Source organism: Vigna angularis, chromosome 8 (assembly GCF_016808095.1).
Source record: "Vigna angularis cultivar LongXiaoDou No.4 chromosome 8, ASM1680809v1, whole genome shotgun sequence".
In the NCBI taxonomy this organism is placed as follows: domain Eukaryota; kingdom Viridiplantae; phylum Streptophyta; class Magnoliopsida; order Fabales; family Fabaceae; genus Vigna; species Vigna angularis.
In genome coordinates this window covers 22,603,636-22,675,724 of record NC_068977.1, presented here as the reverse complement: position 1 = coordinate 22,675,724, position 72,089 = coordinate 22,603,636, and the positions used below count along the sequence as shown (strand labels likewise).

The 72,089-nt window shown below is 36.3% G+C and overlaps 1 protein-coding gene and 1 pseudogene across 1 annotated transcript; one reads left to right on the top strand and one right to left on the bottom strand.

Annotated features, from left to right (window-relative positions):
* The first annotated feature begins 40,444 nt into the window (after positions 1–40,444).
* On the top strand, positions 40,445–41,533 carry LOC128193760 (uncharacterized). Its single transcript, XM_052867855.1, has one exon. It carries the CDS (start codon positions 40,445–40,447, stop codon positions 41,531–41,533), a length of 1,089 nt encoding a protein of 362 aa, XP_052723815.1.
* A 12,132-nt stretch (positions 41,534–53,665) lies between these two features.
* LOC108344238 (receptor-like protein 9DC3) lies at positions 53,666–56,906 on the bottom strand (annotated as a pseudogene).
* Positions 56,907–72,089: the final 15,183 nt, after the last annotated feature.

Sequence of the window (72,089 nt, the reverse complement as noted above, 5' to 3'; positions counted from 1 at the left end):
GCTTCAATAATAAAAGGCAGTCCCAAGGCAAATGTCGCTCCTTTTTTTTCTTTTTCCTTATTAAATTCTCATAGAACGTCGAACTCTAGGGACTTCGACGTGAAAGGTTTATTCATTTTTTGCTGTTACCAGAGGTTTTGAATTGACTCTATAAATATAATGCTTAAATCTATACAATTGCACAGTTTGATCGTTTTTGAATAATTCATTTTTTAACTTTTCCTGAAGTTGTTTTGTCGGATGGTTTAAAAGAAAAAATTAAAAACATAATTTCTGGCAAAAAAAACATCATTATAAGCCTGACGTTGGTCGCTCCTTTTTTTTATTTTTATCTTTTTTTATTTTTCCTTTTTAACCTCCAATAACACGTCTATTTTGAAAATATTTGACATCCTCTATAGGGTTTGTTTTTGAAATGATTTGAAGGAGTTTATGAATTTTATGAATGTTGTAGCGTTTTAAAAGGCCTTGGAGTTGTTACAAGTTAACACAAAGAAACCTTGGAGTTGTTAAAAGAAATTTTATAAATAGATGTCTACATAAATAATTACTGTTGGGAAAGGCCTGATATGGGCTTAAATAATAAAAGAAAGACTACGTAAATGATATATGTCAATTTCTTCAGACTTCCAAATTGTCTTTTTGGTTTAATTATTTTTTCTTTTAATACAACAATAATTGTCGGATTCCTTGGGCATCTGACGTATTATTCGTTATCAGAAGGCAAAGGTCGCTCTATTTTTTCTTTTTCCTTTTTAAATTCCCATAAAACGTCTAACTCTAGGGGGCTTCGACGTGACATGCATTGGAGTCATTGTGAGTATTAATTTTGTGTTGTTACTAGAGGGACGTCCACGTTAATTGGGAATCACATAGGGACGTCTTTTCCTTCAGTATTCGACGTAAATTTATTTGAAGGATTTCTAAAACATAATAACACTAAACATACGAAAAAAATGAAAATCAAACCACGAAAAGATCCGCAGGATTTTTAAAATGTAGAAGGATTTTTGTGAATGGAGGTTGTAGCGTTTTGAAAGGGTGCAAAATCCAAATCTTTCAATCTTTTTATTTGTTAAAATATAGAAGGATTTTTTTGAATAGAGAGTCTGTTTTAAATTCATAAGTGTTAACATTTTCCTCTGGTTTGCTACCATGCCTTCATCGTTAACAAAGAAATTTCTTGGTTTAGTAAAGGAATTGATAGCAAACCAACGAAAAAAGTGAACATGAATTTGTTTACGGAAGTTCTTCGTTTAGTAAAGGAATTGATAGCAAAGCAACGGAAAAAGTTAACATGAATTTGTTTACGGAAGTTCTGTAGTTTAGTGAAGAAGGAGTAGCGTTTTGAAAGGATGCGAAATCCAAATCTATCAACCTTTTCCTTTGGTTTTCTATACTTGTTCAATCTTTTTTGTGTCCTTGAAGGAGATAACAGAAAACACAAAGAAAAAAAATTAACATATGGAGTTATCTAAGGCTCAGAAACTGTATTTATAGAAAAATAGAATGATTGAGGTTATTTGTGGCCAAAAAATGTCGAATTGGTGAAAGAGTTCGACATTCTTTGGTTGGGTTAAAAGAAAAAAGAAAAAAAGAAAAAAAAGATGGACTGGGGTTATTGTTAACGTTGTCTGTTCTGTTGTGGGACGTTGAACTTTGACGTTATACGTGAGTACACATGAAATCCAAATCCCCCCATAAACTAAAAACATAATTTATGGAAAATACAACGTCCAACGCGAAGAAGAATTCGACGTTCTGTGGTTGGTTTAAAAGAAAAAGAAAAAATGATAAAAAAGTAACTAAATAACAAATCGTCTAAGCCAGTTTAAAACTGACATTTTATGGGTTGATTTAATTGAAAAATAAACAAATAACTGCTAGCTGTAATATACGTTAAAGTTGACCCTGACAAATATTTGGCCAAATACAATCGAATGTGTTCCAACTCAAATTTATAAAGTCGACAAGGATAAAATATCAAATGAACGTCTCTTAGACACAAAATTTGGCCACATTCAACATCAATTTACATGTATCATATATTTCTATTCATAGTATCATAGATTTCTTTTTATATACTTATGAATACAAATAAAAATATACTAAATGATTTGCAAGGAAAATATAGTAAATATATATAATATACTAAATATATTAAATAAAAAAATTATTGCCATGCAATAAACATATCAACTAATTGATTTAATAAATATAAGACATGAAATTAAATGTAAATAAAAAAAGAAAACATATTATTATTTTATTGTGTAAGGGGTTGAAGAAAAGGAAGTTTAAACATTATGGATACGGTATGAAAAAAGAAATGATAAAAAAACATAAAACCTTGAAAAAATGCATACCCAATAGCTGGGTTAGTATTTTTATCCACCTCGACCCTAGTTGTCATTCAACATACCAAATCAGTGCAAATCCCCTCGTGAAATGTCAGTAATATTACCTCTAGGGCTTAGACGTTTTTTTCTTCAGGCAAAAGCCAAAGGTCACACCCTTTTTATTCTTTTTTTCTTTCTACTTTTTAATCATTCAATAGCACGTCAAAGTCTGTGAGGCTTCGACGTGATGGGAGTTGGAGTACTACTTTTCATTGAATGATATTTGAATGTCGAATTCGGCTAGGCTTCGATGTTAATATAGATGATGGACTATGGTAGTTACAAAGCATTAGTACACGATGGAGCATTAATGGTTTGTTGTTACCAACATCGTTTTTCACGTCGATTTTTGGGGGGCTGGAAGTCAATTAGTTCTTATCTAAATCAAAATGGATTTATTACTTTTTCACTGAATGATGTTTGAACGTCGAATTCGACTGGGCTTTGACGTTCACAGATGATGGACTATACAAAGCATTACTACACGATGGAGCATTAATGGTGTGTTGTTACCAACGATGTTTTTCACGTCATTTTTGGGGGGCTGCACGTCAATTAGTTCTTATTTGAATCAAGAGAGATTTATTACTTTTTCACTGAATGATGTTTTTTGAACGTCGAATTCGGTTGGACTTAGACGTTCATACAGATGATGGACTATGGCAGTTACAAAGCATTATTACACGATGTAATGGTATTTCATGATATAATGTATGTCTATTGCTTAGCCAGTTCGACGTCATGGATTCATCTATAAATATAGCTTCATTGTCACATAATCCCTTGCCTCTTGTTTCCCTGTTGAATGTAACACCCCTAATGGAGAGCCACTTGAAAATAATAAAATCCAAAATTTACGCCAATTTTTTTTAACTTTAAATGTCATCGCTTATAACGTTTATATAAAATCGCGGAAGCAAATAAAACATCAAACGTTCGAACGTATTACCATATAAAATTTAAAACTTACAATAATAAAAACAATACTTTAAACATAATAAAATTCCCAACAGCTAATCCCATATCTCTCACCACGCTACTCCTACCCTACCTTATCTGCAACGCCATCTACTCCTGTACAAGTACACTCATTGTAGGTGGAACCACAAAAGGAAGGGTGAGTAACTAAGAACATAACATAGTATATGATTTAACATCATACCATCGCATTACAGACTAACATAGTCATAACGTCACAATACAGACTAATATATTCATAACATCACAACACATCTCAGTATTCAACTCATAACTCAGATCATCACCATTTAGACTATCATAGTCATAAAATTGCAATACATCACAGTATTAAACTCACAACTCAAATCATCTACACAAGCTTCTGTTGTTTACTTGAATTTTATCGTACCAAATCTGTTTCGCAAAATAGGGCGATTCGAGCCGTCTTCCATCGCAACTTCGGACCTATCTCCCCGACTCCTCAAGGAATTACGAGTAAAAACTTCAGTTAGGCGCACCCACCGAGCACTATACTCAGACGAGCCGAAGTCATTGGACGAGACATCAAACCCTCTCTAGTCCTCGCACACGAGGAAAGGGTGACACTTGAATCTCAGTCTCCGCAGAGACTCAACACACTATCATATTGTAATACGAACACCATTGATTCGACAAAAATTCTAAGGAAATGATAGAATGCTTGCTCTCACAACTTCACCATCACAACCATATACATATCATAATCATTTACAAAGTCAACCAAATTCAATGACCAACAATTAATTAAAATCACAAATAATTAAATAAATTAATTTAATTATTTTTCCTACTGACGCACCCTCGTGAAATTACTAATTTCACACCTCCATCAACTAGAACAACATTTCTAGTGCACCCCCATTTTTTACTAAATTCCCAACATAAAAGAAAACACCTAATTTCAATACACTCCTTTTTTACTCTAAACACACTCTCTTCTACATCTACCTTTTCAAGTGGGCCCCAAGACCATTAAATTACATTATCTCTCACTTCCAAGGTATGTCCCACATGGAACCACCCTTTTTTACCAAACTCTCTCTTTCTCTCTCCTTTTTTTTCTATTTACGTAACCTTTCACTTCTTTCTCTTTCGCTTTTGTTTTCAATACACAAATTTCATTCACTCATCTTTTCTCATTAAACCATGGACCCCACTTCCCACTTTATTCTTCTTTGTCACTTTTACATCAACCAAGCCATGCCCATCTCCATCCCCCACGTTTAATCTTCTTCTTTCATGCACTTCTTCCAACCATGGCCAAGCTTTTTCCTCCTTCTCTTAAATTTATCAAACCCATGAACCCCAACTCACCAAAACCTCACCTTCACTCTTCATCTTCTCACAACTCATTCCTTTCTCTTCCAACAATGGAAGAGAACTCTCAATTCCCTCCTACCCACACTCTTGGACAAAGAGTGTAGACAAGTACCCCTCAAAATATATAATTCATTCAAGATAACAATAACCAAGATACACACATTAAAATCATGATTCTAAGTGTACTCATGACACTTTTTCATACACAAGCAACACCCCAAAGGGCCCAAACATGTGTACCCATTATAACAACATCACTTTTCATAAAATATCACATGTATATACCATTATATACCCCATATAATAGCAAAACGAAAATAAACATGTGAATACCCATTCTCCATGCAACAACGCATGAAACTTAAACACAAAAGAAAAGAGCATGCATCAACATGTTATTTTTTAACCTCATCACAAAAGAAAGAAAGCATGCAACAATATGTTATCTTCTACCCATCATACATCATGTTATATCCCAAGTTAAACCCCTTACCTCTAGTTCCAAGCTAGCTTCCAAGGTTTTTAGATTTCCTTCCTTCACTAGACTACAAACTTTCACTCTTCCAAGATCTCTTCCATACACGATCAAGACACCAAGGTTAGGGTGACTTTTCTTTCTCTCACCAACTTGTTTGTTCTCACAATGCAATGTATCTTTCCACTCAATCTTACGGATCTCTCTCTCTCTCTCTCTCTTTTTCCACTCTCCAAAAGCTTGTAATACCACCTAATCAAACTTAAACTTTCTCACTTAAGTAAAACCAACCCTAAACCTTACTAACCCTTAACCACCCTATTCTAGGTCACTCCCAAGGGCACCCTTAAGCCATTTCAGATTTTTCCCATTCCTAACTCCACATTAACACCAATAAAACCTCTCTTTAATGTGTTTAAATGGTAGTTTTTAAAAGGTGTTAAAGTGCCCCCTTAACCCTCATTTATGTAGCCTACAATTTCCAATAGAATGGTAACCTCCCACAAGAAAATCAAGGGTCTCTTACAAGCTTCCCAAGTCTATAAAACAAGTGCCAAAGTCCATGCGAAGGTGGAAAAACGTTGAGACCCATGCAATGTAAGTGTAAATTAAGAAATAAAATGAGAAGTAAAAGCTCTCTCCTCTTGGACATTCATGGTCCTACATTAAACAACCAAACCTTTCCTTATTTTTTCTCTCTCTCCCACCATGCAAATAAGACAAAAGAAAATTAAAAGCAACCAAAGAATTTGCATACATGCTGCAGCACACACCCAGGACGTGAAAAGGCTCCTCAGACATAGCTCACGGCCAACACATCACATTTTCCTCTTTCTTACTTCATGGTGGTCCCACATGTCAAGGTGGAATTTAAAAAGAAGCTAACAGTCTTTCTGGACTTGGAAGGATTTGAATTGGAAATCAAGTGTACACCCCTCGCTTGCACACAAACAACAACCAGTAAACCAAACTCCAACAATTGATATAAAAGGGCAACCATTTATATTTAAGTACTCTTTTAACTCTTTTCAATAATTAATATAGAAATAATTAGTAATTTAATTTTATTCACCTCTTCAAATATTTCTTAACATCTTTTCATAAAAAAAATTATAATTTAATATCTCAAAATAAAATAATTAGATTAAAACCTCGTTTTATCTGTACGGGTCTTACATTGAACATATTAGGATTCATGTTTTTTATTTCCTTTGTATTTTCTTTTCCTTAGATTTCGAAACATTTATGTTCTTCAAATTGCAATTTCCTAACTTGAATTTGAAAGTGGCGCATTCATCATCATTTCATATGAAGGTGCCCTTTCAAATTCAAGTCAACAAAATGATTTTTTATAGTACAAAAATGGTTAAGATATCTTACTGAAAGGGAAGTACTTAGGAAAAAGAAATATGGTTCACAATATGTTTAATGCTGAAACAATTTTAAGATCTAAAATAATTATATAAGATTTAATGTACGTCTATCTCTTAGCCAATTGACGTCATCGATTCATTTATAAATATAGCTTACATTTCACGTAACCCCTTGTCTCCTGTTTCCCTATTGAACATATTAGGATCACTACAAAAAACAAGGGCATTACCGAAGGCCAAAAGCCCTCGGAAACAGCCCAAAACCGTCGGTAGAAGCCATTTACAGACGGCTTATCGACGGCCAAAAAGCCCTCGGTAATTTGCTTGTCGCTAACATTTACCGAGGGCTTTCGCCCTTTGGTAATTTACCGAGGGCTTTCGCCCTTCGGTAATTTTCGAAGGGCGAAAGCCTTCGCTAATTTCCGAAGGGCAGAAGCCTTCGGTAATTACCGAAGGGCGAGAGCCCTCGGTAATCAGCCAACATGGGTATTTACCGAAGGGCAAAAGCCTTCGGTAATCAGCAAGCGTTGGTATTTACCGAAGGGCGAAAGCCTTCGGTAAGACGGACGGAAATGTCAAAGACATTTGTGTTTATTATGAAACCAACAACAAACCTGCATAACAATTTTCATACACAAACAGACCTGCATAACAATTTTCAAGCACATACAGACCTGCATAATGTGAATCTCAAAGATGCAATCGTTGATCAATAATATCCATAGAACATCGATTAGTGCATAGAACATCGATTAATGCATAGAACATCGATTAATATTAATAACATATAAGAATGTAACATAATGATAGACTAACATCCAAATCAGTAAACTGATCTAACATCCAAATGATGTAAACTCCAAATGTGATAATATCCAATTGTTTCTATAACTTCATTATAACAAAATGAATTCAATACTGTACATAGTTATCATCAGAATGATCTTCATCATCCTACTCCGGTATAGATGGTTGGACTGCTGTGGGTTGGACTGATGAGGGTTGGACTGATGAGGGTTGGACTGATAAGGGCTGCTGAGGGACAGCGGGTGACGAGGAGGGTTGTGGCTGGGTCGGAGGGATAACTAATTCATCCTGTGAAGTAGCAGGCAACACTCTCATGACCAGGGCCTTGAAGTTTGTAAACTCTGCTCTCAAATCAGTGATTTCCTGGTCACGTTGCTCCAGTGCCTGCGTGAGGCGGAGAACGACCTCGTCAGGAGTAGTGGTGGAAGAAGAAGGTTGGTGCTTCAGAGTACCTCCTCTCGATGTTGTATAGTTTGCAGCAAGTTGTCCTGCACCGTACACTCGTCCCTTTTTCTTTCCACCAACGATGTCGATCCAGCACTGTGTCCTACGGATGTCATCTTCTGCATTATTGGCATCATCCGGTGTAGGAGCTGACTCATGTTCAGATATAACCTGTGAAAGTCTCGTAGAAAATTCTTCCTGTTGAAACATTAAAAGCAATGTTAGGGAATGATAGAATAGCTTAAATGAAAAATTAGTAATAGTAATAGTAATAGTAATAGTGTTATTTGCTTACATGAGTCTTCCGAGATCTTTCATCAACGAATTGATTATTGTCCTTCCTTACATGAGTCTGTGCAAAGACTTCATCAACATGGACCGCCCGTCCCAGAGCTTGTGCTTGTAACATAATTAAGAATTAGAAGTGTACGTATGAAATAAATATGTAACTCATATATGAAAGAAAAAGTTATGTAATGAAATTATACCATACAAATGGCATGCTCATGAATGGTGATCGACCCACCAGTATGCAGGGTGCCACCCCTTTCAGACGCTCTGTTCCTCTGGGCTTTGGCACATTTATTGCGAAACTCTACTGTATTCCAATGGGCCAATAAAGAGTTCCAAATTATTTCACCCAGCCAGTAAGGGCGCTGTCCTGCATTGCGGGCATCCCTAAACATCTCTGACAGTCGATGAGATGCTTTCATGTGGAAATTTCTGTGTATCTGACTTTCATGTTCAGGTTTCCACTGCACCTTCATCTGTAACATTAAAGAGAACAAACATTGATTACAGAACATAGTAAAATAAGAAGGACAATAACTTAAATAGATTGTTCACCTGAAAGCGTTGCCAGAAGGGCTTTTTGTCGTCATCAGGAATTGCTCCCCAAGTAGGCCATGGACTTAGAAATTGTTGCTTAATTGAACGTGTGATGGCCTGGGAAGCAACCCTAGATGGAATAAACCTGCAGGATAAAAGTCAAACATCTCTTACAGTAGGGTTTAAACATCAAATTATCAAGAGATTAAAAACTTACCCTTTACCATACGGCTCAATCCATGGTCGATCATGGAGGGGCGGATCAAGACCTTCACCATCACCACTTGAATCTTGATCAGCAGATGGTGTGACAGTGTCAGAAGGCGGTATAACAGATAAGGAAGGTATAGAAGTAGGGTCAGGGACAGGAGTGGGCGTTATAACCACAGGGGGAGGAGTGGGGGTTATAATTACAGGAGGAGGAAGAGGGTCTGTTGCAGGGGTAGTAGAAGGGTGTACTACAGGGGTAGGAGTAGGTCTACTGAAGGTGTAGGAGTAGGGTGTACTGCAGGTGTAGGAGGCTGTACTGTAGGGGTAGGAGGAGGCCCCACAGATGATGTATTGCCGGCAGCAATGGTAGGTAGTCTAGCAGGCACCCTAAGTACATACTTTGGTGCCTGTCGTTGCCTCTTTCTAGGCCTTGCTACCCCCTTTCCTTTATCGGGACGTTCTGAACCTTGTCCTGTCATTACTGCATTGAAATGGTTACAAATAAAGCGAAAAAATAGAAATGATTAACGAAGGATCAATGGTTTTTAAAGTAAATGTATAAATAATTGCATACAACTTTTAAGATGGTATTTTAGATAACTCTATTGAAATGACAGTTCAATTTGCTACAATTGATGTCCAACATTCAATCGTTGTCATCATGATCTTCATCTTCATCTTCTTCTTCATCATCGTCTTTATCATCATCATCTTCGTCTTCTTCTTCGTCGTCGTCATCATCATCATCATCATCTTCTTCTTCTTGTTCTTCTTCTTCCTCTTCTTCTTGTTCTTCATCACCTTGTATTGTTGCTTGTAATTCATCTCCATCACCATCAGGGTCGACCAATGCGGTTATACGTTCAACTTCAATAACTTCTTGTGGTTATGACATTTGGTCAAGTTGGTAGGCAACATCTTCCTCAACCTCATTTGAGTCAATGCGACCTCGAGGCTTGGTTTGTATTGCTACGGCCCAACCACGCTTGTCAATATTGCGGAATGGTGGATATGGCACATAATAAACTTGTGTGACATTAGTTGGTAGAATGAAAGGATCAAACAGTCCATATCTTAATCTCTGGTTGAGTTCGACAATATTAAAGCGTGGATCGACTCTAGTACCAGCTCTAGAAGGATCAAACCATTCACAATAAAAAAGTACTACTCTGTTTGGAGAAGTAGTGCTGTTGTACTCTAACTCATATATTTTATGAATGATGCCGTAGAAATCATCATAACAACCCTCTGTTAGGCCCTTCACATACACACCACAATTTGATGTTTTCTTTCCTTTAGACCATTCATGTGTATGGAATTTGTAACCATTGGTGAAGTAAGTGTGCCATTCTTTGACACATCTCATTGGCCAATTCGAGAGATGTCTTAACTCTTGAACCGTGGGAGTTAATGCCTGATTAAAAACCTACAAAGGTACTAACAAAATTATAAAAGCAAGAGTCAAATTAACCTTGCTCTAAATGTAGGAAAAAGTACGGACCTGATTTCTAAACCAATGGGGAAACTCTGAGTGTATTCTAGCAGAAGTATTTCCTTCTGCGACTTGCTCAGCCACAATAAATGAGCTGGTACAAATGAAATTCATTATTGTATAACAATTAAAGAAGTTACTAAGATAAGAGATGGATGATGACATACTCAAGGTACGACTTTACTTCACTGCAATTGATCAAGACATGGACATGAGCAGAGTTGAATTCAGCATCAGTTAACCAATGAGTGAATTCTTTCCCTGCGTGACGGCCTGTTTGTCGGAAAACTGATAATGCACCTTCACGTGGTTCAACTTGCCATTGCATTTCATTTCTGACATGAGTGGGGGACAACATGAAGTTTTTGAAATAATGTGAACAAAAATACGTTGTCTCTCTGTGCAAGTAAGCTGCACAAATTGAGCCTTCTACTCTAGCTTTATTTTTAACTGAACGTTTGGATTCTCCCATAAACCTTTCAAATGGATACATCCACCTGTATTGCACAGGTCCCCCAAGCCAAGCTTCATATGCAAGATGAATTGGAATATGCTCCATTGAATCAAAGAATGCAGGAGGGAATATTCTTTCTAATTTGAAGAGAATAATTGGGATATTTTCATCCATCTTTTTTAGGGAATTCTCCTTTAGTGTCGTGCAACACAAATCTATAAAGAAGTTACTGATTTCTACCAGTGGATTTAATACGTGCATTGGCAAACAACTGAACGCAAGAGGGATGAAAGTCTCCATGAATACATGACAATCATGACTCTTCAACCCTTGAATAGTACTGTTCTGAACATTGGCACATCTGGACAAGTTAGAAGCATATCCATCTGGCATTCTAAGCTCCTTGATCCATCCACACACTATTCTTGCCTCGTCTTTTGACATGGTCTAATTTGCTTTTGGTTTAAATAATCGGCCGTTACCTTGCGCCTTCAACTCTAAGTCTTTTCGTCCACAATACAAAGGTAAATCTTTTCTTGCTTTCTCATTATCTTTTGTCTTACCTATAACATTCATAACTGTGTTGAAGACATTGTCAAAGAAATTTTTTTCTGTGTGCATGACATCGAGGTTGTGTCTTAGCAAGTTGTCTTTCCAATAGGGAAGTTCCCAGAATATGGTTCTTTTAGTCCAATTATGCCATTCTCCAAACCCTTCTATCCTATTCTGACCAAATTCAGTGACTTTTGGATAGTCTTTCACTCTTCTCCAAACGTGTGATCCAGTCAACTTCGGCGGGGGCATATCCGTTTCAACTTGCCCTTTGCGAAATGCCTTTTTGTTTCTTCTAAAGGGGTGATCAATGGGCAAGAACCATCGATGGCAGTCAAACCAACTACTTTTCCGGCCATAAGTCAATTGGAATGACTTTGTATGTTCCATGCAATGTGGACAAGCTAATCGACCATGCGTGCTCCAACCAGATAACATACCGTACGCTGGAAAGTCATTAATAGTCCACATCAAGGCTGCCCTCATAAGGAAATTTTGCTTCCTTGAAACGTCATACGTCCAAACACCAGTCCATAACTTCTTCAAATCATCAATCAAAGGCTCCAAATAAACATCAATCAATGATTTGGGATTAGATGGACCTGGTATTATACACGATAAAAACATGTAAGGCTTTGTCATACACATCTCAGGTGGTAGATTGTATGGGGTAACTATCACGGGCTAGCATGAATATGGTGATGCAGACGCCTGAATGTACGGGGTAAACCCATCAGAGCATAGACCAAGTATGACGTTACGTGGTTCACTAGCAAATGATGGATGTTTACGATTGAAGTGCTTCCAAGCTTCACCATCAGAAGGATGACGCAAAAATCCCGGAGTTTTGTTACCATCATGCCATGTCATGTGTTCTGATGTTTGCATTGAAGTAAACAATCTTTGTAATCTTGGAATTATAGGCAAATAGAACATGGACTTTAAGGGAATTGGTTTTTTTTTCCTCCGTCCAGCATGCATTGTATGATATCGAGGTGAGCCACAAAACTTGCATTCAACCAACAATGCATCCTTTTTGCCATTGTCATTGTCATAGAATAACATACATCCATTAACACAACAATCGATCTTCTTGACATCCAATCCCAACTTTGAAACACATTTTTTGGCTTGGTAATAATTCTTCGGCATGAAATTGTTTGGTGGTGTCAAATCTAACATCAATTTTGTATAGAAGTCCACTGCTTGAATGGGAACGTTCCAATTAGATTTCCCAGCCATGAGTCTAATGCACACTGACAATTTTGACTCAGATGAACCTTCAAATACAGGTAGATTTGCCTCTGTCAGTAAATTGTAAAACCTCTGCGTCGTTTCATTTGGAGGCTCTTCATCATGACTATCGTCTGCTTCTTCAGCATGGTGACGAAGAGCATTGTCGACCATCTCTTGCATATAGGCAAATTGATCTATCTCAGATGTATGTACAATAGTATTCGAACCTGATGCAAGCCGTTTTTCAGCTACAGTGGAGGTCAAAGGAATTTCTTCACCATGAAATGTCCAAACCGTGTAATTAGGCATGAACCCTTTTTGGTAAAGGTGAACTTTGACGACTTCATCTTTCAAAATCGTTGTACATTCGCACTTGATACATGGACATCGAATCCCTCCATCAAGGGCATAATATTGATATCGTCGGGCCGTCTCCACGAACTCTTCAACTCCGATGACAAAAGATTCCTTCAAACCTCTCCTTCCACTATAACAACGGTCGTACATCCATCCACGATGGTTGGGAAAATGGGCCATGTTCTGTGACAAGCCAAACAAATAAAAACTTAGCCAAAACAACAACAGTCCATGTGACATAAGTAATAAACCTATTACTACTCAAGTCGAACATGGAAGGCAATTTGAACACTATGGTCATAGGCATTCAATAAGGGCATGCAAAGAGAAGTCCTCAGTATTGAAATGCCTTAGACATACTAAGGGGGGGCTGTGTATTAAAGTTGGAGGAGACAACTTATTACTAATGAAGTTCTCTTCTCTAGAGTACTTCCGAATATTTTGTAGGTTCTAAGTGTTTAGTGTATTTTTACCCTTCTCATTGCTTTGAGAATGTGTGTAGTACCATAGGTATTTAAATGACTACTTCAATTAATCAAGTTATAGCCTAATAAATGAAATACAAGGTAAATGAACATACCATATAGACATCAACATAATTTAGGCAATTAAATTTCTATAAAAGCAGGGATATGTACTATAATTTGTGGTTTATGGAATTCTTTGCTTTTGAATAGATTACTAGGTCCATTTCACTACTCGTAGACATGTTACGATGTTCACATTAGTTAAAATAAGGTTACATTAGGTCTAATTTTAGGTTTAAGTAACCAAATTTTGAGATTTATGTTGTTTTTGTAGTGTGAGTTTCTAATTAGCTAGGTTTTACCATTCTAAACTTGTTAGGACAATTTCTTTGAAGTTTCTTAGGCTAGTTTAGTGCAGTTTGCAAATTTTGACCATTATAGTACATTTTTAGTACTCATTTTAAGGTTTTAGTAGTGGTTTACTCAAACAAGTTTAATTATCATAACCTATAGCTTCTTCCTACTTTTATTTGGAAACTTTGCCTTATAAATTATAGTCTTCATCAGAAGGTTGAATCTGGTTTTTTGAATCCGCTACAGCACTTGCAGTGAAATGCCAAACAGTAGTAGCAGTAGTAGTCTTCATCATGGTGGTTCTTCACATAGTTTAAGCTTCTATTATTCTTCTGCTAATTGGAACAATATTCCTCTAAGAACAAAAAATGCTAAAGGTGGAGCCAAATGAGTTGTCATGAACTAGTAATCCACAAACACACTAAACACATTCACATTTGAATTTAGTAAAACAGTAATTAATTCAAAGATACTCTAGGAAAAAAGGGAAAACAATTTGTCTAAAGTTTCCATGTAAAAGGATGTAGGGATAGTTTTAGAATGAAATACACGTTCGCAAGGTTATAGTAGTGATTTCAGTGTGAACTGTCAAAACATTTGTTCTAATGAAGGAAAAGTAAATATGTAATTATAAATCATATTAATTCACTTAAACCATTCTTTATATTGTATAAATATAAAAGGAGAGGCACTAGAACAGATCAAACAAGCAAGAAAAAGCAAAAACGAAGAGCAAAATCAAGTGCAGTGAAACTATTTGATAATTTTGCAAACTGTTTGATGAAAGTCTCCAATGAATTTCAGATTTTGAGATTTTTGGTTTTAGGGGTCAAAACTGGATTGCGTATTCTTTCACTTGCCTTTTATGATTGTTATATACTCTTTTGATCAAATAATTCCATTTGGAAACATCAAACCCAACTTTTGCCAATCCAGAAATGAAATTCAAAGATTGGAAATATCAAACAGCACAAAAATAAGCAAACTGCACCAGAAAATGACACTTAAAGTGGTGCTTGCAGTGGCAAAAATGAATGGCAGGGTGTCTAAGGCTTAATTGAGACCTCAAGCAAGTTTATATCATCAATTTGGATGTGTGCAAACACTTAAACAGCAAAGGAAAAGACTACACCAGAAAATCACTAATCCACTTCCAATTTCAAGCAAATTTGATGGTTTGGATGGTGATTTTGCATATAGGATTGTAAATGACCATTTGAACAGTGCACACAAGTTTGAAATGGTGAAATAAACTTGTGCAAACATATACAAATCACAGAAACATCCAAACTCAACAAATCAAAGCAGTTGTAGCCAATTATGCAGCACTTTTAATCAAAATTGTACCAGAAAAAGTGGTTGGAAAATGGATAACTCAATGTCCAAAATGAATGGTACTATGTTTAAAGCTCAACTGAGACTGTCAGGAAGTTTAGATGATGAAATGGAATGTGTACAATCACTTAGGCAACAAAGAAAGTAACCACAACAGAAATTCACTGGTTCATTTACCAAAATTTAACATAATGTGAGTATTTCAAAAGTGAAGTTGCACCAAAGCTGGAAATTGACCAATTGAACAGTGCAGACAAGTTTGAAATGACCAATTATACTTCCACAAACGTTCAAACAGTACATAAGCACACTAATTCTCAAAATCACCTTGTAAGTTGGCAACTATGTAGTAAAAATGCCCAAACAACACCAGGAATTAAAAATATAACAGAGTCAATGTTGGATGGATCAACAAACATGTAAGAAAGGTCCTAACCAACTGGATTCTAGCTGGAAAATGTTAGCTAGGAGATGTTAAATGGCCTAAGACACAACAAAGAAGTTAAGCACGGTGCAGAAGCTTGGATAAAACAGTAACAGTGTTTTGAAACCAGATTTCAAGCAACTCAACTATTGATAATTGAGACTTCATAATTGATGCTTTTATGAAATTATGAAGTTGTGTCCTTTGTATCCACACAATCCTGAAGTCCTTCTTAATGAACTAAGATCCCCGTCTGAGGTACTTGACTTTGGGGAATTCTCAGATTGCATGGATTCTGTAACAGTGTTTTTGAAACCATAAAAGATTAAGAAGCAACATTATGAAACCATAAAAGATTTTTGAAGCAACATTTGTAATAGTTTTTTCTGTTTTAAAGGAAACTTCTATTCAATGACATTTGGGTGGTTCATTTTCAGGTTGTAGGTGCTCTGTGTGATGAACCATGAGTTAGAGACCATGCTCACATTTGTGCAGTTGAAAATGAACCTAGCTTAATTCTCAGAATTGAGTTGGAAAAATTGTACGCCATGGAAATGATATGGAAAAAAACTTGATTTAGTTTCCAGTATAACAATGGACACAACTTCATAATTTATCCAATAGTTGAAGTAACAGTAACAGTAACAGTGTTTTTATGTTTTAAGTACTTCAATTTTGAGACTTCATAATTGAAGTCCAAAATCATATGTTCAACTTTGACTTTAGAGTTGACTTTCACAATTAAAGTCTAAATTCATGTCCAGGTTGTTGGAGACTTTAAGAGACATATGTTTTAACATGTTGAAGGCCAAATTAATCACTGGAGTGCCCTTAACCACTACCAGTTGGAGCAAAGTTAGTAAAGTTGAACCTAAGAGGTGGTCTACTTTAGCCTTAGTAAGGAATTTTCAGTTTTTTAGTTAATATATAAATTATAAAACAACTATAACTTTGGTTCCTCCTTCTACTTTGGTAACTTGGGGGATTCAAGGTAATATATAACCAACATATATGCATGTTGGTTTGTCCTTGTACTCTACTTCATCCTTATAGTTACTCATTATATATAAGAAGAATATGCAACACAGAGAACACAACAGAGAAGACAAAAGGCGAAAGAGAAAGAGAGATAAAAGGCAGACAAAATTTTATTTACCAAAAGGAGGGGCCAGCATGTTTATTTATCAAATTGTTGCATGGCTATAGGCTTTTAGACAGATCAATCAGAAGCAAAATAAAGCAAGGCAAACAGAATAAGACATCATTTACCTACCTGGAAATGATGAAGTCTTCGACACTTGAGTGTAGCCCTTAAAGAATGACACTTTTGCAACTAACTTTAACCCACTCCGTTCGAAGCTTCCAAACGTTATGTGCTCCTAATTGAAACCCCAAAACCTTGATGGACAATTTTAATTAGCAAAACGCAACAACAACAAAAGATTAATCATCAAACACCCTATTACCAAGAACAAGGGCTGAACTTATAAGCTTCTAAAAATAAAGCAGATATATATACACACCTAATTGTCACCTATTTAGTACACTTATTCTGTTTTAAGCAGTGTAATTTTAGGTTCTCAATAGTCAAATCTTGTATTTCTTTGTATTTTCGAATTCTGCCCTCATTTTTATCTTTGTTTTATGTTTTAAAACTTGTGTAGATAGTTTATTAACTGTTTTGGTTAGTACTTTAATACGCTATGCATTATGACCACATTTAGCCTATTCTAGTAACTAGTTTTAGGTTCAAGGATGTCATATTTTGATTTCTAGGTTGTTTTCGTAGTGTGAGTGTCTAATTAGCTAGGTTTTACCATTCTCAACTTGTTAGGACAATTTCTTTGAAGTTTCTTAGGCTAGTTTAGTGCAGTTTGCAAATTTTGATCATTATAGTACATTTTTAGTTCTCATTTTCTTCTTTGTATCAAGAACAACTATTTTCTTTAATCTGTCCCTAGAAAATCAAGTTCCTTGTAACTTTGATGAATCATCCTAAAAAAATTTGAAGTCCCAAGCCCAATGCGATTACCATGGGAAAGGATAGTTTTCATTTAGGTAGTGTCTGGGGAGTGAATGTGAGAGCAAGAATAACTATCTTCTCTAATCTTTGCATGTTGTATACTTCCATGTTGTCAAATGACATTAACAATATCAAATTTAGATAATGTTTATTTTTTATCAAAGTACATTAAATGATCTTCTTAAAATACTGACTAGACATGACCGATCTCCTTTTGTCCAGATACCATTATGACAAGATCTAATGCATAACAATCAAATTGTTCTTTAAATTGCAATTTGCCGACTTGATTTTCGAAGTGCCGCATTCAGCCTCAATTCATATGAAGGTGGGCTTTGAAATTCAAGTCAACAAAATGTTTTTTATAGTACAAAAATGGTTAAAATATCTTACTGAAAGGGAAGTGCTGAGGAAAAAGAAATATAGTTCACAATATGTTTAATGCTGAAACAATTTTAAGATCTAAAATACTTATATAAAGAAGTTGGTCAACTTCATCATTTAAAATTGTATGATTCATTTTTTAAATTGTCTTGGAGTTGTTTTCTACCAGCAGATTTCAGAGCTACCTGATTTCCTAGGGTACAAACAACTTAAACCACGAATAATACGTCGTATGTTTTTGCATATATGACGTAATATTTTTCACGTTTCTCGTTTTAAACATCGAATTTTGTAAGAGTTCGACGTAAAACAACTTCAAGGATTTAAAAAAGAAATCCATATTTATAGAACGTATGTTCATAAATGAAAACAAAAACAAAAGAAAAGCATAATTACACTAAACATAATAAAGAATGAAAACCAAACCACGAAAAGATAAACAGTAGTTAAAAAATGAAAAACATAATAACACTAAACATAATAAAAAAATGATATCCTAATTTGAGTCAGATGTCTCCATAGACTCCTCTTCTTTTGTGTCTCTTCATCATCAGATTGACCTGCTGAGGGAGTTCTGAGAGCATCTTCATCTAGTTTCTTGTTAATCATGATCACAAAGTTTTCAACTTTTGAAATTCTTGTTGAAAGCCTTCGAAATTGATCAGCAACAAATCTTTCAAACTCAGTGTGTGGAGTGAAGGTAGAAGGAGTTTCATCAACATCCTCAATAGGTGTATGATGAGTCAATATTTTCTTGACTTCACTTAGCTTATTTTGCTAGATTTAATCAGGGAATTGTTCTTGAATGTCCAATATTTTCCTATTTTTGCTAATTGTGCTTAATTTGATTAGAAATTCTTATTTTAATTAATTTGAATTATCTGAGCCTAATTATTTGCAGTATTAATTGTAGGAAAATTATTGGATAATATTTTGGGACATTTGGAGGACAGTTACTTAATTCAAGACTCTCCACAAAGAAGTGTGCAAAAGAAGGAGTGACGTTCATCAAATTAAAGGGTGTGCACGTTGGAAGAAAAGCAATGGGAGGCACCATGGCCAGCAACCACTCACGGGCTACATTTAAATTGAAGTGTAGCTGGTCTAGCACACGATGGCAATGTGTGTGCGTGTTGCATGTTTAATTGTGTTGTGTTTTGTTTGTTTCGTAATTTTTAGTATTTCCTTTGTTCCATGTCTACCTATTTTTATTATGTGAATACTGCTTATTCTGCCTGTGCCTTTAATTATGATTCTCCTTCTGCATCTAACTCTGAGTACAATCCTCATGTTTATTCTGCTGGTTTTTATTGAGAACACTATGGCTCATTCCCCAACTTTTGAGAGTGCTCCTTGGGAGCCGGTTCCACTTGATGAGGAGGATGTTCGTTGTGTTTTCAACACTGGACTGATAAATTTGCTGCCTGAGTTTCATGGTTTTGCAGGTGAATGCCCACATAAACATTTGGAGAAGTTCAATCTCATTTGCTCTGCAATGAAACCTCCAGATGTCCTGGATGATCACATTTTCGTAAGAGCATTTTCACACTCATTACAAGGAGCAGCGAAGGATTCGTGTTATTGTCTACCTCCAGGATCCGTCACTAGTTGGGAAGATCTTGAGCATCAGTTTCTAAACGAATTCTTCCCTCTACAGTATGGTTACAACAACGATCCTGGATGGAATGATCCTAACCTGGGATGGTATAGTACTCCACAACATCAATATCAAGAACCACCACTCCAGAATACTTGTATGCCTCCACTAGTCCAGGAGCTACAGCAGCTACAGTCTTATGAGCCTGCCGAAATAGCTCATCAGCCTTCTACTTCTGAGCTTACATTGAAGGAGTTATTAGAGCAGATGACCATGCAAAATCTTCAGTTCAAGCAAGCGAACATGGAGTTTCAGCAAGAAACACAAGCTGACATTCAAAGTTTGACTGATCAGATAGGGCAGATGGCTATTCAACTCACTGAGGAACAGTCTCAAGATTCAGAGTTACCATTTCAGACTGTTCAGATTCCAGATGATGTTAGTGTCATTAACTTAGGAGATGGGAACCAGAGTCTTACGCTCATTGTGCCACCTACTTTCCCACCTTCAGATGTCCCTACTCTTGCGATTGAGGAGATAGATCCTGATGACGATTTTGAGGACCAGGCAAGTATAAGCAGCAATTGTGAGCCAGGTAGACCATTTTCATCTTCCACCACTTTCCCAATCTTTAAAGAAGTGTAGGTGAACATACCTCAATTTGATTATTCTGTTAATGATTGTGCTGTTGATGATTATGCTGTTGAGGGGTATGTTGATAATTATATTGTTGATGAGCATGCTTTTAATTTTCCCTCTATGCATGATGAGAACCAATTTTTGCTACCACATCTGAATATTTATTCTCCATGCACTGAACATGAATCTGAGCCTGTTATTGATATTGTTTCTACATTTGAAATTGATTCATGTTCTGAGGATGTATCTGAGGTTCAGCCTGTTACAATGAGATTGGGTGTTATACCCCTGCATGTTATTTCTTTGGAACCACATTGCACTAACCATGTTGTAGGAGGTACGCATGAATTTGAGCAACAAACACCCACAGTGGAAAACAAAGGTGCTAACACTAACAAAAGCTTCAAGATCAATAGGCATCAGCTGAACCCACTCATCAACAATCACTTCTTAGATCCAGTTGTGGATGATATCTCCCTACTAGATCAAATCTGGAGGATGAAGCAATTCTTCCTCAAAACTTCCTTGCTGGATCCAATGGTGGAAGACATCTCGCTATAAGTCCAAAATTGGTAACTGCCACCATGATCAGGGGAGTTTTCCTTTTCTCTTCTCCTCCTTTCCCTACTTTTTTTGCACTTGTCCATGATCTGTTGATTGTTCTGATTCCTGATCTTATGCTTATGACACATTGAGGACACTGTGTAGTTTAAGTGTGGTTTATTGGGGAAGATTCTGATTTTTCTTTGTTAGTTTTTGTTTTGTGTGTTAAATTTTTTCTTTTCTAGGTAGTTTTTGTGTGTCTTGTGTACAATTTTACATGTTTCTCTTGATTTCTGGACTTTGTTTGGTTGTAGATGTGTCTTTCACTTCATTGATACTTGGCTTGAAATCTTTGCTTTTCTTTGCTTGGAAGATGATTATGATGTTTAAGAGGTTGATTTGATTGTGACAAATACCCTGTGTGAGAATTTGAGCCACTTGATGTTCTTTCTTGTGTGTGATATGTCTCTTGATTACTTGCGCATATGCCTTGGCTTGACTCTTGTTGATAATTCTTGATTGATATGCATGTTTGGAAGTGATAAAGGCATTTTTGTTCTTGAGCCTCTCTAGCCAAATAAGCTTACCTTGTTTTGATCCTTTGATACCCTTTTGAGCCTACGCTTTCCTCTTTCGTTGTTTTGAAGCTCATATACTAGCCCTAAGTGGAAAACCATGAGTACCTTAACCTTAGGGAATTTTGGAGCTTTGGAAGTGTCTTGGGAATAAGTGTGGTCTCCTTAGGGATTTTGATGAATTGGCTAGTTGGTTCCTCTTCTTGTTTTGTGTTTGTAAATATGTTGTGTATCTTGTCTTTTACAGTTGTGTCGTAAATAGAGAGAAAAGAAAAGAGACAAGATGAGAAAAGAAAAAAAAATTTATAGAAAAATGAGAAAAAATAAAAAAAATTGTGAATAATGGAGTCAAGAAGAGGATTGAATTAGAGGTTTGGGTGTGATTTGACTGTGTTTACACTTGTTCCCCATTGCTCTTCTATTCTTTTTGGTTTGTACCTTCTCATCCATATTATATCCTCCCCTATCCTTGGCCTCATTATATCCATGAAAAGACCTTTTGATTTGAACATGCATATGTTTTGAGTGTTGATAATAGAGGCTTGCCAAGTCTGTTTGTGTTTTTCTTTCTTGAGTGCATTGAGTTTACATTATTTACCTTAGACACTTGAGAGAAACACGATAGTGCATCTGTGAGGTTCTGTTGCTTTTTGATTCACCTCTCAAGCTGATTGATTATTTTGCCATGCCTAGAATTGCTTGTATGATTTCTGTGAGTATCTGCTTTCTTTGATTCTGTGTTGGATGTTGTCTACTCATTTTCTTTGTCCAGATTCCATGAGAAGTGTGTAATTCTGTTTTTGTCCTTTTTAGTCTTTGTTTTCTGTGTGTTGAGTTTGTGTCACTTCCCTGATGTCCTTTGAACTATTCCTTGATTTGCGTCTTCATTTTGCCCAGGAGTGCAAAAGACTAAGTGTGGTTTATTTTGATGAGTCGATATTTTCTTGACTTCACTTAGCTTATTTTGCTAGATTTAATCAGGGAATTGTTCTTGAATGTCCAATATTTTCCTATTTTTGCTAATTGTGCTTAATTTGATTAGAAATTCTTATTTTAATTAATTTGAATTATCTGAGCCTAATTATTTACAGTATTAATTGTAGGAAAATTATTGGATAATATTTTGGGACATTTGGAGGACAGTTACTTAATTCAAGACTCTCCACAAAGAAGTGTGCAAACGAAGGAGTGACGTTCAGCAAATTAAAGGGTGTGCACGTTGGAAGAAAAGCAATGGGAGGCACCATGGCCCACAAGCACTCACAGGCTGCATTTAAATTGAAGTGTAGCTGGTCTAATACACGATGGCAGCAAGGTGTCCAACAAAGAGGGAGGTGCACAAGTGGAAGTGAAGCCCACGGCTGCACGTCACGCTCCAGCTTCAACAATGGTCCAACAAGGTGTGTCCAGCAAGAAGTGAAGCTACGTCTAGCCTTCACACAGCAAGCAGATCCAGCAACAACACGGCCTGGTCCAGCTTGGGAGGTGTCACGGCCTGCTAGTAGCACGTTGGAGAGGATGTGCGGATGGTAATGCTCCATGCGGGCTTCACGCTTCCAGCAGCTTGGGAGGCACACACGTCCAGCAAGGTTTGAAGAAAGGGAGCACACGGCCCAACAGTAACAGCAGCCACCTGGAGAGTTTTTCTTTCTTGAGAGAATAACATGTCATGGGCTGAAGAGAATGGAAGACAACACGCTGTCCAGCAATTGGATGAAGAGGCACTTTCGGTCCAGCACAACAGCATCTGGGAGGTGTGTGCTTGGAGAGATGAAGAGCTGCACACGGAGATTTTGAGGTCCAGGAGAGGACAGCACACGTCCAACAACAGTGGAGTTGGATGCACGTGGACAACATCAAAGCTTGGACGATCACGGTTGAGAGCATTGGAGGATTCACTATTAGGCTCAAAAGAAAGGAGGGTTGCCACGTCTTTGAAGGGGGGTGTAGCAAGAATTAATTGGGGAGCATTCATCAAAGAGGGCTGGTTCATTAGGGCTGCTGCACGTGGAATTTGGTGGTTCATCTTTATTTTAATGAAAGCACGCTCATGTGAGGAGGTAGCTGCACTTACGCTTGCTGCTGGGGTGCAGCAGCCACCACCGAAGGAAGAGCTTTTAGTTTTTTAGGTTTTTTTAAAAAATGTAGTCACAGGGGATGAGAGCGTTGGTGTGCACAGAGGGAGGAATTTGATTACATCCAAAATGTAAGTCCAGAGGCTTGGAGAAAGTGGTGTCTCGGCCTATTTTTTTTATTTTATCACATGCAACCTTGCTTTTAGAAGAGAATAGGCAGTGACTCATTAGGTAGGTACAGACAAGCGGTCTTTTCATTCAACCTTTAGAGAATATGCACACGGCTAACGCTCAATTCAATTTGCTGCGAGAAAGAGAGAGCTCCACTAGATTCTTCCATTTTGTATTAACGCTTGGACCGAGAATTATTTTCTTTTATTTTATATATTGAAATGCTTTTAGGTTGAAATAGTTTACTAATTTATATTATTGTACTGTTCAAGCGTATTTTCATTACTGTTTCCGCGGGTTATGTGCCTCCTCTAGATGAGTGCAATGTGCATTTCCTTTGTTAGCTAAATGTTGCAATTTAATAGCATTAGATGAGTTTTTTATTTACCTGTTGCATTCAATCGGTGCTTTCAAGTTAACGCAAAATGTGGTTTTTAATTTGTTTAATATAAGATCGTTCAGTTTATTGTTTTCGTTCACTATACACTCTATTATGTTTGGTTAATTGTTTTGTTCACTATGTTGTCTATTTTATTCGACTTCTTTATCTTCCTGCATTTTCAATTTTCCTCACTTGTTTTAGAGACCGTTCGGTCTCAATGTAGAACCGTTCGGCCTTCATGGTTTGTTTATTTATTTCAATGCTTTTAATTATGTTCGGTCGTGTTTAATTTCCAGTTTTAATTTAGTTCATTTCGAATCACAAAAAACACTTCCAAACCCCCTCCCCCCACTACGTGTTTAATCTAAGCCTCGAACCACATTTGGTCCTTGAGAGACGACCTAGGAGTCACTTCCTAGCACTATCCTGCATTCTTTTATGCACATCAAATTTGATGGGCCGCGATAGCCGCATCAGTGTACGAACATCCTTGAACACCCAACCATCTTCTATTTTCTTTAGACCATTAAAAGTGAATGTCGCTTTTCCTATTTCATTTGATTTGGTGCACCCAATTTTTTTTTCACTAGTAAGATCAACTTGATGATGCTTCAATACACTATTGATAAAAACACCATAGGGTAGCTTATGTCCACGATGACTTGCAATTTCAATCATGTGAGCACTCATAACAACAACCCAGTTGGTTGGTATCCGGGTTTTTATGGCATGAACCAAAAATAAATCTTCAGTAGTTAGACGATCACATCAACCTCTTCCAGGTAGTATTACTCAAGAAAGTACAAAAGCACACATTTTTTATTCCATTTTCAAAACACCAAGTAGATACGGATTGTATACCTTTACTCTCTTTGGATATCTCAGAAATTCCTTGTAAATCTTCTTCTTGTGGGTCCATTGTTGAGTTCAAAATTTTTTTCATGAGACATGAAGACTTCTGCTTTGAGTCCAGTAAAAGATAGCCATATTTCATCATCAATTTTAATATCGACACCTTTCACCCGAGAGCATATAACACCATTAACAACCTTCAGATTGTGGTAGAAGACTTCTACCAGGTCAGGATAGCAATTAGCGGTCATTTGAAGAAATTTTGCAAGACCCACATCTGCAAGCCATTCTTGAAAGAGAAACCCTTCCCTTCTGAATAATTTCAGATCCAAGAACTTGTGAGGGACCACCTCGAAGACTTTTCTATAACATCCAAATTTGTATCGTTCTTCGTCATCACTGATGCACCCATTTGGACTAGCGTTTCTTACAAACTGTGCAACCTTCTTTTCACGCCATGAAGTTGGAGAAGCCATTTGAGAAAAGGATTTAGAGATTTATAGGAAGGGTTTAAGAATCTAGTTTCTGACCATTAGAAACGAAGAGATCAACGTCAAATTGTGCCAATACTTGACGTCCACTTAATATGATAAATAATGATAAATGCTATAACGAAGAGATTCAGGTCATGTTGTAACACAAGTCGACGTCCACTTAATACTTTACAATATGTGACGTATACTTTTACAATATGTGAACGCCCACTTAATTTCCTGTTAAAGGTTGTGGTCGAATTCGCATTCTATTTGACGTCCTATATCATAGATGTAAAAGGGGATTTCTAAAAGAAATCCCCTTTTACAAAACATAGCTTCAAGCATGAACACGAAACATGAAAGAATACATTAAAACGAAACACAAGAAGTAAATAAAAAAAACAGAAAAACAATGGAGAATGTTTTTTAAATTCATAAGTTTTAACATTTTTCTCTAGTTTTCCACCATGCCTTCATCGTTAACAAAGAAATGTCTTCGTTTAGTGGAGGAATTGATGGAGAACCAAAGGAAAAAGTTAACATGCATTTGGTACTACTTGAAATGAAACCCAAATCTTTTAACTTATATCTTTGGATTTCTATTGCTCCTTCATGCATCACCCAAACTTTTGTGACCTTGAAAGAGCTAAGAGAAAACCAAAGACAAAATGTTAAGAGAGTGACAGGTTACTCCAAAATTTTATAAGTGGATGTCTAGGTCAAGGATCTGAAACTGTATTTAAAGAAAATGGTCTTCGACTTTGACGTCATAGTTAGACACTAATTGACGTCTATGTCTATATGTCAAGATAAATGCTCTTTTTGGAAACAAAGATATTCATGTCGAATTTGGATAGTCTTTGATGTAAACATTGCATTGGAAAGTGTATTTGGTTAGTCTTGATAAATGTTGTTGTTACAAATGAAAAGAGTAAAGTCGAAGTCTGAAATTATGCGACGTCTACTTTATATGGGCAAAGGCAAGTTTGTTGTCATCATAAATGCCATTGTAAGAAACGAAGATATTCACGTCAAACTTGGAAAGTCAATGACGTTAACTGTGCATGGGAAAGTGAATTTGGTTAGACTTAATGTTGTTGTTACAAAGATTAACGAAGTTTGACACCACTGACGTATCATAATTTTTGACAAATAAAACATCGAATGCATAAAAGACTTCGACGTTCTGTGGTTTGTTTAAAAGAAAAAGAAAAAAATAATAAAAAAGGGACTAAATTCGACTAGATATTCACGTCAAATTTGGAAAGTCATCGACGTTAACTGTGGATGGGAAAGTGAATTTGGGTAGACTTGAAAAATGTTGTTGTTACAAAGATTAAAGTCGAAGTCTGACACCACTGACGTATCATAATTTTTGGCAAATAAAATGTCGAATGCATAAAAGACTTCGAGGTTTTATGGTTTGTTTACAAGAAAAAGAAAAAAATAATAAAAAAGGGACTAAATTCGACTAGATATTAACGTCGAATTTGGAAAGTCATCGACATTAACTGTGCATGGGAAAGTGAATTTGGTTAGACTTGAAAAATGTTGTTGTTACAAACGAAAAGATTAAAGTCGAAGTCTAACACCACTAGATGTATATGGTCATCATAAATGCTATTGTTACAAACGAAGAGATTCACGTCAAATTAGGAAGCGGTACCATAAACACGTTAAAATTATTTGGATGATTCATTGTTTTTTACAATCAGATTTCAAAGCAAACAGATTCATTATGAAAAACAACTTAAGCAAACTTAAAATAAGAAACATCCAAATATACCATTGCACAATTTGATTATTTTTGAATGATTCAAGAAACTTAGTAATCGAATCATATATACAATGGGACGTCAAGTACTATACGTATTCGACGTAAAACTCCTTTTTCTTTGGATTTATATTACTCCTTCTAGCTTCATGCACATAATAAAACGTCAAATTAGGAAGAGGTTCGTCGTTAATATATAGCGGGACGTCGAGTTCTACAAGGGTTCGACGTAAAACTCCTAAAAGGATTTATAAAAGAAATCCATTTTTACAGAACATATGTTAATAAATGAGAACAAAAACAAAAGAAAAAAGCATAATAACACTAAACTTAGGAAAAAAATGAAAATCTAACAACGAAAAGATCCATGGGATAGTTAAAATGTAGAAGGATTTTGGTGAATGGAGGTTGTAGCGTTATGAAAGGGTGTGAAATCCAAATCTCTCAACCTTTTTCTTTTGATTTCTATCACTCCTTCAAGCTTTTCACCATGTACAAAGAATCAAACCACAAAGAAATGACTAGTTTTTGTGACCTTGAAAGAGATAATAGAAAAACAAAGAAAAAAGTTAACAAATTGTTAGGAGAAATTTTATGAATGGAAATTTTAGTGTTTTGAAAGGGTGCGAAATCCAAATGTATCAACCTCTTGTTTTTGTTTCTATCACTCCTTCAAGCTTTTCAACATGACAAAGAATCAAACCACAAAGAAATAACTCGTTTTTGTCACCTTGAAAGAACTAATAGAAACACAAAAAAAAGTTAACACAAAGAAACCAAGAAGGATTTCTTACGAGAAATTTTATAAATGGTGTAGAGGTTATTGAAGGCTCCGAAACTATATTTATAGAATAAAAAAGAATAAGTTCTGGGAGCCAGAATTAATGTGCCTAACTACTCCAATGCCAATCACGTCGGAGTCCAAAAGAGTTTGACGTTTTGTGGTTTGTTTAAAAGAAAAAAGGAAAAATAATAAAAAAGGGATAGACCCTTTGGCTTCTGACTGGTCAATAAAACATTGAAGCCCCAAAAGAATTTGACGTGTAATGGAGTGACCCTTTGGGCATAATAAAACGTCGAAGCCCCCAGTAATTGGACGTTTTAAGGGTTGGTTTAAAAGAAAAAATAAACAGAATAACTGTTGGAAACTAAAACGTCGAAGACCACAAAGAGTCGGCCGTTTTGTGGTTGGTTTAAAAGAAATAAGAAAAATATAATAAAAAAGAATTGACCCATTGTATTCGACGTAATATGCGATGACCCTTCGAATTTAGCCGCTTAATAAAACGTCTAAGCCACCAATAGAAGGACATTTTATCAGTTGGTTTAAAAAAATTACAAACATAATTTCTGGCAAATAAAATGTTGAATGCTTGAAAGAATTCGATGTTCAGTGGTTGGTTTAAAAGAAAAGGAAAAAAATAATAAAAAGGGACTAAATAAGAAAACGTCGAAGCCAATATCAATTCGACGTTTTGTGGGTTGATTTAAAAGAAAAATAAAAAAATAACGACTGGTTGTAATATACAACGTCAATCTTTTGTTACGGTTGACGTCATATTAAGTAAATCAATATTTAGTATTTATTTATTTTGTATTAGACGTCAGCTGTTTCCTTAGATGACGTTATGTGATTACTAAGGTTATTTTTTTACGTCGAGCTCGTTGTACGTATGATGTTATTTCCTTTAAAACAACGATTATAAAATCCAACCGACATGGAGCGAATGAATTTATTTACAACAATGTCACCGGTCATTGTTAACGTTGACTTTTCTGTTATGGGATGTGGAACGCGTGATGTTATATGTGTGACATTCATATATTATTTTAAAGCTTCTCAAAATTTACCAAGATACCATAGAGCCTTATTTTCCTTTTGAAAATTTAACCTGCATAACAAAATAATAGAGTTTTGGTCCCCAACAACTTATTTGGGTCCTTTGAGGTTAGAGGCAGATTACTTTATAACAGGAATCCAAGCATATTTTACACATGGTACACCATAGTGCTTAATGCTGCACTTGTTGGAGGTGTTACCTAGTTTCATACAATAAAAGCAGGAAACAATATGAAGTTTTGTTTTCAAAACAATACCCTTTTCAACCCAATTTCTACGTGTTCTTCCAACTTGATTGTTCTTTTTAAGCACACTCTTATTTTTGAAAGACTTCTTCTTAACTCCATTATTTATACAACATGCATATTGTGTATCCTTCTTAAGTATATTTTCTAAAATATCAATATTAAACATATGAATTTTGCATGACAAACATTCAATAGGATGTTTAACATTTGTAGACTCTTTCATTTCTAAATTGCAAATTTTGCAAATCCTTAAATTCATTTTTCAAATTTTTATGTGCAACATCTAATTTCTCAGACTCATTAAGCAATTCAAGAAAAGTTTTTTGCAGATCCATTTAAGTTTCAGAACTAGAGAAACTTACTTAACTTGTAGTGTCATCAGTATTAGTGTCATCAGTATTAATGAATGGGCATAACAATAGACAAGAGAAAGAAAAATTAATGCAATAGACAAAGAAAGTGCAGAAATTAAAATTAAATTGCTCCAATTCAAAGTGGTTAAAAATGTAAAAGGAAAACCTATGGGAGAGAACTCCCTTGCTGTCCAAAACACAAAATACGAAAATGAGAGAAATTGGGGGAGAGAGTTAGCCCCCTTTTGCAATCATAACTAGGTCTAACCCCTTTTGCACAAATAACTAGGCCAGCCCCTAAAAGTTGACATTTTCCCATTCTGCCCTAAAAGTGCCCTAAAAACGAAATTACAATTTAAATTAAATTAAAATCCTGATATGGCGAGTGAAGAATGATGTGGCAGTCCTTTAATGTCCAAAATAATAATCCAAAAATTTCCCTACAATTAATAATTACAATAATTAGCCTCAGATTATTCAAACTAATTAAAATAAGAATTACTGGTCAAATGAAGTACAATTAACAAAATTGAGGAAATAATGGACATTGAAGCATAATTTCCTAATTAAATGTAGTATTGACTCATCAAAGACAAGTGGCAAAAATCCTCTCAAATGAGAGAGTGACAAGGGGCCACTACCTATGGAAAAACTCTCCATTCCTAGAGTGACACATGGTTGTTACCAATGAGGAGCATTAATGTCTTGAAGATATTATGGTTTTGATGATGCTACAAGATGAAGAACTTGAAGACTCTTGTTGTATTTACTTTAAAAGCATTTTGTAGAATAAAATGTAATAGGAATAACCTTGTTGATGTAAATACTCAGAAGTTTTCCTATCTGGAGAAAGTTTGCGCAAATAATCGATTATCACGAGCTTAATTAGAAAAGAGTTGCTCGTGTAAATAATTGATTATTGCACAAAATAATCGATTATTTTAGTCTGAGTCATTATTGCCTAAGTCGCGTAAATAATCGATTATTCCTTAGGATAACCCATTATCACTTTTTGAAAACCCCATAACGAACACAAATAATCCATTATCACTTTTAATAATCGATTATCACTAATAATTGGGAGTTGGGTTTTTAGTTTGTGACCTCTGGGCTATATATACTATTTAACAAACCTCTTAGAGGTTTATCTAAGTCATTTGAGAATACAGAAATTGTCTGAGGAAGTTCTCAAGTGTTAGTGTTGTTCATATCAAGTCTTGTGAATAGGAGAAGCTTGCGCTTAGTGGGTCTAAGGTTGAAGCGGTTCACTTCAAGTTGATTGAGCTGGTACTTCTATTCGTTTGTCGAAGGAAGGTGTTTTCTGCTCTTTTCCATTTCATCATCTTATTGTAATCTGTACAACTACATTTTAGTGAAAAAGGTTAATCACTGTTTATAGTGATTAACGACTGCACGTAGAATCTTTTGATTCGAACCAGGATAAAATACTTTGTATGATTTTCTCTTACTCTACACTTTTTACTCACCAACTATTTGTTAAAAGTCTTAAAAGAAAATCACGATTTTTAAAAGAACCAATTCATCCCTCCCCTCTTGGTTTTTTACCAAAACACGTTTTTCGCAAAACCTTTTCGCTACACGATACTGGTTGTTGTTCAACCAACAATTGGTTTCAGATCTTGCGTTGATAGTTCTTCAAAACTTTCGAAAATGGCCGGTCATAACCAATTATATGCTGAGGATGACTCAATCTACAAACCACCTTTTTTTATTGGTGACAACTATGCATTCTGGAAAGTTGGAATGAAAATTTTTATGGGGTCTGTTGATATAGGCATCTGGGAAGCAGTGCAAAATGGTCCTTGCATACCTACGCGAACTATTGATGGTGTAGAACAAGAAAAACCATATTTTTCATGGATTGGTGAGGAAAGTAGAAAAGCTCAATTAGATATTAAAGCTCGTAATATTATTTCCTCTATTATGGTGCTTGATGAGTTCTATAGAATTTTTATGTGTAAGACAATGCAGGAAATGAGGGAAGTTCTGAGAGTCACACATTAAGGTACTGACAATGTGAAATGCGCAAGGAACAACACAGTTATCTAGGAGTATAAAATGTTCAGGATGCAGCCTGGAGAAACAATAGCTGATGTTCAGAAGCATTTCACTCACATCGTGAACCATCTAACAGGGTTGGGTAAGACCTTTGATGTTGATGAGCTTAATGTAAATATTTTGAAATCGTTGCACAAGTCTTGTCAACCAAATGTGATAGCCATATCAGAATCTCAAAACCTCCCCCAAATGTCGATGGCAATCCTTTTTGGAAAGCTCCGTCATCACGACCTTGAGCTGAATAGATCAAGGAAAGAAGAAAAACTTGTCCTTCAAATCCGAAATCTCCAAAGGGAAGAATTAAAAAAGGAATGATGTTGATGATTCTGAGGATGAGGAAAATATGAGCCTCATGATAAAGAAGTTTGCCAAGTTCATGAGAGCAAAGGGTAAGGACAAGTTCAGAAATGTAAAGAAGGACAATCAAGGATCTCCATCAAGCATCAAGTCCTACGGATGTGGAGAAAGAGGACATGTCAAGTCCGATTGTCCCAAGAATAAGAAAAGTGAAGAAAGGAAAGAAAAGAAATTCCCTAAGAAGATGAAGGAAGCAAATGATTCTAGCTCGTCAAACTCAAGTGACTAAGATGAGGAAGCAAATCTTTGCTTAATGGCTGATTTTGATGATGGTGTAAGTCAAGTAAGTAATTCTAGCTTTGAATCTAGTGAATTAGATTTACAAAAAGCTTTCTTTGAGTTAATGAATGAATTTGAAAAATTGGATGTTGCACATAAGATGTTAAAAAAGGAATTTCATGAATTAAAGCTGAAATATGAAAAAGCATTAGATAAAGAGGTCATCCTAAGAAATAAGACTAGTAATCTTGAAATGAAAGAATATGATCCTAATGTGATTGAAAAATCTGTTGAATGTTTATCTAGTAAAAGTCACATTTTGGACATAGATATTCTTGAAAATTTGCTCACTAAAGCTACGAAATCTGTGTCGCATGCTCAAAATGGTTTTAAAAAAGCAACTTTAAAAACAAGAACATGCATCAACATAAGAAATCTCAAGTTAAAAGAACTCGTAGAGTTTGGGTTGAAAAAGGTGTTGATAGGGGGAGCATTGTGTTAGCTGAACCCAATCCCTATATGTTGGTTTTTGATGATGACAACACATTGATAATAAAAACACATGAATGTTTTCATGTCACAACAGAATGTTTCTGTATTGTGTTATATGTTAAGTGTGTACATGCTTACTGTGTAATATGCACATATTATGTTTATCACATTTGTTGGACATACTATGTTCATACTATTGTGTTTGTGAAGTGATTATATCTATGTATGCATAATTTATGCTTCTGTGATATTAAAACCACATGCACAAAAGCATATCTCCATGACTTAATCGATTACAATGTTGTGATAATCAATTAAGGTCATTAGACAACTTGAGTTTTGAACTAAGGCAAAACAACTAGTTTTGAATCAATTACATTAGTTAGTGAATCGATTAAAACTCGTGTGTTTGCACATATCTTTTTGAAATGTGTTGTGATGTGTTTTTAGAAAGAAAAGTTTTCAAAAATCATCTAAGTGTTAAAGCTTAATCGATTACATGCTTTGTGTATTCAATTAAGTATATTATGTTTGAAAACTGACTTATGTGTGTCATAACTGTTATAACGGTCATATTTTTAAATGTGTTTGACCAGCATTTAATGAGAGTCGATTGCATTATTGTGTATTCAATTAGGAGCTGAATTGGTTGTATTTCTATTACATCTATTTAATGTAACCGATTACATAAGTTTGGTAATCGATTAGTTTGCGTCAAGATTGATATAAACTATATATTGACGCATTAATTGTTTTCTGTAAGAACTTTTGATCATTCTAATATTGTCATATCTGATTGTAATTGAGTTTAGAAAGTTTACAAATTACTAAAAGACTCCAAGAATCAAGAACGTGAGAGTTTGATAGATCTTTAAGAATTCTTGTGAAGTAGATTACTGGACTGTATAGACTGATCATTTCAGCACATCTGAAGGTGCATCTTGATTGATTAGGAGAGAAGACTTACAATCTTGGATTTGTTGTTTCCCTATACGTGTGGCATCAGAAGAAGAGTGGTTTACTCTTGACTTTGAGAGGGGATATCTCAAAGGTTTGCTGTAACAGGGACGAGTTGTTCTATGTTGGCAGGTTTTGTTGTTCTATATTTGATTGAGAGTTTGTGAGGTGTTTACATTTGAGAGTTGCTCTATAAAGCCTTAGTTGTAATACTCTGATCATTATAGTGAATTACTCTCCAATCTAAGGTTGATTGGGAGGGTGACTGGATGTAGGCATTGAGGTCGAACTAGTATAAAAACTGAGTTTTCTTTTCTTCTCCCTATCTCTTTCTTTTTGCATTTGCATTCACATTTTCGCATACTGTTTTACTGCTTACGTTTGATTGTTGCACAATAAAGGTTTTAGGAACATCATTGTTTGCGAAAAAGTTTTAAAAAGTGAAAGTTTTTATAAAACACCAATTCAACCCCTCCCCCCCCCCCCCCCCCCCCCCCTTCCCCTCTTGGTGTTGAGAAACAAAGTCCATCCATTCTAACAAAACACGGTTTTGTGAAAAATAAACTGCACTGTGTTTGTTGCTTTTATTGCATGAAGCATGGCCATACATCTAACAAATGCAACATTAACCATTTTGGTGTGTCAAATGGAAAGTATGCATGGGTTAAAATTGTAAGCAATGCTTCTTTGTTTATACTAACCCCAAGGACCCATAATGAGATGGGGGACCTAAAATTCTTGCTCAACTTGTTTTGTAGGAACCTTCCAAGTTAAAGAAGTCATGGTGGTACCTTGACAGTGGTTGTTCAAGACAAATGACTAGAGACAAGAAGAGGTTCATATCCTTTGAGAAGAAGAAGCAATGATTTGTTACATATGGGGATGACAACAAAGGAAGAATAATTGGAGGAGGAAATACATTGACCATCAAAGATGTGTTGTACGATGAAGGGCTCAGCACAACCTCCAAGCATAAGTCAGCTTTGTGACAAAGGTCTTAAGGTAACCCTTGAAACTGATAAATGCATTGTTTATTTTAAGAATTCTTCTGAAATAGCATTACAAGGTGTTAGACATAATAACATATATTTGATTGACATTGAGATTGCATCTAGTAATAACATATCATGTTTAGTTGCAAAAGAGGAAAACCCTTGGCTATGGCATAAAAGGGCTGCATGCATTCACATGCAACATTTGAATAAACTGATTTCTAAAGATCTTGTGATTTGTTTGCCTAAATTAAAATTTGAGAAAGACAAACTACGTGCAGCTTGTCAAAAAGGAAAACAAACCAAAGCTTCTTTTTCATCTAAATGCATGATTTCTACATCAAAGCCTTTAGAACTTTTGCATATAGATTTTTTGGTCCTTGTAGAATTAAGATTTTTGGTGGAAACTATTATGCACTTGAGATTGTAGATGACTACACTAGATTTACTTGGACATTCTTTTTGACTTTGAAAAGTGAAGTTTTTAAAGCATTCAAAACTTTTGCTAATAGAGTTCAAAATGAAAAGGATTTGAAAATCAAGACTTTGAGAACTCATCATGGTGGAAAATTTAAAAATGAGTCTTTTGAAAATGTTTTGTGATGAACATGGCATAACTCATAATTTTCCTGCTCCCAGAGCTCCCCAACAAAATGGGGTTGTTGCAAGGAAAAATAGATCCTTAGAAGACTTGGCTAGAACTTTATTGAATGAGTCTAATGTGCCAAAATATTTTTGGGCTGATGGGGTTAATACTCCTTGTTATGTGTTGAACAAAATGTTCATTAAGCCTATTCTAAAGTTAACTCCTTATGAACTTTTTAAAGGAAGAAAACCAAATGTGTCACATTTGAAAAATTTTGGTTGCAAATGCTTTGTCCTGAATAATGGTAAAGATAACTTATGAAAATTTGATGCTAATTCTCTTGAGTCAAACAAGCCTATTGCAGGTGATGAGGACTATTTAAGGGAAGCTCTTCCAGAGATGTACTTAAATGAGAATGCTCACTCTGAAGATCCAATTGTGCATCAAGAAATTGAACAAAGAAGCTATCAACAACCACGTGGCCTCTCTTTGGACAACATCATTGGAGACATCTCAAAAGGGGTAACTACAAGACATAATTTAAATAATTTTTGTCTAACAATTACTTTTGTGTCTCGAATAGAACCAAAGAACATAAATGAAGCTCTTCAAGATGAAAAATGGTGCATTGTTATGCAAGAAGAATTGAACCAATTTGAAAGGAATGATGTTTGGGAACTCATTCCTAGAGAAGAGCATTATCAAGTAATTGGTACAAAGTGGGTGTTCAGAAACAAATTGGATGAAGATGGAAACATCACCAAGAACAAAGCAAGACTTGTTGCTAAAGGATACTTTCAAGATGAAGGTATAGACTATGATGAGACATATGCCCCGATAGCCAGGTTAGAAACATTTAGACTTTTACTTGCTTATGCATCCTTAATGAAGTTTAAATTATGTCAAATGGATGTAAAGTATGCGTTTCTAAATGATTTTATAAAGGAGGAAGTGTATGTTAGTCAATCTCTTGGGTTTGAGGATTTTAAATTTCCTGATCATGTTTATAAACTGAAAAAGGAATTGTATGACCTTAAAATAGGAACGTAAGTCTTGGTATGAAAGACTTAGTACGTTTTTGATTGAAAATGACTTCTCTAGAGGAAAGGTTGATTCAACCTTGTTTATTAAGAAAGTAGGAAGTCATATTTTGCTTGTTCAGGTATATGTAGATGATATCATATTTGGGTCAACTGATGATTCTTTAAGTGAGGGATTTGCTAACATAATGCAAGGTAGGTTTGAAACATCTATGATAGGGGAATTAAACTTTTTATTAGGACTACAAATAAAACAAAATGGAAGGGGGAACCTTTCTCTCCCAATCCAAATATTATAGAGAAGTTCTTAGAAAGTTTGAAATGGAAACCTCTAAAGAAGCTAACATCCCCATGACAATCTCTTGTTATTCATATAAAGATGGTAAAAGTAAAAGTAACAATGGTATGATAGGATCATTGATATACCTCACAGCTAGTAGACCAGATATTATGCAGAGTATATGTGTTTGAAATACCTTAAAGGGACTGCCTTTTTTGGTTTATGGTATCCTTTTGATGTAACACCTAGTTTAATAGGATATTCTGATGTTGATTATGGGGGCTGTAAAATTGATAGGAAAAATACTACTAGAACATGTTATTTTTTGGGTTGTTCTTTGGTATCTTGGCACTCAAAGAAACAAGCGTGTGTAGTCTTGTCGTTGGCAACTATTGTGCCCAAATTTTATGGAAGAAACAACAACTGGAAGATTTTGATATCTTCCTTGATCACATTCCTCTAAAATGTGATAACGCTAGTCCCATAAACCTGACTAAGAACCCTATAATGCATTCCAAAACTAAACACATACAAATTAGACATCATTTCTTGAGAGACCACATTCAAAAGGATGATTGCACAATATAATACATTAACACAATGCATCACTTAGCTGATATCTTCACTAAGGCATTACCCAAGGATAGGTTTTATGATCTTAGACGAGATTTTGGAGTTTTAGGTATGTCTTAGGATTAAAATTCATGAAAAATTTAATTTTTTTCGTAAAATCAGCGTGAATAATCGATTATATAAAGGATATAATCGATTATCTTTGGTCTTTAAGAAACATCATTTGATTCCCAAATAATCGATTATCTTTGGTCTTTAAGAAACATCATTTGATTTCTAAATAATCTATTATTGCAGTGCATAATCGATTATCATTGCATGTTCTTCAAAATCTGAGTTTCATGAACAAATAATCGATAATCTTCATTGATAATCGATTATCAGCGCCCATTAGGAAGATATTTTTGATGAAATAATCGATTATCGTTAGTGATAATTGATTATCACTCGACGCAAGTTCAAAAATAGTCGTTACAACGTTAAAAAATGACCATAAACGGCCATAAACAACTAGTTTCTTCACTTCCGTTATAAATACCCCCTCATAATCGAGTAATGACCACCCATTGCACCAAATTTCTGCCAAAATCAAGCTTACACAACATCTCACTCTCACTTACTTATATTTCCTTTCAACACTCTATTTGACTCTCAATGGTTGACGCACGACGCAGGATGCCCATAAGAAGACGTAGTGGTGGTGCTTCCTCTTGTCGTCCTCGCGCTCCCCGTCTTGCCTCTCTTGAAGGATGGATCTCCAATCCAGAGAAACAAGCAGAGTTTGCTCATTTCTGGCAGGAGCATTGATAACGGTTTAAAATACCGTTCTGTGATGTAATTTTGACTTAAAAACTTGCTTGGACTCATGCTTTTTCATTAAGTTGTGTGAATAAGAGAGTTGAGGTTGAATTTGATGATATTATAACTAATTCCCTTTGTTTTGATAGAAAATGAGTTAATACAGGAAGCAAAGATGAAGTGCTAAGGAGATAGAGCTCAGAAAGGCTTGGAAAAGCACCAGAAGGGGGAACCGCACGAAGCTTGGGCGCCCTACAGAAAGCTTGAGCGTAGAAAAATCGACGTCCGCCGCCTGGGCTCCCTCCTAGGCTGCCCGAGCGTCAACCACCGAAGCCCGGGCGTCCAATTGAAGGCTCAAGCCCTACGGAAATCGACGTCCACCGCCCTAGTTCCCTAAATGGGGCGCTTGAGCGTCGCGCATTGCAGATTCGACCCAGTTTTTGCTCTGTTTTGACTCTTTTGGATCGGGCCTTGTTTCTACTCTTTCCCGACTCTATTTAAAGGACCCAAGCATTCTATGTTTTGTATCTCTGGCTGGAGCAACACAACAGCATACTCTTCTACCCTCTAAAGGCAGATCTGGAGGCGGGAGCTTCCTCTTCTACTTTTAGGGTTTTACTATCTCATGCTTTTCCCTTGTTCATCTAGTTTCTCCATGTCTATGGGGAACTAAAATCTATTTGTTGTTGGGGAATGATGTAACCTTGTGAACTCTCATGTATTTGAATTGATTCTTAATTTATATGCTTTATTCATTAATTGTTAGGGAATTCATCTGTTTCAATGCTTGCTTTATTTAAATCATTTAGTATCATGATTTATGAATTGCATGAGTGTCGGGAGGTTCCTTACAATTCAGGTTATTGTTGAATTCTCCCAAGGGTAATATTTCTCAGGGGTGAGGGTATGAGTACTTAGTCGTGTTAAGCTTTTGATCTTCATACTTAATTTTCTAGGAACGCTAGGAATTGCACGAACTAGGAATTAAGGCAGGCTTATTGCGCTGAGTGATCGGGTTCTGAGTAATTTAGTGAGTGACGTTAACATTAATGCATAAAGATGAATTCTTATATACATGAGAAGGAACTTGGTGAAATCTAACCCAACAACATATTCATCTCATATTAAACAACATTCGTCCATCTGTGTTACTCTACTATTGATCAATGTGCATTCATATTTAATTTTATGTCTTTGCATTTGCAACCAACAATCTCATTTTATTTAAGTCTTAATTATTTGATTTATCACACAACTGTTTAGTGCCGAGAGTCTTTAGGGATAAGATACTTGGTCTTACCATTTTATATTACTTGTGTGATTTGGTACACTTGCCGATCCATCAACAAGTTTTTGGTTTCGCTTCTGGAGATCAAAATTATTGTTAACAAGTTTTTGGCAACGTTGCCGGGGACTCATGGTTTAAACTATTTTATTTGTGTGATTCTTAATTAATTTTTTCTTTACTTTATTTTATTTGATTTTATTTTAGTTTATTTCTATTTTTTTTATTTTTATTTTAGTTTATTTTCTAGGATTTTATGTCTAAGCTTGCAAAATTCAATTCGGACAAGAAATTAATTATATGGGCACTCAATTCCACTAAAGTAATTTCAACCACTGGTGGGAACCTCACTCAAATATGGGATTAGGTCAATTTGGACAAGCTGTCGGACAACAACAATGGCAGCAACAACCATCTCTATCAGAAAGATGGGCTAAGATGGATGACACCCTTCCACAATTAATGCAGGTGTCTGATGCTCATCATAAAAGTAATCAAGCAGCATTCAAGAGGATAGAGAAGCAGCTCGGTCACATGATTCAGAAGTTGGATGATCTGGGGAATAACATGAAAGCTAACCCTAGAGAAGAATGCAACATTGTTGTTATTAGAAGTGGCAAACTTTTAGATGAGAGGTTGAGTGAAAAAGAAAAAGAAGAGAGAGAGAAAAAAGAGAAACAGAGAAAAGAAAAAGAAAGGTTGAGTGAAAAAGAAATAGATAAAAATGATAGGGAAAAAGAAAAAGAGAGAGAAGAAAAAAAAAAGAGAGAGGAAGAAGATGAGAGAAAGAAAAAAGAATCTTATGAAAACCCCTTCCTTATCCAAAGAATTATTCCAGGAAGGAAAAAGAAAAACAGTTTGAGCTTCATTGAAATCTTCACGAAATTGGAGATTAATATACCCTTCTCTGAGGCTCTGCAACAAATGCCTTCATATCCTAAATTTTTGAAGGAGTTCCTTACAAAGAAAAGAAAGTACATTGAAGAAGAAACCATTGAAGTTCAAGGAAACTGTAGTGCTATCATACAAAAGCTCTTACCCCCCCCCCCCCCCCCCCCCCCCCCCCCCCCACAAGTATAAAGATCCAGGAAGCTTCACTATTCCTTGCACTATAAGGAATATCTCTGTTGGGAAAACACTTATTGATCTGGGAGCCAGTATTAATCTCATGTCGTTCTCCATGTTTGAAAAGATTGAAGGGTTGGAACTCAAGCCTACTCGGATGACTCTTCAACTTGCAGACAGATCCTTGAAATATCCTTAATGGAGAAGTTGAAGATGTGCTTGTGAAGGTAGATAAATTTCTTTATCCTGTGGACTTTGTCATCATGGAGATGGAGGAGGACGTGAATGTACCTCTTATTCTTGGGAGACCTTTCATGAAAACAGCAAGAGTTTTGATTGATGTGGAAAATGGCAAACTGAAGGTGAGAATGAAAGATGAAGAAGTAAATTTTGATGTCTTTAAAGCCATGTCTCACCCAAAAGATGATAAGGAATGTTTTCATCTGGATTCTCTTGATGAAATTTGTATGATACAAGAGAACAAAGCAAGTAATACTCTTTCTTTAGAGGAGATGCTAGTTGACACCTATGAAGAGTTTAATGAAAAAGAAGAGGAACTAATTGATGAATGCACGACTGATTTGGAAGAATTTAAAAAAGTTCCTTTGCAAAATACAGAAGAAAAAGCCAAGGTAAGCAAAATGGAGCTGAAGAGGTTACCACTACACTTGAAATATGCGTTTCTAGAAGAAGGTGGAAACAAACCAGTTATCATCAACAATTCTCTCTCTCCAAAAGAAGAAGAAAAGTTGGTAGAAATACTCAAAGCCAACAAAGGAGCTATTGGATGGTCAATCTCAAATCTCAAAGGTATAAGTCCAACATATTGCATGCACAAGATATTCATGGAGGATGAGTACAAACCAGTTGCTCAACCACAGAAGAGGCTCAATCTAGTGATGAAGGAGGAAGTGAGGAAAAAAGTGCTAAAGTTACTTGAAGCTGGCATTATTTATCCTATTTCTGACAGTGCATGGGTAAGCCCAGTACAAGTGGTACCAAAAAAAGGTGGGATGACGGTTATTTCTAATGAAAAAAATGAGCTCATACCCACAAGGACTGTTACACGATGGAGGATGCGCATTGACTACAGGAAGTTGAACAATGCTACTAGAAAGGATCACTTTCCCCTTCTGTTTATGGATCATATGCTGGAGAGACTGTCAGGTCAGGCTTTTTATTGCTTTCTGGATAGATATTCAGGTTACAATCAAATTGTGGTGGACCCTAAAGACCAGGAGAAGACGACTTTCACATGCCCATTTGGAGGTTTTGCCTACAGAAAAATGTCGTTTGGGTTATGTAATGCTCCAGGTTTCAGAGATGCATGCAAGCCATCTTCGCAGATTTAATAGAAAAGTGCATTGAGGTTTTCATGGATGATTTTTCAGCATTTGGCAGTTCCTTTCATGAGTGTTTGTCTAACTTGGATGTTGTACTTAAAAGATGCACCCAATCCAACCTTGTTCTAAATTGGGAGAAATGTCACTTTATAGTCACTTAAGGTATTGTTTTGGGGCATAAAATTTCTTCCAGGGGAATTGAGGTTGACAGAGCCAAAGTGGAAGTTATTGAAAAACTTCCGCCATCAACAAATGTGAAGGGAATCAGAAGCTTTCTGGGTCATGCTAGTTTTTACAGAAGATTTATCATCACATGCATACATATTTACTTTTCAGTCTTTTGCATTTGAAACTTACAACAATTTGTTCATAAGTCTTAATTAATCAATAAATCACATAAATGTCTAGGTCGTGAGTCCTTTGGGAGAACGATACTTGGTCTTACCAGGTTTATTACTTGATACGATTCGGTTACACTTGCCGAAGGTTAACAAGTTTTTGACTCCGTTTTTAGGAATTGAAAATTTGTTCATCAGTTACCCAATTGTTTGACAATAAATCTAACTATGTTTTGGAAAACGCTGATGAAGATGATAATCTAGATCACCACCAATTGTTGATGCAAAGCAACGAGCCCAGATCAGGAGAACAACTTATACTCAAAAATAGGATGTGGGTTTTTAAAAGCAAAACAAAAGATGGAAGATTTGAAATTGAAGCTCCTTATTCCAAGATAACCAAAAAGTATCTAGAAAATGGTGGAAAAGTTGTTGGTGGAACAGAGGGAATGATGGAAACTTGCTATGGGTGAGACTCATTGAACCAGGAAGCCAAAGAGCAAACGTTCCAGTGAGCAGAATGAAGGCAGCGGAATTCTGAAATAGATGCAGAGAATGGTATGGTTTCAGTGAAGAATGGAGTGGGTTAGAACCTCTCAGCTCAGAGGGCCTTCCTACTTTGGAAGGAAGCTAGAGGTAAGGAGAAAGAAAGTGAAGAAGTGGGTTGACTCAAGAGTAAAGATAAGCTGGAATTTCATTTTTGCAGCAATTACACTAAGCTTAAAAGTGTCTACAAAAGGGGGAAGAGGTCTCCTATTTATAGGAAGATAAGAGCCTCAAATCTGAAATCAAATTCAATCCAAAAGCAAATGAAATTAAAGAAAAAGGCGCCAATTTGCTTCAGCTTCAAACATGCCTCATTCCAACTCAGCAGCACACGTGAAACAGCACCAATTCTGAAACGCTGGGCTAGCTAGGTTAGTGGCTGAGCTTTTTGATAGCTTTGGCAACAAGCTTCTCCCTCCAAGTCTCTCTTTTCACGTGCTCAAATGCTATGCTGGCAGCTGCTCCCTCTAATTTTATTAATCCTACAAAGCAAAGAAAATGTGCTTTTAATTATGGGAAGAAGGATTAATGTAAATTACCTTCCATAGAAGCAAAATGGTAGGTGATCCTTCTTCCTCTTGAATCCTCTTTGCCATGGCTCTAGTAAGAGGTCCAATGTGTGTCTTAGATGGTCTTCCATCAGACCCTCCCTCTTGAAAAGGATCTGTCCTCAGATCTGCTTCAACCTGTTGATCATTCCCTGTGAAAGGAATTAAGTCGCAGATGTTAAAAGTATGACTGACACCATAACTTTCAGGGAGATCTAAGATGTATGCATTATCGTTTATCTTTTTTACCACCTTTAATTGACCATCTCCTCTTGGACAAATTTGGACTTCCTTTGAGAGGGAAATCTTTCCTTTCTCAAATGAAGCCAAACTAGGTCTCCTTTTTCAAAAACTATTTTCTTTCTCCCTTTGTTGTTGTATTCTGCATATTTTTGAGTTTGTTTTTCAATTTGGATTTTGACTTTCTCATGTAACTTCTTGATGAACTCCGCTTTAGAAGCACCTTCTTTATGAAGAAAAGAAGATGATTCTGGAAGAGGTAGTAAATCAAGAGGTGTGATAGGGTTAAAACCATAAACAACCTCAAAAGGGGAAAGATTAGTAGTCTTGTGGACTACTCTATTATAAGCAAATTCAATATGAGGTAGATGTTCATCCCAAGATTTGTTATTACCTCTTAATATTACCTTTAATAATGTAGATAAAGATCTATTTACTACTTTAGTTTGCCCATCAGTTTGTGGGTGACATGTAGTAGAAAATAGAAGTTTAGTTCCAAGCTTTTCCCATAAAGTTTTCCAAAAATGGCTTAGGAACTTCACATCTCTATCAGACACTATAGTTTTGGGTAAGCCATGCAATCTCACTATTTCTTTAAAGAAGAGTCTAGAGATATAGCTAGCATCATCTACTTTGTGGCAGGGTATAAAATGAGCCATTTTACTAAAACGATCTACTACCACAAATATAGAATCATACCACTTTTGAGTTCTTGGTAATCCTAAGACAAAGTCCATGCTTATGTCCTCCCAAGGGGTATTAGCTATAGGAAGAGGTGTATAGAGTCCATGAGGCATAATTTTGGACTTAGCTTATAAAAAAGCTATACATTTAGAACAATGCCTTTGAACATCTATTCTCATGTGTGGCCAATAAAATTTACTTTTCAAAATGTTTAGAGTTTTATCAACTTCATGATGGCCCATGAGTCCTCCTCCATGACTCTCTTTGATAAGAAGTTTTCTAATGGATCCTTGGGGTATACAAAGTTTTCCTTTATTAAAAGATACCCCTCAGAAAGATAAAATCCATCAAAAGGCTTCTTAAGACATGATGAATAAGTGGATGCAAATGTTTCATCATTTTCATATAACTCTTTTATGTCATCAAATCCTAATATTTGGGATCCTAGGGGTACTAATAATGCATGTCTTCTAGATAAAGCATCCACAACAACATTAGTACTCCCCTTTTTGTGTTTGATGACATGGGGAAATTGCTCCAGGTATTCCACCCACTTTGCATGTCTTTTGTTTAGCTTTGCTTGCCCTTTAATGTACTTGAGAGATTCATGGTCAGTGTGTATGATGAATTCTCTAGTTACCAAGTAATGCTCCCAAGTTTTTAAAGCTCTAATGAGGGCATACAACTCTTTGTCATAGGTAGGATAGTTCAAGGTAGGCCCCCAAAGTTTTTCACTAAAGTAAGCTACGGGATGTCCTCCTTGTATTAAAACAACTCCTATACCTACCCCAGATGCATCACATTCTAGTTCAAAGGCTTTGGAAAAATCAGGCAAAACTAGAATAAGTGCATGAGTTAACTTGTGTTTCAAAGTCTCAAAAGACAACTCTTGCTTATCACCCCAAAGAAAAGGCATATCTTTCTTGACTAGCTCATTTAAAGGAGCAGCTATGGTGGAGAAGTCTTTCACAAATCTTCTATAAAAACTTGCTAACCCGTGAAAACTTCTCACCTCTCCTACATTTTTAGGGGTTGGCCATTCTTGTATAGCCTTGATCTTCTCTGGATCAACATGTATACCTTCTTTTCCAACTTTGAAACCAAGGAAAATCACACTTTCTTGACCAAAAGTACATTTGTCAAAGTTGGCAAAGAGATTATGTTCTCTAAGAAGAAGCAAGACTTCTTTGATATGGTTAAGGTGCTCTTGAAGACTTTGACTATAAATTAAGATGTCATCAAAATAGACCACTACAAATCTTCCTATGCATTCCCTAAGGACATGATTCATCAATCTCATGAATGTACTTGGAGCATTGGTCAAGCCAAAGGGCATGACTAACCATTCATACAAACCAAACTTGGTCTTAAAAGCAGTTTTCCATTCATCTCCTTCATGAATTCTTATTTGATGGTATCCGCTTTTGAGATCAATTTTGGTGAAAAGATTTGCTCCATGTAATTCATCCAGTATATCATCTAGCCTAGGAATGGGGTGCCTATACTTGACAGTTATGTTGTTGATGGCCCTACAATCTGTACACATTCTCCAAGTTCCATCCTTTTTAGGGACCAACAACACAAGCACAACACAAGGGCTTAGACTCTTTTGGATCCACCCTTTGTTCAATAATTCATTAACTTGTTTCTCTATTTCTTTTGTTTCCATGGGGTTGGTTCTATAGGCTGGCCTATTGGGTAGGCTTGCCCTAGGCACCAAATCTATTTGATGTTCTATTCCCCTCAAAGGTGGTAATCCACTTGGTACCTCTTTGGAAAATACATCATCAAATTCCTTTAAAAGTTTTTGCAACCCCTTTGGTACAGAACCAAGTTCATGAGTGATTGAAACAAATGCCTCTTTGCAATAGAGAAAAAAATGAGGTTGTCCAAGAAAAAGATTTTTAGAAATGTTCAAAGTTTAAGGTTGGACAACTTCTTTATTTGAGGCATGGGTTACCAAATTCATGATCTTCTCCTTTCTTTCTTTCCTACTTTTCTTTTCTCCATCCAACTTCTTTTTAAGAATTATTTGGTCCTCTCTTACTTGTGAAGGTGTAAGAGGACACAAAATAATTTTCTTTCCCTTGTGTTGAATGGTGATTTTGTTGGTGACTCCATCATGTAGAGCTTGCTTATCATATTGCCAAGGTCTTCCAAGTAATATGTGCCCAGCTTCCATTGGTACTATATCACAAACAATTTGATCTTCATATTTGCCAATGGAAATGGGTACTCTTACTTGTTCTTTAAATACTATTCCATCATCCTCTTTGATCCATTGAAGTTTGTAAGGTTTAGGATGAGGAGTAGTGGTTAAGCCAAGCTTCTCTACCATTCTAGAACTACAACAGTTGCAACAAGAGCCACTATCCACAATCATTGAACATGTCTTTTCCAAAACTTTGCATCTTGTGTGGAATAGGTTCTCTCTTTGTGACTGTTCTAATTCTACATGTTTGCTTTCCAGGAGTCTCCTCACCATAAGTAAGTCACCATCACAAGGTAAAGTTTCTTCTTCTTCAGAAGTGGATGTTTCAGACTCATTATATGAAGAACCCTCACTTTCACTCTCATGCTCAAGAATGTAAATTGACCTTCTATTGCGACACTCAGATGCATAGTGCCCTTTTTCCCCACATCTAAAGCACTTAGTCTCCTTACTTTTATGATCTCTTGAAGGTTCTTTGACTTTTTCTTTCCCTTTCTCTCTCTCTCTAAATTCTTCATACCTTGGCTTGGTTAGACTACCCTCCCTCTTGTACTCTTTCTTATGGTTGGAACTATGAGGGTAATATTTCTTAGTGGAGCTTTTCCTCTTGAGTTGTTGCTCTACCCTCACACAAAGTTGGACTAACTCATTGAGATCATTGTAGGGTATAAGTTCAACCCTATCTCTTATGTCATAGTTGAGTCCACTTTGGAACCTAGCAATTGTTATCCTTGGTTCGTCTCTTATCCCAGCTCTCAACATGATCAACTCCATTTTCTGCCTATATTCTTCAACACTCATGTTCCTTTGTTGGAGTTTGTGGAGCTTATCCATTAACTCCCTACCATAGTAGGCTGGTACATGTCTTCTTCTCAAGGCAATTCTCAACTCATTCCAATACTTGATGGGAGGTAAGTGTCTTAGCCTATGATCCTTGACCAAGGTTGTCCACCAAATTAAGGCATAGCCTTGAAAACTTAGAGAAGCCATGGTGACTCTCTTTTCATCATCTATTTGGTGGCACTCAAACAATTGCTCAACTTTCATTTCTCATTCTAGGTATTCTTCCACATCATCCTTTCCATGAAAGGAAGGAAGATCAATTTTGGGCTCTCTTGGATGGTGCTCTCTAACTCTATGATGTCTTCTAAGAGGCATTTGGTAATGGTCATCATTGTGATGACTACTATATTGCTCAAGCTCACTAGGAGAAGATGATGATTCTTCTCTTCTCCTATGGGAATATCTCTCTTTCTTTTTGTCTTGATTAATCAAAAGTTGACTAATCATGTCTTTGAGCTCACTAATCTCTCTATCCCTTTGTTCAAATTTTTTCTCAAATTCCTCCCTTAAAGAACTCTCACTATGGGGTTTCAAACTTCCTTGCACACTTGATTGACTCATTCTTGTCAAAGGAAAAGGTTTTCACAAGGTTTTCAAAATATTTGACAAGTAATGAGTGAAAAGATTTTCACAAGCTTTCTTTGTTTTTGGTGAAAATTTTCTAAAGAGATATCTAGAGGCAAAAGATGTTTCTAAGTAGCTCCCAGGAAGAAGAGGTGAGTCACAAATGGACAAGCTTAGAAACCAAGTTCTTCCTTAGCCAGAGTTTCCTTAGAGTTATATTTTACCTTAGTTTCTAACTAGAAATTCTTCAAATTCTTTTCAAATGTTATGAAATGAACCTAAAACCAAAGAAAGGTTGACTAAGTGTTATTCAATCCTATATACCACGGAGACTTAAAAAAAACAAAAAGATTAAGCAAGAAATTAAAGAAAGCAATAAAGATGCAAGAATGTAAATGCTAGACGGCCCTAAGTGAAAGTGCAAGTGACACTTGGAGCCCCTTGACACACTTCCACACTAAGAAAACGAAATTGGACTATTACAATGTTCAATTGTGAACTTGGAATTGCTTCAAGAGCATTTTTCCAAGTCACTTGGCTCAAAAACAGCAAAGAAAAAAAAATAAAATACAATTTCAAACAGCAAATTCCGTGATATTTGGTGTAAATAAACTTGAAATGAGGCCTAGAAGTAATGTGAGCTTTGTCTTCTTGCTACTGCAGAAAGCTACTCAAAATGAAGGTGTGAGTTGCTCTTTTTCCAGGTTTGAAATGCTGCTGTAACAGAGTTTTCCAGCTGTTGGACAATGGTGTTTGGGTTGCTGTTGAGTCTTCCTTCTTGCTCCACTTTCAATTCTCAAACCACTTCCTAGAAGGCTACCAAAGTAGGAGTAGGTCTCTGGCGCTGGATGCCCCAAACAACTTGCACACACACTCCAAAACTCATTAGAAATCACACCAAACAGATTAAAAAATCTGCACCAAATTTCTGCATACTGCACCAGTATAGGCTGCTGTATTGAACACTTTAGATGCCAAAAATAGACACAAACAATTGGAACAGCACACAAATGAAAGTAGGTACACAAGAGGAACTTATCAAAGGCACTAGAAGGGATGAAGAAAGCAAGAAAAACACAAGCACAGTTCAGAAATTATTCCAAATGCAAACTGTTTGATAATTTTCAAAAGTGTTTGATAAAATGCCCCAATGAATTTCAGATTTTATGTTTTTGATTTTTCAGGGCCTGTAATCTGGATTGGTTGGTTCTAACAGCTTTTTAACACTTGATACTTCTTCTTTTGATCATGTATTTTCATTTTTAAACATTGAACCAGCTTTTTTTACAATCCAGCAATGATTTATACACTAAAATTACCAAAACAGTGGCTGGAAAAAATAGAAACTGCACTAGAAAAATGAACTAAAATGGTGGTTTTGGAACCCAAAATGAGTGGCAGTGATTCAGCAACTTTGATGAATGTTCAAACAACTTTTCTTGGTGATATTAAACATGTTTAAACTCTTAAACAGCTGAAACAATGATTAATATTCAGAATCACTGATCCACTTCCTTTTTTAACTCAAAAATTATGGTTTAAATATCCAATCTGCATATAAATTCATTTTTGACCAAATGAGCAGTATTAACAACTTTCAAACATCCATTTAGACTTGCTCAAGCTTTCCAAAAGCACAGAAACAGTAGGATTCGAAAATCACCCTTGTTATGGCCAAATTATGCAGCAAAAACCATCAATTAACCAACCAATTTTAGTTTTTCATGGATTCAAAAACTGGATAGCAAAGGAAATGACTCTAAGAAGTGTAAAAACACAGATCTAAGCTAGATTTAATATGCTTAGCATGACCAAACTCAGATTAGACCAAATCAAGTATATTAGCATGGTGAAAAGCTAGAAGTTCAAGCTGAAATGGTGAATGGTTAAGGATTTTGAGCACCCACACTATGCATATTGCATTTTATTGCTTGTTTTGGTTTGCTATACCTTAAGACACATTCAACAACATCACACAATGTTGTACAAAGCTCCAGAATCAAAAGAAAACCACTGAAACAGTTTTAGAAATTTAGCACCGGATTTAAATTATGTATCAGAATTCACAATGGAAAACAAATCAAATTTGCATTTTGATGCTTCAGCTTGTATAACCCAGGCTAGATCAAGTCCTCATTGTCTTATTTGGTATATATATACAGCTTGTTTAGCACTTGCAAATCAATTAAAACGAAATAATCCAACAGAAAAGAAAATTGAACAGAGACAGAAATAATACTGCAACAGTTAATTGCACAAGACTTAAAACAATACAGAATTGAAATTTAAAGCTGGAAATGACCCAAACAAGAAGGTTTCACCGATTAAAATGAAAGGACAGTATAAGCACACAAAGGAAACTAAAATTGAATGACTGAAAAAGCAATACAGAATTGAAAACAGCAGCAAAATAGAAACAGAAACAGCACAAACTGGACTGAAAATAGAAACAGAAATAGCACAAAGTGGACTGGAATTAAACAACAAAATGGAAAGGCACTTAGCTATGGTTTGCGTGCACAACCAGAGCTCTATATACCACTTGATGGAAACTTGCTATGGGTGAGACTCATTGAACTAGGAAGCCAAACAACAAACGTTCCAGTGAGCAGAATGAAGGCAGCGGAATTCTGAAATAGATGCAGAGAATGGTATGGTTTCAGTGAAGAATGGAGTGGGTTAGAACCTCTCAGCTCAGACGGCCTTCCTACTTTGGAAGGAAGCTAGAGGTAAGGAGAAAGAAAGTGAAGAATTGGGTTGACTCAAGAGCAAAGATAAGTTGGAATTTCATTTCTGCAGCAATTAAACTAAGCTCAAAAGTGTCTACAAAAGGGGGAAGAGGTCTCCTATTTATAGGAAGATAAGAGCCTCAAATCTGAAATGAAATTCAATCCAAAAGCAAATGAAATTAAAGAAAAAGGCGTCAATTTGCTTCAGCTTCAAACATGCCTCATTCCAACTCAGCAGCACACGTGAAACAACACCAATTCTGAAACGCTAGGCTAGCTAGGTTATTGGCTGAGCTTTTTGATAGCTTTGGCAGCAAGCTTCTTCCTCCAAGTCTCTCTTTTCACATGCTCAAATGCTATGCTGGCAGCTGCTCCCTCCAATTTTATTAATCCTACAAAGAAAAGAAAAATTTGCTTTTAATTATGGGAAGAAGGATTAATGTAAATTACCTTCCATAGAAGAAAAATGGTAGGTGATCCTTCTTCCTCTTGAATCCTCTTTGCCATGGCTCTAGTAAGAGGTCCAATGTGTGTCTTAGATGGTCTTCCATCAGGGAAGAAGCTCACCAAAATCAAAAATCAACCATGAGCTTAACAAGTATCGACTGAAGACATTAAACAAGCGCTTACTAGGAAGCAACCCAGCTTTTTAACCCTTTACTATGTGTCATTTTGTGTTTAGTTGTTTTTGTTTCTGGTTAGAATGATTGGTGTATTTTCATGTGTCTTTCATTGTCTTAGTTTTTTTTTATGCGATTTAGTATATCTTGGTGTGTTTTGAATCTTGATTGATGAAGTTTGTTGTGTGTCTGAGTTTCTTTCTTGTTCAATTCTCAAATATTAGTTTTCATAAAAATTGGACTAATGATTTTGTTCGAGTTTCTTGGTGTTCTTGTAAGTGATAGGTATGAGTGATGATGAAGAAGAATACACAAGGAGTTGCGGAATTTGAGAAGCAAGTTGGTCCGCCCAAAAGAGTTCGGTTTTTTTCTTTCTTTCTATTTTCTTTCCATGCTTGTTGTAATAAGTGTGACTTTGCTGGTCTGACAAATATGATGCATTGGTTGTGTGACTTTGAGTGAGTTTTGCATGACTTTGAGGAGAACCATTTGTGTTTGCTCATAAATTAGTTTTGGAATACATTGAGAATGTGTAGTGATTTAGTGAAAACTTATGCTTGTGGTTGTTCTCATGTGGGTATATCGAGAATGTTGTAATTGTTTTTACTATGGTTAATGGTTGTGGCATGATGTATGACAACCTTATTAGGAAACTAAAGAACTTAACTGGGTGAGATTTGTACCTCAGAGTTTTTATCTATGAGTGCTACCACTTTTGGTTTACAATTAACTTTGCTTGAGTTTCATTGCTAGTTGTTATTCATTTGCATGCTTACATTGAAACAAGACCATCTTTCTTTCCCTCTTTGCATCATATACCCAAAATAGCCAGTTGTATTTTCAAATATTAGAACCCTTGTGCAAACTGTTAAGCATTTAAAGAAACTTACCTTTACTTTTGTAACATTAAGCCTTGTTGAATATGATTGACCATCTCACCTTGATGGGAGAGTAAAGTTTCCATGGTCAGTAGTGTGATTCAAGTGTCGGGGAAGTTATTATTGGAAGGGGAGCATGAGAAATAATTGTGAATTGGTGTTGTTTTCCACTCTACCCGTCAACTAGCATAGACAGAGCAGTTCTACAGGTTCTATATACAAAATCATGTCTAAAAATTTGCACAAATGTACAAAATCAGGAAGTGGTATATAAAATTTCAGAGGAAAACAATATAAGGGTCAATGCACAAGCAAAAATTAAACAAAGATGGTAGGAAAGGACCAACTTGTTACAAATGAAGAACACGAACGTTGAAGAACGGAAGGGAGTCCGTAATAGCTGTGAATAGCGAATAAATTCTTGAGTTGTTAATGCCCTAGAAAATGATGGAGGAGGTGAGCCCCTTGGCCTCGTGGACCCTAACCCAACCCCAACCCACTCACTGTTGGGTTTATGGGCTGGGGCTTCAGAAAAAATCCCTATGAAATGGGCCAAAAGTAAGGGGCCTAATTTTAAATGAGGTTAGCATCAGTCCATGGGTGTGTGGTTCAATTGATAGGTCTAGTGATAACCGACTATAACTAAAAACTAACTTAAGCGTCATAGTGCCTTTAGCAGGTACTTACCCGCTTAGAGTTGGACTGTGTCAGAAAAACACCGACAAAATATTGAAGGAGAAGACATAAACAGAACTAAGTGAAGAGATTTAACGTGTGAAGGTATAGTTCTCGACCCTACATATCGAAATAGTATTTGCTTTTTTGAGATTATTAGTTGTTGTTTCTATTAGTTGTTTTAACTAAACTAACCCGTTTTTTTATCTTTGTTGATTTGAATTCATTTACTGTTTTGAGATTAGTAGTACTTGTTAATGGCTTCATATATGCTGCTTAGGAATTTATTGGACAAAATTGCATGCTTCTTCAACATCTTCCCTCATGTAGCTATGAGATGTAAATATTATGGCTTCTCATGTGCGGTTTCTAAAATGTAATTTGTTGCTCTAATACAAGATAAAAGTATTACTAGATTATTAGTATTATAAAATCCAACTGAGGCCCTTTCACACTTAACAATCAGATGCAAGTGTATGGTATTCAAAACAGATTGTCAATAGGAATGATGCACAACAGACTCACGCTAGACTGTTCACCCAACACAGCAATAGTTAAAAGAGATGGCAAGGAAAGAAGGCTTGTGTAACTTATGGATTCCTGTTTGCATCTTTTGGTTTATTATTTTATTTTTTTATATTTCGTGATTTCAGAAACTTTTCTCATCCATCCATTAGGTTTGATATATAAGAACTTCTTAGGAGTTGAGGATTGAAATAAAAATTCACATATATTAGAACTTATAAGGTTTAATAATTATGTCTGTGTAATGAGCTCTGGAATTGACATCTCTTTGTGTTTGTGTTTCAGTTATTGTTTGTAGTTATTTTATGAAGGTGACAATTTCTGAATTAGAAGTAATGGAACAAATTCATCGGGTAAAAGTATGTTTTTTGCTTTGATATCTTTAAGTATATTGTGAAACTCGTTGATTTGAGACTTTATGTCTTTATATTTAATCATCTCCCAACAATAAAAGTTTTCTGTGACAAATCTTTGTCTGACGTTATCTTCATCAATGTATTTGATAATCAACCACCGTCATTGAATAATGTGTAAAAAAAATTGAGAGTTCTAAATACATTTAACGAAAATGAAATTCCGGCAATGAACAGATATTTTTTAAAAAACAAAGCCACAGTTTTACTATTTGTGAGTTAATATAATTATTTTTATGAGTACAACAACTATTAATATATAACCAATATAACAATATAAGCCAAATAAAATGAATTTGCTAGCTCAAGAGAAATGAAATGCATCACACTCTTCTACCAAAAAATTATTAGATGTAACACACTCATATTACAACTAAACTTTGAATCAAATATGTATTCAGTTTACATACAACATATTCATATTACAACTAAATTTTGAATCAAATCTCCCATTCAGATTAAAATTATAAGGTCGTTGCCCTTAAATTCTTTTGTTTTCCATAAAGGCAGAATTGAATGTGAAAAAAGACACTCCGAAGTCATGTAACTATTCTCACAATCCATTGAGGCTTTCCTATTAATAACACACAACATCCAATTCCCATTCCAAATATCATTCCACATCCATATCCTAGTGCCACTGGTTTCCATTCAAATCCATATCCATGTTCTCTCTTGAAAGGCAGTGCAGGTGGAGAATCTTGTTCAAGGTCCTTGCTGCATTCTTTTGTCAATGGGAACCCACATAACTCTGTGTTTCCCATATAGGAATCATTGGAAAATGTATTGAACTGTTTTCCTTGAGGTATTGCTCCAACAATATGATTATTGGAAAGATTCAGAACTTCCAGAAAGTTCAAATTGGTTAGTTCTGTAGGAATCATACCAGTAAACATATTTGAGGACAAATCCAGTGATTCTAAGTTTGTCAAATTTCCCAGGGATTGGGGAATAGTTCCACTAAGTATGTTATGAGAAAGGTTGAGTGCTCTAAGGGCTTGAAGTTCTCCAATCACATTCGGAATCTCTCCTTCAAATCTATTTTCTGATAAATCAATGCTTACAAAGTCTTTCCGAATTTTCTCCATTGTCAAAACGATGGATTTTGTTGTTATGGTCAAATAGTCATTTTTTTCTTTTCGATATCGATAAAATAATCCGATGTATTGCCCATTGGCATCTTGAACAACATTCGTCATGGCTTGAAACTTTCTTATGAAGACCTTTGGAATTGGGCCACTAAAGTTGTTGGAAGAGATGTCAAGTATAACCAAACTAACAAATCCTTGTTTGGTCTTTAAATTTTCAATGGTGCCATGCAACTTATTGGCTCGCAAAACCAATAATCTCAAATCTGGCAGACCTTGAAGCCAGTGGGGAAAGGCATCCTCTAATTGATTGTTGGCAAGACTTAGACCTTCCAAAAAACGACAATTGGATAAAGATTCTGGCAAAGAACCTTTTAATACGTTGTCATTGAGATTCAGAATTTGGAGCCAACAGTTCTTTGAAAAACTACTTGGCAAAGTGCCATGAAGTTTGTTTTGTTGTAGATCCAAAACTCGAAGGGATGATGAGTTAGTAAGGCATTGTGGAATGATGCCCGTCAACTTGTTGTGAGACAAATTGAGATACCAAATTGAACTTGCATTGCAAATTGAGGAAGAGATGCCACCAGAGATTTTGTTGAAACTAAAATCAAGATACTCGAGTTGTTGGTTCCATGAAACTTGGTCTAATGATTGCTTCAATTGGTTATGAGAGAGGTCTAGTAAATGTAATGGGCCAATTTTGTGTAACCAATTGGGAAGTCTTCCATCAATCTTGTTATCAGATAGATAGAGAAATTTTAACATTGGTACTTTTCCTTCTAAGTTCGGAAATTCAGTTAAACACGTAGAAGATAAGTCCAAAAAAGTTAAGGAGGAAACAGTATAGTTGACATTGGATTCAAAATTTAGGGATAACTTGTCATTCTGGGAAAGGTTAAGATCCACCAAATTGTGAAGCTTAGAGAAAAGTGGAAAGTGAACATATCCACTGAAGTTGTTTGATGATAGATCTAAGTGAGTAAGATTTCGAGGGTTGAAAATTGTTTCTGGAATATTACCTTGTAGCTTGTTGTAGGACAAATCTAAAGTCTCGAAGGAATATGATAAGTTTGAACTAATAAGCCCTGTGAACTTATTTTTAGATAGAGTTAAATACTTCAAAGATGGCAAAGATAAACACCATGAAGGAATTGTCCCATTCAACAAGTTGTTATCAAATGATAAGCTAACTAGGCTTGAAAATCCTGTTATATTGTTGGGCAAAGGGCCTTGTAATTTATTACAAGAACATTCCAGTTCAGAAAGTTGAGTTAAGCCAAACAATGAAGATGGGATTTTTCCTCCGAATTTGTTATCCCGAAGATAGAGACCCTTCAATTTGGTTAGCCCGCCCAACACGTCTGGGATCTGACCACTGAATTTATTTTCTGAGAGATCTAAGAGAACGAGATTTTGAAGATTTGAAAATGTTGATGGCAGCTCACCTCCTAAATTGTTACCACTGAAATCCAATTCTTTAAATTTGTTTTCATGAGGAAAAACATTTGGGATTTCGCCAATAAGATTATTGTAATGGAGATTGAGAAAAGAGAGACGTGAAAGGGTTAGGAGCGAGGATGGGATTGAACCGACAAGAGAGTTATATGAGAGGTCTAGGGAAGTAAGATGTGAGAGGTTAGAGAATGAGGGAGGGATTGACCCTTGGAACTGACAGCTTGAAAGCTCTAAGATATTAAGAGAGTAGAGCTACAACTAACTCTTGGAAGCTGGCCTTGAAAGTACTTACCTGAAAGACGCAGGTGTTGAAGATTTGGTAAACAAAAGATAGCATCGGTCAAGTTTCCTCTTAGCTGAGTGTCTCGAAGACTAAGAGTGACTAAAGAGGAAGACAAATTGAGAGTCTTGATTGAAATTGAAGACATGTCAATTGTATCCAACACAAGCTTCCTCATATCTGTTGCATTTTGGAGTAGTCTCTTCCAAGTACCTTCTTTCCACTTCAGACCAGGGTTAAAAGAAAGATCCAGGGAGACTAATTTGGAAAGATGTGAGATTTGGGAAGGAATTTCACCTTGGAAGTGAGAACCAGATAAGTTGAGGTGTGTGAGGCTTGCAAAGCCACCAAAGAGAACTGAAAAATGAGATTGATAGAAATGGTTGAAAGCAAGGTTGAGTGATTGGAGATGAGAAAGAAGGAAAAGTGTATTGTTTGGATGGATTTGGCCGTGAAAACCACTGCAGGCAAGGTCGAGGCCAATCACATGACCGGAGATGGGGTGGCAAGTGACTCCATCCCAAGAGCAACAATCTGTCTCATTTTTCCATGTTGCTGTCTTTGGATCATAACATTCATAATACAGATCAGGCTTAGTAACAGTAAAAGAGTTATTGAACAGATGCAAGATAAAGCTGTCATCAGAGTGGCATAAGGAATGAGAGGATGAAATATGAAAAAGTAAAAAGAGAAGGAACCATCTCATCCATAACTCCATTACTTCTAACTCACTCTCAAGTCTGTGTGGTTTGATTGATTGTGTTTAACACTATATATGGGGATCATCAACATAAGAAGATGTGCGCAAAGTTAGGCTTTAATTGTGTTGTGGACCCTCCTTGAAACTTCAACATCACATGCCTCACGCAAACGTTCATTTTCTTACCGTTTACTTCGTGTCTTCAATTTTCCCTTTTTGTTTTTCTCCGTTTAAAATGCATTTTACAAGCTTTGAGTGAATGATCAGTTTTAGCAAAAGCTTTATTTTTTATATATATAAAAAGGATGTAATTTTTTTATCAAATTTATTGGTGTCAGAAAATTTTTGAAAAAAATACATAAATAGATAAATCATGTTTAGATAACACAATTTTAAAATAAAAAAGTCAATGTTTTTTAAACACCACTTCAAACTATCATGTTGCTTGTGGGTGAATTACTAATAATTAATAATAATAAGTAACTAAAATTTCAATAATTAATATTAAAAAAATTATATTCTAATTCACAAAATTATTATAATTTTTCATTTCTAATAAAAAATATTTACATACTAAATAATTTTTAGTTTATAAAATTGTATCTATCTTAATGAATATAATGACTAATGTTTTTCAATAAAATTAATTACTATTTTATAGTGTTATATAATCATCCCAATTATATATTTGCAATATGCTTACATGTAATATTATTGTGTATAATACCGTTAATTCAAAAATAAAAGTAGAGAAAAAATTTTATATTTATTAAATATTAGATATTCGTACAAAATTTATAGACACCAAATTATAACACGACTCAATTTTAGAGATATAAAACTAATTTAACCCATCAATACACAACGAAATTAGCCAAGATAAGTAAACCCGAACCTTAATATATACTATTTATTTTAAATTTCCATTTGGTGGCATATGACAACTGTTAAAGAAATATTTTCTTGAAAAGTTTCATTTGATTTAAAGTACCAATAGAACTATATCTACCACTTAGACTATAATCTTTGTACCGCGTCATGGACGTTGCCATATAACCTTTTACATTTACACATTGACTTGAAAGTCATTACCCATCATAAACGCTGCCATATAACTACTTACATTGACTTGGAAGTCACTCAAGTACTTGAATGCTATAATTTTTCAATTGTGAAATTTAGAGTGTCTATCTCTTCAATTATTATATGTAAGCCTAATTGTCACCTTTCTCCTTAACTCCTTATTTCCAACTGTCAGGCCTCAGAAAATAACGTGCGTAGTGGAGTCCACGTGGCAGCAGGAGGACGCGCCACACCAGCAGGGCACATGGACGACAGCAGCGCCTGACAGTCACTAACGGACGCCAGGTGCCGCACGTGGAGGTGAGTCATGAACGTTGGTGGAAAGCTGACTGGCATGTGGAGAACAGTGTGTCAGCCGATTCGAACGTGCGTCCGCGGTGGTGGAAGACGCGTGGCAACAGTGCAGTGGTCGACCATCTGGCGTGGACTGTCAGAGGCGTGGTGGAGTGCGCTGGCGAGTGCGGACGTGCGCTGACGAGTGCGGACGTGCGCTGGCGGAGAAGAAAGCAAATCTGAGATTTTGAACTTATTCTCCACTTCTCCCTTCACGCATCTCTTTGCTTCATTTCTGAGAATTCCTTCTCTTCCCTTGCTCTCTGCATTCTCTCTCTCTCTAAGAAAACACTGTTTCATCCCCTCCAATTCTGGATTCCGGCAACGTGGAAGGACGCTCGGCGATAAGAGCTTCCAGAGGAGAACGTTCGGTTAGTGAATCTCGTAAGTCTTTTCTTCCTCTCTGAACGTTCGTTTTCTTTGCATGCAAACTCAATTCTGAGTTGTGCGTTCGTCTTTTCTTAGAGTAGCGTGATTCTGAGTTTGGTGTTGGGGTTCGTTCGCTCGTACAGTGGATTAACGAGCGCTGGTTAGTGGAATTTGAGTGGAGAAGCGTCTGTGTGTGCGTCAGTGAACGTTCGTCCATTTCCGGGTAAGGGAAGCTTATTTAATTTAACTGGTTTGATGTATGCTGTGTGAACGTTCGTTATTTGGTTGCATGAAAGTAATGCATGATGTATGAAATGATGGTATGAACGTTCGTTATTTTACTGCATGATGTTTCTCGGGTGATTTGCATGAACGTTTGTTATTTTGATTATATGAAGCTGTTATGTTTGATTTATGTTGAACGTTCGTTTTTATGGAATGAGAATGATATATGACTGAGAGTGGTGAAGAAAAAGGGTCTGGTAATCGTTTACAGCACCCCTGTAAACGATTACCCGAGAGAGTTAGCCAATATGTACAGAAAGTCCAACACAGGTACTCAGTCAGGTGAACAGGGGTCACCATTTGACACTCTGTGGTTGAGAACGAACGTCCTCACTGTTTGAGCGTTCGGTTTAGTCCTGTTGAATCTTGTACGTTTGATAAATTCTCTCTTTTTGGACTTGTATATGTATATGTAATAGTGCATTTTCCCGTTCGTATTACTTCTCCAAAAATTCTCTTAGTTTATTTTCAAGATTTATTAATCTGAGTCACTGGAGCGTTCGGTCTTACACCAGACGTTCGCCCAGAATAGCGTTCGGTCTTACACCGGACGATCGTACTGGAAGACGTTCGGTCTTACACTGAACGTACGCTCAAAGTGGCGTTCGGTTTCATACCGAACGTTCGTTATAAATAAGGCTCGGCCTTATAATGGGCGTCCGCCCGAAATAGTGCTCGGCCTCGAGCGTTCGTCCAAATAGTGCTCGGTTTTGATTGAGCGTTCGTCCAAATAGTGCTCGGTTTTGACTGAGCGTTCGTCCAAATAGTGCTCGGTTTTGACTGAGCATTCGTCCAAATAGTGCTCGGTTTTGACTGAGCGTTCGTCCAAATAGTGCTCGGCTTTGAGAAGAGCGTTCGTCCAAATAGTGCTCGGTTTTGACTGAGCGTTCGTCCAAATAGTGCTCGGCCTCGAGCGTTCGTCCTGATAGTGCTCGGTCTCCAACTGAGCGTTCGTCCAAATAGTGCTCGGCCTCGAGCGTTCGTCCTAATAGTGCTCGGTCTCCAACTGAGCGTTCGTCCGAATAGTGCTCGGTATGAGCGTTCGTCCTAACAGTGCTCGGTCTCCAACTGAGCGTCCGTCCGAATAGTGCTCGGTATGATTTTGAGCGCTCGTTCTCTTTTCCCACCAAATAGCGTTCGTCCAATGAACAGTACCATGCTTGGCCATTTCCTGAACGCAGCTGTTTCTCTACCGTTCGTACTTAATACGAACGAGTGTTCTATTGGTCTCGTTCACTGCGTTCGTTCTCGGTCTCCTTGGGTTGGGACGTTCGGTACATGATATTAATGAACAGTACATGATGAATAGTAATTGATGAGGAATAGTAAATGATGATGAATAGTAAATGATGATGAATAGTGAATTATGAACAGTATATGAGATGAAATGAAAGTATGAATGTTGAATGAGAGTTCCAGGGATGATCATGAGAATTTGTAAAGTGTGACCGTGGCTAGACTTAGCAGGCGATTCGATCCTGATATTCCGTGACTACTCGTCTTCACATAGAAGGGGTATGTCATGCGTGGGAATGGCAGGAGGTCCCCGTCACATAACTGTAATTTGGACGGAACCGTCACATAATTGTAATTTGGACGGAATGGACTAACCTCGGGTGGAAGCTGATGAGAATGTCAGTTACCACACCACCCGGGTGCGCGATCGTCGTAGCTACACGGAGAAATCTTACAGTCCGGACAGACAGTCGTGTTGAGTTTTATTTTGTACGTGCGTTAAATTATGTGATGTATGATGAATGCGTACGTTGATATGTATGTGTGAAATGAACTGTTTGCTGGAATTTATATGTTGATGCATGAGTTAAATTTCATAAGCTTACCCTTTCGTTTTCCTTGTGTTGTCCTTTGTCCTTGTACGTCCGTCTTGTCATTGCGATGATCATCCGTGTGGATGTGAGCAGAGGGAGACGAACGTTTGGAAGAGGCGCTGACTGAAGAGAACCTGGTTAATGTTGAAGTGAAGACCGAGCAGTGAGACGCTCGGCTAGTTAGTTATTGGCGTGAGTGGTCGTCCGACCACCTCTAGTTTTCATTTAAGTTGATTTCGGCCGTTCGGTAATTGTTTCTGTAAACCGTTCGGTCAGATTTTCTTGTACGTTCGGTTTTAAATTGTAAACTCTTGTGTGGACGTGCAGTTGTGCACGCTCGTCCCTTAATGTTGTACTGTACTCAAGGACGTTCGTCCTTGGTCATTCGTTCGTTTTAAATTTTTAGTGGAAAAACTGTTTGAGATTATTATTAAATGTGATTTTCTGAATTTATAGTTTTGACTGTATTTTTGGGATGTCACACCAACACTTTAAAATTTTTAGAATCCCACCAAAATGGGTCATATACGACCATTAATTGCTATTTTTTTTACCTATATTATTGGTAGTCTAATAAAAATACATAGGAAAAGTCTTACAAAATATAAAATAGAATTACACATATATATTAGAGAGATTCAATTACTCTAAAAATAATTAAAATGAAATAGTTATAATCTTACCATTCTATTTTATTTTTCATTAACGTTAATGGATGATAAGTTTACATTAATGCATTAGTAATGTTTCATATGAAAATAATGACTTTTCTTTATCTCTCAAATGTATATAATATATAGGTTTTTAAATACTCATTTGATTATTTTTGTCAAGTTTCTTCAATTTGGTATTATAGACAAACTGACACTTTTTGTATAACGTGAAGTTTTTTTCTTACATAATTTGTTATTGTTTTAATCCGTTAATCTTTAATAATTTTGAAATTAAAATTGGGTGAAAGGGAAAATGTCTTCGAAGGTTCACTAAGTGGCGATATGTGTGTTGGGTAATTGGGATAATCAACAAGGAAGCTTGTGCCTGTGTGCGTGTTGTCGTGGTATTCGCATTTATGTGTCGGTGTTCGTGGTGTGTGTGCGTGTTGTCGTGGTATTCGCATTTATGTGTCATGGTGTTCGTGGTGTCTTGTAATACTCACATTTGTTTTAATTCGTTAATCACATACTACAATGAAATACTGAAATTATTGATGGATGCATTTTTGTTGATAATATTTTGTTACAGACAGATATATTGATGAGTTGTGTCAATTAACTTATCGACATAAATATTTATCAGTAATTACATCGACAAAGTATACACGTAAAATATTTGTTGGTAATGTCGTTTGTAAACTATATGCATCATTACAGACGAATAAAAGTCATCGGTAATTTTTTAAAAAAGAATGATTAAAAATTTTGGTGGTCACTCTTTTGTCTTGCTAACGAAAGAACATAGAGAAAATAGAATGCAATGTTAGTAAGCATGAAGTTAGTGAAGTCAATGCACATTGACTACTCGGCTTTTTCACCATCACCATATTTTTCATCCACATGACGTATGTAACTTCTCGGAGTAAGTCGGCTTCTTCCAACATCTTGATGTTTGCCTCACTGGCATTCTTCCTTTTTTAACCCAAGCGACGCTTCTTCTAGGCCATCTGCTGGACCTTCTTAAATAAAGCTAGCTTATGGGACATCATGCCAGGGTGAATGCCCAACATGCAAAAAATTATCCACCCAACATCACCACAACTTGGCCCTTCTCTAAACTTAGGTCATTCCCTGTGTTAGTTGTTTGGTCTTCCTACTTTACCAAGTTCAATGGCTTAACTTCGCCTTGCGGTTCCATTCTATCCTCTATGGTAGACCGAGGGTTCAAGTCAGCCATGTCCACTTTTGATTGCTTAATCTTGCACGGGGGAACGTACGGTGTCACCTTAAGTCCTTCCGCATAACATTCTCATGTAGTTTCTTGATTTACATGTAGGGTGCAAATTGTTATAGTATTAGAAGGAAAATGCATCGCCAAGTAAGGTGTGAAGACTATGGCAACAAAAGCATTTAGGCATGGTCGCATGATCAACACATCGTATGGGGTGTCAGTTTCCACCAGGAAATACCTCACCCGAATCTCTCAACTATCCTAGCCGATTTCAAACTTTATCCTAAGGTCCAAGTAACTGAGGGTGTCTAGCTTCAAAAGGTCTTCTAGTAAATAATATTAACCGAGCTTCCCTGGTCAATTAATAGTTTTCTCACCCCATACCAAGCTATATCAATAGTGATAACCATGGGGTCATCCTGATCAAGATCCATAGCCTTGAAATCGGCATCCGTGAAGGTGATGGGTGGCATGGTCCTTGATTTTCGATCAACAACGTGGATGGTCTTGAGGGCTCAAATGTGCCTCTTCCTCGCGCAGGCTAATGATCTGCCTCTTGTAAACCCTCATAAAATCGTGTTTATGTGACCTTGGATTGGACAGTCTTTACTCCTACTCCTACGCTAGGAGGACTCTCTGTTGCACTCAGCTCTTGAAGTATGGTGAGAACGTCTCACGAGACTATGCTTGTGGAGCGGACTCCTAACTTCTCACTCAATTTTAACATACTTCTTATGGTGACTCGCTCATATGAACTCCTTAATTTTGTCATGAAGGGTAGTGCATTCCTCCATGGTCTGCCCTCTGTCCTTGTGGTACAGGCAATGCTTATTGTCATCAGTTCCTTCGCAATAACCCTCCTTTCTAAGGGGGTATCAAATTAATCCCCAGAGCTTCTTAAAGTGTCTTAGCTTTAGGCTTGTTGAGAGTGGTATATTGGTGAAACCATGGCCCCTTGGGCAACTCCATGGGTTAAGAGTCGCTTGTGAAGCACCCTCCTTCATTTGCCGGCAAAAATCTCGCATATCTTCTACCTACATGAACTATGTGGTTGTCTCTCTTAACTCATCCATGTTTGCTGCAAACCTTATACAAAGTTTATCAACAAATGGTTCAGACCGTATGATAAGCTGTCGTTGAACCTATCAAATTAGTACTACTTTTCAAGGCAACTTCAGTATTGCCAAGTAGTATAAGAAGGTAGATAGGGCTGAAGTAACCCTGAGTCGTCTCCCAACGAACACGGAATTGCTTTTGAATATCTGACTCTTATGTTATGCAATGCTTATGAATAAAAAATGATGTTTGGAGAATGTTTAAAGAACAAATAATAAACTTAAAAACAGTTATGATTAAATAGGCTAATTCCACTGCTTTTCCAAGATAGATTCATCATCGGTTATTCACGGATAATTGTTCAATTGATTATTGTTTAAGTTTCAAATTAATTAAAGTACATTCTTAATTAATTTGAGGGCGATCATGCATTTAACCAAAGTAAATTCTCAATCAAATGCAAAACCTTTCTAGATTATTCACAATAAATTCAACCAAAGTACATTCTCAATCAAATTCTATTGTGTTTAATCATGTCTATTCTTAAATCTCCTAACCAAATTAAAAGTTAATCAATCAAAGTAAATTCTCAATTGATTATAGTTGAAATTATTACTAATCAATCAAAGTACATTCTCAATTGATAGTAAAAACCATTTAATCATATGAAAGTTCCTAAATTAAATCAAAGTAGATTCTCAATTAAACCTAGAAACCCTAAAACTCATAAAATCAATATGCATGTAGATTCAAACACATTATAATGCAAAAATCTTTGCTTTTAACAAGATAGAGAGATGAAAGACATAGAGAGAGAACACTTAAATTAATAACCAAAGTAAACAATTGCATTAAATCACTCTAACCTCAGAATCCATAATGGAATTACAGCAGAATAGCCCTAGATGCTTAGTTCTCCATGAATGGAGTTGAATACAAGATGAAAGAAAAGTGAGAGGAGTATGAGAGAATGAATTCCTTAAGTGAAGTCTTTGGGTCTCTTTATATAGGGCTTGATTGGGCTTGGACTCTGAGTATTCAGTTGATAGAATCTTTTATCTTATATCTTCCAAATAACTAAAAGATTTAGATAATTATAACATTATTTGGAAGATATTTTCGGTTGATATTCCCAAATTAAATTAATTCAACAACTGAATTTTATCTTTTAACTTTTCTGAATTTCCAAAATTGCACAAATGCCCTGAAATTTCCTCTATCTGCACTTTAGCCCCTTCTGAGTTTCTGAAATTGCAAGAAAGCCCCTCAGTTGACCAGACTTTGACCAGAGAAGGCTTGTTGACCAGCTTTGACCAGAGGAGGACGAACCAATGAGGTGCTGACACGTGTCAGCCCCTTTCCCACCCAAAATTAGGGTTTCAGATTGGGGAAGGGCTTCCCCTTTGCTCCTGCGGCAGCTTTGACGAGGAGATGGTGGATGACGGTGGAGGTCGCGGCGTGATGGGCGTGCGGCAGTGACGGACGCGATTTGGTGGTGATGGTTTGATGCAGTCGCGGTGGCAAGGATGGAGGAGAAGCGCGATGAAGGTCGCGGTGGCTGGTGCGTGTTGAAGCGTTGTGGCACGATTTTGGAGAAGCAGTACGCAGCGTGGTTGCGGAAGATCGCGAGTGAAGATCCGAGATGAAGGTGCACTCTAATGGCCGTTCTTACGGCAGCTTTGGGTGGCGACTTGCGGTTTTGATGATGGCGTGCCAGCGGATGAAGAAGATGAACGGTGGTGATGGTCAATGGTGGCTGTCCGGCGAGAAAGGAGGGAGAAGAAGTTGGTGTCGCGGCGCGCCATGGAGATGCGAAGAAGATGATGGAAGTTGCGGATGATGATGCGTGACGGAGGCGGAGCGGCGGCGCGGTAGTGGCTGTCCGGTGACGGCGAGACCGAGGCGGTGTTGTGTGGCGGGAGTGGTGGTCCGGCGAAAAAGGATGGTACGGCGGAAGCGGAACGGCGGCTGACGGCATTGGCGGCTAGGGTTTCTGTGGAGAAGGTGGAAGATGATGCCCAAGGGTTAGGGCTGACGTGGCGGAACATGGTTGGCTAGATCTGTGTGGGGAGGATTTGGACACATGGCATGATCTGGTGGAGTTTAGCTTAGGAGGGGTATGGGTAGGAAAATTTAGGAGGTGTATTTAGAATAGGGTTACTGTTTGGCTTAGTATTGGGCCTCTTTAAGAGAAGAGGGGTGTATGTAAAGAAATTGGGAGGTGCAAGGGTAAAAGTTGCCTGTTTGGCCCATCTGTACATTATTTTCCAAATAAAATCTGATTTTGGGCCTTGAATTGCCATTTGAACCAATAAAACTTATATTCTCAGCTGCACAGATAAACATTAGAACATCCAAGAATAATTTATGCGCTAAAACTTACTTTTTACGTCTCTTTATTTCCCAAACCCAATAATTCCAATTATCACAAATTCACTTAAAATCAACCATTTAAACACAATTATCCCATCAAAATTTTAATTTTCAAACATAAATGTGGGCATAAATATGCACTCATCACCGTAACGCAGTGATTGTGTGTTGCAAGGCTACTTCGTGACTAAGCTTTCTTATCTACCTTGTAGTCCTCTTGAATCACTACATGAAAGCGTAGAGTGATTCCTCCTTCTCCTGTCTTATATTCACCATTTCAAGGAACGTCAAATAATATGATCGATTGGTGGCAAACTAAGCCCTAAACTGTGGGTGGATTTCCCTGAAGTTGTCGATGAAGTTAAGTGGCGATGAATTGAACCATGGCATAACTTCTTCCTTGAGAAAGATGGAGAAGGCTTTATCACAAACAGGGTCACTCAAGGTGTAGAATGCCATCTAATTCATGAACATTCAAAGATGTTCATCGAGATTGCTTGAGCCGTCATACTTCTCAAAGGATGGAGGGTTCCACTGGTCAAACATAGGAGTTTCCATTATGGCTAGCGTGAAGGGAAGTAGCTTGGATGTGTTGACTATATGCATGGACGTGTTGTCCCTACTAACTCTCGTGTTGCCTTCATGAATGGTCTTACATAGGTCCTCCCTCGGCCAAATCGGTATTGATTCCTGAGCACTCAATTCCTGTCTTATGGTTGCATTCTCAACCTTAAAGGTCATCAACTCATCTTCGTACCTTCGCTGCATCTCCTCCATTTGTTTTTGCATACTCATAAGCATCTCAAGCTGGCTGGGTTGGTTCTCTGACTCCTTTGCTACCATGTTGCTCTTCATGTTCCTCGTGGTCACCATAGGGTTTGTTGATCACTTGGCCCACGGTGGGCTCAAAATGTTTCGGGTATGGGGTTGAGGTCAATGGTCTAAGCTATGTTGTGTCATCCAAAGTTTTCTTGAAGTTTAAGTGTTGTATCAAACCGTTTGTCCAAACCACTCGAAGGGTTCCTAGAGAAGGCATTTTGATGCCAAAGTCAACTCAACATTGGAAGTTAGCAATTAATGTAACATTAAATGCCAGTAACCTACCTTCTTACCTCAAACCTTTATTTATAGTTTTTAAGGTGGGTTTTTTTATTAATATTGACCTAATTACCACCCAAATGCAACTAATTATACTTTACCTATAAGTTGATCAACTTTAAGACTAATCTCTTGAACAATCCATATTGATCAGTTCAATCCCATACCGCTTGGTTTTCTTAACTACCGATTGATCTAACTGAGTTCATTAGTTGATAAGTTGGATAACAATGAATCGTCCGATTCATGACTGACAAAATAGTCATACAGTAAAAGAGTTATTGAAGTAATGCAAGAGGGAGGAGTCATAAGGGTGGCATAAGGAATAAGTGGATCAAAAATGAAAAAGTAAAAAAAGAAAGAGTCAACTCATCCAAAACTCAATTACTTCTAACTCACTCTGTATGGGGATCTTAGTTCAATTGATAAATATAACTTTAGCTTTCTTATAGAATGTTCACTTTTGAGTCCTTACAGTCCAAAATCAGACCTTAATTATGCGAAACTTTAAAAGTTCTAATCATTCAATCAAAACCAAGTAAGATAATTCTGAACCAAGAGAAAGATAACTGGTGTAGAGAATTGTAAAGGTTGGAAATGTAAATCAAGAAGAAAATAATTTGTGCTGAAACTATAAAGTTTATTACATTAATTAAAAGGGCAAACTCTGAAAATCAATATCTATCTTCAAAAAATTAAGGAAATTAAAGGAAGTGCAAGAAATTAACAAACAATGATAGAACTGAATCATAGATATACAAGAACATAAAAAGCAAAACAAGGATTCAAAAGGGTACATCATAACTCAAGAACAAAAAGGGCAGGTGTAACACTCCAAAAATTCAGGGTGTCACGAGTTTACAGAAACCATAATTTCAACTTTCTATCATATCGCGAAAACATATTTTTTAAAAATCATAACATTAAAACATGCATAGTTTATTTGAAACATAGTTCCAAAATCCTTATCCAATTACATTATTCATAATTAATGAAAATAACGAAAGAAATATAGAACTCCAATTACATTGTCTCAAACTTCAAACACAATAACTTTAAAAGAAAATCTCAAGTCTGTCCCTTATCATCTCTCAAAATCTATCATGCATCAGCAACATCTGTAACATCATCTGCACATGTATAACACATTATACAATCATTGTCGTTAACATCATTCACAATACACAAACACAAACACGTATATGGTAAGCTACCATTAAAAGAGTCATAATTACAAGATATAAACACACTGATTATATCAATAATAAACATCCACCCCATACATAGTAGTATAAATAATTGAATTCCTAAACCGCTAAAATAAATAATTCAATCATAATAAATTACCTGATCCTCGCTTCTCAATCTTTGATCATTGATCCTCAATCCCTAACCCTTGATGTCATCACTAACATCTCACACATAGACCCTTGGTTTGTCCACTCATTAGCACCTACGTTAACTACTTATTATAACCATTATAGTAACACCATTATAAACATAGCATAACTTAAAGCATCTTCAACACAATGATCATCATTATAGATACAACACCATCATGACTATCCCAATCATGTACAATACCATGAGCATCACCATTCCATGAACCCCATCATGACAAGACTCAAACCCTACCTCATCCACCTGTAGCCTCCCCTACAGGAATACTTGAGTCATCCATCTTCTAGCTTTAGACATGTTCCCCTATCACCTAAGGCTGAACATTTATGCCCCCACCAAAGAAGATTCAACGTTCGATTACCATTCTCTTTTCTACAACTATTTTCCAAAGAGCACATCACTATCTTTTGAACAACCAATGCCAAAGAGAATCGCCTCTTTTAAACAACAAATGCCAAAGGGACTATCCCTCCCTTTTCAATAAACAATGCCAAAGGGGGCACCTATCTACAGATAGTCTTAGGATCTACTAGGGACAACACATAAGCTAATCTACCATATATCATGCTCATTGATCAACCATACACACCCTTGTAATTCCATCACACATTCATGTTTCATCACCACTCATAAATTAAACTTGACCCTAACATCAATTATTCTCATTCTTCACATTCCGCAGTTCATACATGCTTGTCCCTCGTCCATTCTTTCCTAAAATCACACTTTTCTAGCAAAAAGACACTAGGATAATCGATTATCATTGATGCTAATCGATTATACCAAACAACTAAAGTACCAATTTTTCAGCATTCCAAAATATCAAAGGGTAATTGATTATCATTTCACATAATCAATTATTCTCATGACAAAACCCAAAACGATGCGCAAATAATCGATTATAAGTTAAGATAATTGATTATTGTCGAACCCAACTCATTCCGGACAAACATCAAGCATTTCAAACACACAAACCTCCTTCACAAACCATGAGGAAACATACTTAACACATCATACATGCATTCAAGCCTCACATACCCTTGTAAACAAACCCAAATACATACATTACATCATTTGATTCATCCAAAACTCATCATTATACATATTATACCCCAACAAAACCCAAATATACTACACATGATTATCATGCCCTCTTTATATAAGGTATTTTCATGGTAAAACCCCAATTATCATAACTTTGTTCCCCTTTAGCATTAAACCCTACTATGGGATAACCCAACAAAATCATACATAAATTCATAGGGAAAACCCATCACAAATATTACATAATCATAGATAATCATGACCATAATCATATATATATATATATATATATATATATATATATGCATTAAAACAAAGATTATCAATCAAGATAATTAAGCACACATATGACATACAACAACAAGCAAACAAAGGTAAGTTTCCCCATACCTTGGTTAATACTGATGCTTTATCTACAACCCCAAAACACCACCAATCTTCCTTTGCACTAAGAGTTTCTGTTGCAATCTCTCTTCTTCTCCCAAAATGCCACTCTCCTCTCTTTCTTTGTTTTCTATCTTTGTTTTAGAGATTTTAGGGTTTTTAAAACAAAAAATACTACTTGTCTCCCTATATCTTAATATTTCTAAATTATCTTAACTCTATCTCTAATATTTCCTCCCTTTTAAATATTATATTCTTAAAGTCAATCTACTTAAATATTTATCTCCCTTTTATCTCACGTTCATTATCCACCTTCTTTTTATTTTATTTTATTCAACTCACACCCTTTTACTTCCTACAACCCCTTATTTAATTTCTACACCAATTAATTAAGGTAAAAAACTATTTTACCCCTAAGCAAAAATACTATTAACTAAAGGTTTCCCCTTAATTCTCTTCACACTTAAAATTGATCCCACAACCATCACATTGGTACTATCAACCACACACATCACCAAATCAACAACATACCAATCATGTGTTATACTTAATTAAAATAACATCAAAGAATTAACATAATTATGTTTTAACAAAGATATTCACACATAAGCACCCACTTTCATCATTCTACTATGATCTCATTGTTTGTCGCTACTTATCTTCTTCATCCTCAATGTCGACTATAATTCCCAAATACCAATAATCAAATAGTGAAAATGGATGTTGAATCAAATTTCTCACAAGTTGCACCTCCAGTCTTTGATGGAGAAAACTACGATCTTTAGACTGTCAAAATGGAGGCTTACTTGGAGGCTCTAGATCTTTGGGAAGCTGTAGAAGCAGATTATGAAGTTCTTCTGCTACAGGATAATCCTACCATGGCCTAGATCAAAATTCACAAGGAGAGAAAAACTAGAAAAGCAAAGGCAAAAACATGTTTATTTGTTGGTGTTTCTCAAACCATCTTCACAAGAATTATGACTCTTAAATCAGCTAAAGAAATTTGGGATTATCTAAAGGAAGAGTACGTTGGAGATGAAAGAATAAGAAGCATGCAAGTGCTTAATTTAATGAGGGAATTTGAGTTGCAAAGAATGAAAGAGTTTGAAAAAAATCAAAGAATACTCAAACAAATGGTTGGGTATTGCCAACAAGATAAGGTTGTTGGGCAACAATTTTCCTTATTCCAGAATTGTTGAGAAAATTCTGGTAACGGTGCCAGAAAAATATGAAGCATTTATTGCTTCATTGGAGAACACAAGGGATTTGTCTAAAATCACATTTGTAGAAGTGTTGCATGCCTTCCAAGCCCAAGAGCAACGAAGTTCGATGAGGAAAAATCATGCTGTTGAAGGTGCTCTTATAGTCAAAAGCCAACAAGCCAAAAAGTACAAGAAGAATCATCCAGCCAACAGTCAGAGCAATACAAATAATTACGATAAAGGAAAAGATGGAAAGAAAAGTTACCCACCTTGTCATCATTGTGGTAAAATAGGTCATCCTCCATTCAGATGCTGGTAAAGACCTGATGCTAAATGCAACAAGTGCAATCAAATGGGACATGAAGCAATCATATGCAAGAGCAAAAATCAACAGCAAGAGGAAGAAGCTAAAGCTGTTGATCAAGAGGAAGAGGATGACCAGCTATTTATAGCTACTTGTTTATTGAGTATTGAATCGAGTGAAAGCTGGCTGATAGATAGCGGTTGTACAAATCACATGACCTTTAACAAGGCTCTTTTTCGAGAATTGAGGCCAACTAATGTCATTAAAGTCAGAATAGGTAATGGTGATCATATCTCAGTCAAAGGAAATGGGACAATTGCAATCACAAGCTGTACAGGCACAAAGTTCATTCATGATGTTTTTTTCGTTCCTGAAATTGACCAGAACTTATTAAGTGTTGGTCAACTGATTGAAAAAGGATTTAAAGTTATTTTTCAAGATAAATATTGCTTGATTAAAGATGCAGTTGGTCAAGATATGTTTAAGGTAAAAATGAAAGGAAAAAGCTTTGCTCTAAATCCATTGAAGGAGGAGCAGGTTGTTTTTTCTTTGAAGGAAAATGTCACAAAAATATGGCAC

Coding starts and splice junctions, on each gene's coding strand:
- LOC128193760 (XM_052867855.1), top strand. CDS start 40,445: ATGGAGATGGAGGAGGACGTGAATGTACCTCTTATTCTTGGGAGACCT.